The sequence below is a fragment of the Biomphalaria glabrata genome, chromosome 4, assembly GCF_947242115.1.
Source record: "Biomphalaria glabrata chromosome 4, xgBioGlab47.1, whole genome shotgun sequence".
In the NCBI taxonomy this organism is placed as follows: domain Eukaryota; kingdom Metazoa; phylum Mollusca; class Gastropoda; family Planorbidae; genus Biomphalaria; species Biomphalaria glabrata.
In genome coordinates this window covers 28,918,634-28,990,722 of record NC_074714.1, presented here as the reverse complement: position 1 = coordinate 28,990,722, position 72,089 = coordinate 28,918,634, and the positions used below count along the sequence as shown (strand labels likewise).

The window sequence follows — 72,089 nt, the reverse complement described above, 5'->3', positions numbered from 1 at the left end:
TGGCAGCAGCATGTTGTGAGCCTGTGATTAAGCAGAGACCAGTGGTTAAAAGGAAGGTAATTGTTTGTTTTCGGTGTGGCGAGCAAGGTCATAAATCAGCTGAGTGCCCTAATGAATTTGTTGCCCAAAATAATGAGACTGATGTTGAGGATGTAAATCCCAATGATAGTATTAATGACCAAGACCAGCGATCTAGACATAGATGACTAGAGGGTCGTCGCGATTCGGAAGGTCGCCGTAGGTATAAGTTAATGCCGGATCGCTATACAGTTACTATTAGAAATTTGCCATTCAATGTTAACTGGCAAAGGCTTAAGGATAGGTTTAGGGAGTTTGGTTTGTTTGGGTTTGTGGAGGTATTAGAGGCAAATGGGAAGTCCATGGGTGTTGGACATGTAAGGTTTAAGAACTTAGCAGACGTTGCTAAGGCGGTTAGATATTTGGACAGGTCGAAATTTGGTAGTAGAAGTATTGTGGTAGTCCCTCATCGTGTGAGCGCAAAGAGGTTGACGTGATGGTTAAGTTGGAAATCTGGTAGCATGGGTAAGTTTTTGGGGGCGTGTGTTGTTAGGTTAGCACACACATGAAAGTATATCGTTACTATTTTGTTGAGTAATTGGTAGTAGAGTAAAATGTACATGATGAAGCTCATGTGATAGAGCATACACCATCGTAATAGTACAATCTTATCCTATTTGAATTTACCAATTGGATCTGGGTTACGAATCTAGTCGCATTTTCTGTCGTATAGGATGAAGATCATTAATGACATGCTTAATTGTACCGCGGGTGGTACAATAGTAGCATTATCTTGTTCAACTGTTTTTCTTAAAGATATCTAAGTTAAAGGAAGGTTTAAGGCTTAAAGTGGTCTGGAGGGTTGTAAAAATTACTACCTGTAATTATTAATCATACTTATTAATCGCGTTGGCGGGTTTGTACAGTAGGTACGCCTGGGTACACGGAGTTGTTTCCTTTTACCAATTTACTATGTCGGAGTTGGTCTGTGATGGTGCACTGGAATCATGAGTGCGCGGAGGCTTTGAGCAGGGTGCAGGCGTATCTGTGTAGGTACCCCATTCTTCGTTTGCCTGATCCTTCATTGCCATTTTTTCTTCAGACCGATGCTTCGGACAAAGGAATCTCCGGTATACTGAGTCAGTGCGTGAATGGTGTTCTGCATCCCGTCAAGTATGTGAGTCGCAAGTTGTTGCCTCGGGAGCAGAGGTATTCCATCATCGAGAGAGAAGGGTTGGCTATCGTATTTGCCATTAGAAAACTTGACCGATATCTTTGTGGAAAGACGTTTCACCTTCAGACGGACCACAAGGCCTTGGCTTATCTTCGGAGCACGAACTTTACAAACCACCGTGTTACGAGGTGGGCGCTGATGCTCCAGGACTACACCTTCGACGTGTGTCACATAAAAGGAGAGGACAATATACTTGCAGACTTGTGCTCAAGACTGGTGTGATTCGCACAAAAAGACTATTTTATTATAGCTATTGCTTGACCACTGGCGGATCCAGGGGGGGGGGGGGCGGTAGGGGCGATCGCCCCCCCCCCCACTCGGCCAACCCCCCCCCCCCCCGAAGGGGGGGGGGCGGAAGAATTTTAGTATAGAATTCACACAATTTGTATACAAATTTATTACTTATGTTAATAATATATACTAATTATTTATATTTCAACATATTTTTTTATTATTTCGCCCCCTTCTCTAGTATGTTGACTGATTTGGTGGGGTCTGGAGGGGGCAATGGTATCAATCCCGCCCACCCCCCCATACACTTTCGAGTGGGGGGGCGGTCCAATTTATTTGTAGAAATCACAGCCTGCTAACAGAATCAATTAAATATCTATATGATTAAAACTTATTATTGTGTCGTTCCCTGTTTACCGTTTGGAGGTGGGGGGGGGGCGAATACCTCTACTGCCCTTCCCACCTAAACCATCTGAGTGGGGGGGGCGGTCCTACTTTTATGGAGAAATCATAGTTTGTGAACAAAATTAGTTGAATTAATCTATAAATTTTATATTATGTCGCTCCCTTTCTGGTATCTTGGTCGATTCGGTGGGGTTGGCGGGAGGGCGATTGCATGTACTGGGACGGCCCTATTTTTATGGAGAATCATAGTTTGTCAATTAGTTGAATATCTATATAATATAAACTACGTATTGATATGTGAACCCATTGTATATTATGTCGTACCATACTCTAATCTCAAATTTTATCATTAGTAAATTTAAATGAAAAAGGGTTGCACCAGGTGGGAAGGGCGATATATGCAATTGCATTTCCCCCATCGGACAAACCAATACTTTTTCTTTTAGTATTATTGTTTAGAAATTACAAAATGTAAAAAATCTGCCACTAATATAATTTATATATACTATAAATTAAATTCTTATATCGAGTCGCCCTACTTCTACCGCCCCTCCCATTTCCAGAGTTTATGTAATATCACATGAATTTATCATAATTATTTTAAGAAAGACTTTGCATTGGAAAAGTTAGAATTTAAACGAAATTTTTCAGTATAAGAATCATGATTGAGATGAGTTCTAAACCGAAAAAAATACATTTATAGTCGCCTTTTCCCAACATTTACTCAATCGGATATTTTTCTAGCTAAATAAATTTGGGACTATAACTCACAACTTATACTACAATGTTATTGAATATTATTTATCGAATAATTTTTTTTCAGCGGCGATCCTCAAAGCCAAAATCTAAATATGTGGGGTATCTTATCTTTTCAAGGAACAAATCGGTTTTATTTGCAATGTATTAAAGGCCTATAAATTCATATTAGAATATCTTTCAATTACAATATTATTCAAAAGGTCCTTTTTTTTAATAGTATGAATAATGAGCTTTAGGTCAGGAGAATGCGTTTCTGCAGTGAAAAATGCCAGAAAACGCCTTTGGCGTCGGGGCTTCGCCCCGAACTCCATTGATGACTAATGAGCTGTAGATGTCAGGAAAATGCGTTTCTGCAGTGAAGAATGCAAGAAAACGCTTTTGTCCTTTCGGGCTTCGCCCCGAACTCCATTGATGAATAATGAGCTGTAGATGTCAGGAAAATGCGTTTCTGCAGTGAAGAATGCTAGAAAACGCTTTTAGCGTCGGGGCTTCGCCCCGAACTTCATTGATGAATAATAAACTGTAGATGTCAGGAGAATGCGTTTCTGTAGTGAAGAATAGAAGAAAATGCTTTTGTCGTCGGGGCTTCGCCCCGAACTTCATTAATGAATGATGAGCTGTAGATGTCAGGAGAATGCGTTTCTGCAGTGAAGAATGCAAGAAAACGCTTTTGGCGTCGCGGCTTCGCCCCGAACTCCATTGATGAATAATAAGCTTTAGATGTCAGGAGAATGCGTTTCTGCAGTGTAGAATACAAGAAAATGGTTTTGTCGTCGGGGCTTTGCCCCAAACCCCACTAGGGAACCTTATAGCGTTGCCCCACTTTTTCGTCGAAGGTTGAGAAATGCTGCTTTTTAAAATTCTCATATATATATATACACACAAATATATATATATATATGTGTGTGTGTGTGTGTGTGTGTGTGTATGTGTGTTCTGTACACACGTTTATGCATAGGGTTAGGGTTTACTGGGCGTTAGGGTTAGGGTTTGGAAAAAAATCGCCCCCCCCCACTCCAAAGTTCTGGATCCGCTAGTGTGCTTGACATGTATGAATATGTATGTAATATGTAATGCTTGTGTTTATTATGCATTGTAATGTTTTAATAGTTTTATGATGGATGTTGTTCTTTGCGACATCATCTATGTGAATAATTATGTAATTTTGACTTAATGAAGGTTGTATTCTTCGGCTTCAATGTTGGGCAATGTTTCCTAATTTCTTTTGCTGTCTCTATACTTCAGTTTTCAATTTCTTTTTGGAAGACTGGACTTGTCTTGGCAAGATCCAGTTAGGGGGAGAGGGGGGATGTCGTGATCGCGTGAAGTTTTTCTTTGCATTTAATATTGGTGTTTTAGCGTATAGGAAGTAGTTTCTTTTTAAGTGCGTTTTGTTGTCTAGAATATTGTGTTTACGTCATCCTTAGTTCCCGCAAGAGAGAGAGAGCTTCGTTTGTTGGCTGGGTAGCTGGTTTTGTGTTTCCCCCTTGTAAGGGTACGGTGTTAGGCTTTGGGCTATGGGAAAGTGTGTCGCATTTCCGCCTTTGGAGTTTTGCAGTAACTCTTGTTGTTGAGGTGTAGGGAGTTGAGGTTACGTTGGGCGCCGAGATGGAGTGTGAGCGTGAAGGTGTGTTATGGAAACTTATTGACGTTATATTAGACTAATTATTAATTCAATGATGACTTCAATGATAGTGATGTATATGTAAATATGCTGATAACTTATAATTAATTATTATTAAATATTGTTCATATTGAAAACTGTTGTTATTCACTAACTGTTCAGTTGAATAACTGTTATTCAATGTTCGTATTTTACATGCCATTATCTTCAGGTTCTTGTGTTACTCTGTTCAGGCTGGGGATACGAGACCATCATATCATACCCTACTTAAGCGACTAAAACCCACCTGACAGTCATGAGCCTATCACTAATTCCTTTGGGAGGCCCGACTAGTTTGGATACTATTGATGTTTTTATGGCAAAGCCGACTCCAGATTCAAGTCGTACTTCAGTGCTTCTACCGCTCCAGAAGAAAGTATATCCAGCTCCTCTTTCGCAGAGTTCACCTTCATCTGCAAGCCGAGTCTCACTTAGTGCTGCTATGTCTATGTTGTATCTGTGGAGCTCCCTGGCTACTAGTGCAGTTCGTCTTTGTGGTCTATCAGATGTGTCGTTGTCAAGTAGTGTGCGCACATTCCATGCGCATTCCATGCGCCTATGGTAAGAGGAACTATCCCGCCAACTGCGGTAGGCTGGCTAGGGTAGTTTTGAGCAGGCAATTTTTGGGGCACCTTTTCTAGCCCTGTCCTCATGCTCTGGAGGTGAGCAGTGCACTCCTAAATAAGGCTGCTCAGCCACTCAGGGGGCTGCCGGACTCCACTGCTGCTCTGTGTCAGTGGTGAACGACCATATGGCCTGAGCCGCCTGTGTGCAGGGTTGCAGCTACGGCTTCCAGTGTGCCCACACCTACCGCTTCACTTCTTGCCTGTCGCCACAGGACTTTGGTTTGGTTGTGTTGGGGGGGGGATGACAAGTGACTTGCGCTGGAATTTGGATTAAAGTGAGGAGGATTTGCGCAACACGTCGACCTCACTCTCTCGCCCTAAAGCCCGTCCTTTTCCGGAAGCAAGATTTGGTCAAGACGTCCGGGGACAAGTTTGGATGCAGTGGATGACCAAAGACTTTCTGTGTGTCTTGTCCTGCTCTTGAGTACTCCACAGCACTGTGCTGGTACTTGCCATTGTTGTGGGCTAATCTAATCTGACTTCAACTATGCATCAATTATTACTTTACATTAGCCTCATAACATTACAAGTTTAATGTAGTTGATAACAACATTCAGTTCTATAAAATGATGCTTTATTAACCACTGGGAAATCCGTCCAGTCTTCCTCAAACGTCGCTATATCTAATTACTACTCAACTACTATTCAAAACACAACCTACTTATAACATAACGCCATGTTGGTCTCTTGTTCGCCTAAGTCTACTACGTCATTAGTCTGTCTTACTACGTCATTACTTTTACCGTCGCTAAAACTATACACAATATATTTGACTAACAAAACTAACCTACTCTCTAAACTAGTACATTACACCATTCTGTCCGATTAGTCTAGTTTTGTGACGTTACGCACAGGCCACCAAGTCCAGATTTCACATGCTAGGTTTGACAGAACCTCAGTGTACTGAGTGCCATGGACACGTCAGATACCCTCTACCTGGTTTAGCCGGCCAGTCAAAGCCGTTTCCGGGGTGTGGCCGCTGCGCATGCTACAGCTTCTGGGAGCCACAGGTAAGAGTTGGGTACCGAGTGGGGACCAAGAGTGAGCCAAGCTACCCTCAAAAAGAGGGTATGACTGCCTGTCCACTAGAGGTGCTACCCCTCCTAGATACCCCATACACCGTCTGGATTTACTTAGGCCAAACATGGACATTCAGAATACACTAACGAGAAATTACTCCATTGTGAGGCTGAGAATTCCAAGTTGGGGACAGTGTTCTTGCACGTGATTACAGAGCGAATCAAGAAAAATGGCAATATGGTGTAATAAAGTCCAAAACAGGACTTCTAATGTATACAGTAGAACTATACCCAGGCATGATATGGAGGAGACACATCGATCAGTTGGTCAGCACTTCAAGACAAGAGAATGGTAAATCTACCAGAGAAATGATTCCTACCTTGTCAGAAAGAAATGAACATTTCGCTAGTGCTACTCCAACACCAAATGCTGTTCCCATACCTTCTCAAGACAGTCTTAGTGACCAAGCTACAATACCGGACCCAGTAGGAAACAATAAAGAATTCTCTCAACCTCAGGTTGAGTACCCCTGCTCACCTACTAGAATGGCAACACATACTTTTCCTACACCCAGAGTTATACATTCTGAACCCACTAACCCAACCTCTCAAGATGGTTACATTACCAGAAGTGGCAGAGAAGTTCGAAAACCACACAGATACAACGAATAGAACAATCACATCAACTGACTTCTATCTTATTTTATATTTAGATATATGCTGACCATCTGTCCGGTCATATGTTCAGTTTTTTTTTATATTTGTTTCTTCTAGATCTTCTTGTTGTTCAATTTAAATGTTATCATCTTTTTTTTTTTTTTGGAGGAGGGAGGTGCTGTGGTATATTATTATTATTATTTTATTATGCGAATGTATATATTTATGTTTATTCATGTCACTAATAAATAACATCACTTCCGGGTAATTCACTGGAAAATGTTTTGAACCAAACATGTCTTCATTTAGCCTTCTATGTCTAATAGTGTATGTAATAGAATCTCGATAAGTCACGACACCACAAACTCTAAGATGATAGAACCTCTCTTCGCAAAGATAGTTTTATAATTAGACACATGAACATATTAATTATTGTCCATTCATTTCATATTTTAATCAAATTAACATTCAATTTTTTTTTTTACATTTTTACATAGGTCTATATTCGTTCGTCAATGTTTTCATAAAAAATTGAATTCAGGTCAATTAGCTATTTTTAGCTCCATTCAAAATATTTTTTTATTCATGAATTCATGCATTCACTTTACTTGTAACATTATTATTTTCTTAAATTGTTTCTAATGCACTATAGCAGTGAATATATCAGCAATACGCAAGTCTAGTCTAGTTATAAATATATCAGGTTCTGGGCTCTTTTTAGTCTTACTTAGACTGTCTAGTGTAGGCCCCTATAATGAGGATAAGTCAAAACTGCGCGCTAGAAAGGTAGTTCGTCATTTTTTAAACTTATAACTAAAATAAAGTTCGTATCAAAATTCTTTTTAAAACATTTGAATCAGTATTCTATTCAAGTTAGTTAATAAATTGAAAATATAGTTTATAATGATCCATTGATATTTTTTCCATTGTGACTTTAGATGCATTTTTTTTACCGATGCGCGAATCTATGAATGAAGCTTGATTTATTAATGAAGAAGTCTGTGACCTTTATAATATATATAATTTAAAAATTTAGAAGGTTCAATTTCGGAAAAAAAAAGTAGCCGTTGCATCAGAACTTTGAATGATCTAAAATACTATCATGATGTCCTATTTTCATTTTCTCTTCTAGTTTCTGAAATCAAAACGGGACGGACGGACTGAAAGGCCACACAAAATTAATAGCGTCTTTTCCCTTTTCGGGGGCCGCTAAAAACATAAACAAATGAGATTAACAAAGTAGGAAAATAATTTGTTTTTCAAATACAGTAGTTTGTGTTAGTTCATGGATGTACTATGTGTGGTTTTGTACCGAAATGTCCGGGGGATATATATAAAATAAATAATTAATAGTAATTTGGCGTTAATCCTATAGTAGGCCTACCAGGTGACCAAGCCTCGCACGGATGAATAATTTGATAAGGAAGGAAGTCATTTTGGGACTATCAATCTGAAGAGTTGATTTTCCGTTCTGTTAGTTCTCAATGTAATTGTACATGGCGATTAGAATAGAAAGTCTCTTAAGTCCCCTCAACAGTATGGAAAACCACAGTTCACGTCGCAACGTTTTACATTGCATCTTTTGCATAAAATTATTGGCTAGGAAGAAAGTTTTTGCAGTGTAACTTCTAAAATGGTATTTATTATGACTTTAGTACAAAGCATCAAGTGATAAAAAATCTCTACGTTATAGGATAAAAGTGCACTTTGTGACAAAGTAAAAAAGTGCATATTTTCCTATGAGACTTAAAAACATCGCGTTAGTATTCTTCTTCTTCTAGACAGCTTTTTGCTGCTGAGCTTTCAGCTCTTTTGCCGACTGTGCCAAGGAAAAAAAGTGTGCTGTTTTCTTCAGTTCAGCACTGCCGTACAGGGTGTTGGTTATGTTGGGCTGGAGTGGTAGTAGGGTCTGCCTAAGGTGGATTAGGAAGGGGCATTAAAAAAGGATATGGTTTACGGTTTCATAAGGGTGGGCGCAGTGTCTACAAAGGGGAAGTTGTGTGGGATTTATTTTATTGAGAGTAATTTAATAGTGGTGTGTGTCCTGTCCTTAGTTGGAAGATTGTAGATCGCTCTTTGCGGGGGAGGAGGTTAATACTGTCCAGTTTGTTAGGCATGTTAATTTCTTTGTACATGGCTCTGTCTGTGTTTCCTGTTGCCCATAGGTTGAGCCACTCCTCTTTGTGGTTGATGATTAACATTGACCTTAGGGTGAGGTAGTTAACAGGTCTATCTGGTTGTTCCATAGATGATCCTGCCTTTGAAAGCTTATCTGCCCTTTTATTTCCCATGATGCCAATGTGTCCAGGGATCCACTGTAATGTGATGTTGATGTCAATTTTGCCATCATCTTGTGTATTATTTCTATTAATGTTGTCAAATCTCTTGGGCTTTTTGAGGTGCTGCTGTTAAGTGCTTGAAGAGTGGATTGGTGATATCTGATGGTGATTGTATGCCTTCATATAATTTGTTTTCGACTGTCTGCAAAGCTTTGGTAATTGCCTCAATTTCGGCTTGGAAGTTTGAGTAGTAGTCGCCACGGGGTGCACTTATTTCAAAGTGTTTATTTTTGGGGAAGACCAGGAAGGCACCAAGACCAGCATTGATGGTGGCTTTGAAGGCTGATCCGTCGGTGTATATATGAATGGCTGTTTTTTGGATAACTTGCAATTGTTTCGAGCGTGCCTACTTTGAGCCCCATTGGATTTGATTCTTTTGTTAAAGTATTGTTATGATTCTACAAGGCACGCTGTCATTAGGTGTGAGACTGCGCACCATGAGACACAGGACAGAGACATGAAATAAGAGGGGAAGTAAGATGGCCGATGATTAGAGATGAAAACAAGGACGCTTGTGATGTGATTAGTGTAGTTCTAGATCTAGTTTCTTTTTGATTATTAAACATTCTATTTGATTATTTTATAATCCTTTCGTTGAGGTTATTTGGCTAAGTTATAGCAATTGGTGTCAGAAGTGTGATCCTCAACGAAAGGGGAGAAGAAGGCCTAAATCTATGTACAAGACATTGAACGATTCCATTTTCGGGTAAATCATCATAAGATTTTATTTTAGTTGATCAACGTTTTGATACAGGATGGCGTCTAAGAAAACACTTAGTCAGCTGTCATTACCAGAACTTAGACATGAACTCAGAGGTAGAGAGCTGAAGGTGAGCGGCAACAAGGAGGCACTTATGGAGCGTCTTAGGCAAAGCATGATATAGGAAGAACAGGACCCGGAGACCTATGAGTTTGAAATAGAACTATGAAGGAGCTTTGGAAAATGATACAAGAATAAGGCAAAACAAATACTGACATAGGAAACTCAACAAAGTAAGACATGAAATCATTAGAGAATAAACTTAAAAAAGAAATTGAGTGTTGTCGTCTAGGAGTAGATGTTACCGGATCCTGGTGAGATGAAAAAATTAGAGAGGACCAGTTGGAAGATAATGATCTGGCTCCCATCCTGCTATGGAAGGAGAATGGACAACGGCCCGAGTGGCAGCACATCTCTGAAAAAGGGGCTGCCACGAAAGCGTACTGGGCTCAATGGGACTCAATAACCATCATTAATGGTGTCCTAAGAAGGGTCTGGGAATCCGTTGACGGCACATCGAGGCGTTTTCAGCTTATATTACCGAAAAGCAGAGTGTCTGAGGTGCTGCAGGAAATTCACAATGGTACCAGTGGATCTCATCTGGGTGTTAATAAGACCCTCGATAAGGTTCGCCGAAGATTCTACTGGTTCAGATACAGAGAGGATATAGAGGAATAGTGCCGGGGGTGCAACGTCTGTTCAGCCGCAAAGGGCCCTCCACGCAAAACAAGGGGACAAATGCAACAATACATAGTTGGAGTTCCGTTTGAAAGGATTGCAATCGATGTGGCAGGGCCATTTCCTGAAACTAGACGAGGAAATAAGTACATATTGGTAACTATTGATTACTTCACTAAATGGCCGGAGGCGTATGCGATACCGAACCAAGAGGCAACAACGGTAGCAGAAACGCTTGTAGAGGAAGTAAGATGGCCGATGATTAGAGATGAAAACAAGGACGCTTGTGATGTGATTAGTGTAGTTCTAGATCTAGTTTCTTTTTGATTATTAAACATTCTATTTGATTATTTTATAATCCTTTCGTTGAGGTTATTTGGCTAAGTTATAGCAGTATTATTTATATTAAATGTGTTTTAATGGTTGGTTGTTTGTAGTTAAGTCCAGGAGATATGTTTGAGAATCTGGTAATTTTTTTCTCTGTTATTGGGTAGATGGTGTTTTAGGGCTAGTTTGTCAGTAAGTTCAATTAGAGTTCTTTGCTTTTTTGGGTTGTTTTTCTTATTTCACTGTGTTAGTAATTTATTTGGATGGTCGTCCTCCAACCTTCTGTATAGCTTCTAATGCTGCTCTGTTGCGCCTTAATTTAAGAGGTTCAATATTTGAGTCTATTTCACAGGCTGCTGTGGGAGTAGTTCTCATACCTCCACTGATTAGACGCTAGGCTTTGTTTTGGTTTGTGTCTAAAGATGATTGATAGGTTTTGTTGGCGAATATTAGTATGGAGAGACAGTTATCCATGACATATCTGACGTATCCAGTGTATAGCTGGATTAAGGTTTTCTTTTCAGCTCCCCAGGTTGTTCTTGCTAGGTGTTTTATTATGTTTAAGCTTTGTGATGCCTTTTCTTTTAAATCTGCCATAAAGTGTTTTAGAGTTAGTCTTTGGTTTAATTTTACACCAAGATATGTTGGATTTTCTTCTTTATTTATTATCTGTGAGTCTATATTTAGTTTCTTTTTGCTATTTTGTTGTTGTGGCTAAAGATTGAATAAACTGACTTTTCTTTGTTTATTTTCATTTTCCATAATTTTGAAAACGTGGAGATGGTTGTGAGGGCTCTGTTTAATTTGGATCTAGTCATACTGGATATTTCTCTGAGTCCAAATTAAAAAGTCATCTGCGTATTTGCCTTATTGACCGAAATGAGGTCGGGAGGTCATTCATGAAGATTAGAAAGAGTGTGCAGCTAAGGGCTGAACCTTGTGGTAGTCCTTCTTCCAAACTTTTTTTACTAGAGATGGCACCTTCGAATCGGGTTTGGATGGTTCTGTTTTTTAAGAATGCCCTGATCCAGCTGTACATTTTTCCATGGATGCCCATTTTTTTTCATCTTCAAAAATAGACCTTTTCTCCACATTCTATCATAGGCCTGTTGCAAATCTATAAAACTGCTGTAGTGTGCTTGTTTTCATGAAACCCTTCTACTGTGTCCTGGATAAAACGAAAGAGGTGGTCTTCTGTTCTAATTGCTTTCCTAAAGCCAGTTTATGCATTGTGGAGAGAGCAAGTGCTTTCTAGCCACCAATAAAGTCGGTTATTGATCATTTTTTCTGCCATTTTGCCAATGTTTGATGTTAGAGATATTGGTTCGTTAGGGTCTCCTGGTGGCATTAGCGGATTCAAAACTTTGGAGGGGGGGGGCGATTTTTTTCCAAACCCTAACGCCCAGTAAACCCTAACCCTAAGCATAAACGCGCGTACAGCATATATATATAGAATATTTAGCATGTTAAAAAAGCGAAGCCATGACGCCAAAGCGTTTTTTTTTTTTTTTTGCATTCTTCACTGCAGAACCGCATTCTCCTGGCATTTACAACTCATTATTCATCATCTTCAAAAAAGGATCTTTTCAATAATGTTTTACTTGAAAAATATTCTAATATGAATTTAAAGGCCCTTACTACATCGCAAATACAACCTATTTGTTCCTTGAAAAGATAAGATACCCCACATATTTAGATTAAGTGTGAGCAGGTCTGGAGGCTCTGAGTGGAGACCTTTTCTCTGCTCAACATTAAATTTTATACAGTAGGCTGATGTTAGCGCTACTGGTTGAGCTCAATCTGTGACACCTCAGTCTACGACCAAGGGGCTAGCGTCGCCTAAGTAACCAGACAACTAAACTATACTAAATGAAAACACCAACGAAACTTTAATTGAAATTAAATAAGACAAAATGAAAATTTATTTACATATACGAAAACATAAATCAATAATAAATTATAATATATACACTAACCACTACAACTAACTAAAACCCTCTAAATCTACGCCACTACAAACACCAACAAACTAACCAAATCAACTATCTAACACAAACTGATCAAACCAACTATCTAACTAAATCACTACAAGTACTACACTAGACCTAGATCTACACTAACACAATACAATAAACTAATCTAGATCTACAATATTCTACTACTACAACCAACCCATAACTAAAACTAAAACAAGAATACATTAGCCTTAGTACCTTACTATTAGTATTCACTAAGAACAGACTATAGTTACAGTATAAGCCACTAAGCCGACTAAGGCAACACTACAGAAACAAAATAACACTAGATTCCCTAGAATTAGTCTAGATCTACAGAAACAATAACAATACTGAATAGTATCAATAGCAGTAATAAATGCAGCAGAGTAATAGCAGCTTAAAGCAGCAATACACAGCAGAATTATATTCAGCAGCTAGATCTATATTCAGCAGTAATAATAGCCTGCAATATATAAATGCAAAACTATAAATACAAAATCATATATTCTATTAGATCTAGAACACGAACAACATAATTATATCAGGCTAAGCTGGCCGCCGCCATTTTTAATACAGCATGTTGGGAACAACTGCCAACTAAAAATACAACTAAATTAAAATATATTTAACATATTTACACACAGTGTGACATAGATCTAGTAAAAGAAAATATAAAATATTTCTACACTTACAGGCCGTCCCAGGTACAGAACTATAGCAATGATTAAATTATCATACGCCAGATCACTAAGATCATCAACTGTCACACAGACAGTGATACACTTTACTGACCGCTGGTCAACTGTACACTCAACTTTTATACTATCCCGCACTAACCTATTGTTACAAATCTCACTATCCAGGCTCTCTGCAAATTGCACCATACACCACCAACGTAAAGAACTTGACAACTCTGGGCTTCAAAGTAACGTAATAGTTTAATGTCAATAAATAACAGCCAACACTGTACAATTGGCAACACGTACACTGTACAAATATCTCTCCGATAACACCGTTCCGCCGTATCAACTCTTGCACTGGCCTCTCCGTCTCGTTCCGGGCTTGCACTGGGTTCAACAGTTCAGGACTGACTTCACACACTAGGCTCGTTGTGTCGGACTCGATCGCAGACCAAGATCAAGACGCCAGTCGTCTCAACTGTACTTGACAGTACTCCGCACTGAACCGTCGTAATGCTCCGTACAGAACCACACCGCTGAACTGTGCTGTAGTCGACCGGACTGTAGTGAACCGGGCTCTGAACCCCTGCCGTGAACCGTCTTGACTGCGACACCTCCGCTCTTATATAGGGTCCCTACTGGCCTTCTCGAACCGGACAGAACGCCGCTCGACGTTTCTAGGTGGTCAGATGACTACAACTCTCGTGACGCTCCTGAGCTCTGTTCACGACGTCGATCCTTCCCGGACCGCCGTCGATCCTTCCCGAACCGCCGTGTTGACACTCGTCTCCGCTGACCGTCGTAACTCGTCACGGTTGACCGCTCGTCTAGCGCTGGCCTGGGGCGATTTGCGTCGGTTGACTACACTCACACCACTACCCCCATTTGTGCCACCACCAGGTTTATAACACTATATAAAATATATGCGGAAGTACAATTATATAATCTGATACTAACCTATAAAAATAAAATATATAAAAATAGCTAAAATTACATATAAAAATAGCTCTGGGAGCGCAAGCTCATATAAGGATTTGAGGATCGCCGCCGAAAAAAATATTGGAAAAAAACAACAACAGCCGAGCCCTTTCTTTTGACAGCTAGGGAGTCACAGAACTCTCATTTAAAGCTCTAAAGAAAAACATTTCGGAAGTGGGAGGAGAAATGAAGTGAACCAATTACATTCTACTCTAAATTTTTTTGCATTTTTAGGATCCAAGTATAAGTTATGAGTTATTGTCCCAAATTTTTGTATGCAACAGAAAATTATCAGCTTGAGTTATATGAGCAAAGGTTGGAAAAAGATGACTAGGAAAATAATATTTGGGTTCAGAACTCATCTCAATTGTTACTCTTATAATGAAAAATTTCTTATGAATTCTAAATTTTCCAAAACAAATTCTTACTTAAAATAACTAAGATAGATTCGTATACAATTACATAAACTCTGTCGCCACATTTGACTTTTCTGTTTTAAAACGTCATCTTTTCATCTGGAAAGGGGAAATGGCGGTAGAGTGAAAACGTTAATCCTCGCTCCTATTTATAATTTCTGCTCATGATTGTATTTGGCATTAAAGAATACGGGGTGGGGCGACTCGATAAAAGAATTTAATTTATAGCATATATAAATTATATAAGTGACAATTTGTTTAAACTTTGTAATTTCTTAACTAAAATACAAAAAGAAAAAAGTATTGGTTTGTCTGATGGGCGGAAGGGGATTGCATGTATCGCCCCTCCCACCTTTTTCATTAATGATAAAATGTGCTTTCTGTTGAGATAAAGTTAGGTTAGGTCTGCTAGTTGTGTTGTGTGCTCTATGGAGGAATGTTGGAGTTGAGGTTTTGTTTTGCAGAAGTTGAAGGTTATAGGCATTTGCTACATCCTCTATTTCTTTGCTTTGCTTGTTGTAGTATGTGTGAGCAGGTCAGGCAGGCGCGAGTGGGAGGGCCTATTCTTACTGCTGCTCAACATTTATTCATTTATAACAGTAGGCAGGTGGTAGCTCTACTGGGTGGGCCCAATCTGTGCACCTCGGTCTGCGACCAAGGGGCTAGAGTCGCCTAAGCAACCAGACAGCACAATTAGACTAAACTAAACTAAACTAAAAGGAAACAAACTAAACTAGATTTATAAAACAAAATATAAATACACTTTATTCACAACAAACTTACAAAGCAATAAAAATATAGATGAATACAAAAAAAGATAAACTTTACAGAAACAACTAAATAAACTTAGAAATAAGCAACTAATCAACCAGACTTTACCACTACCAACACTAATAAGAAACCCAAATGTCTAACTATCTTTACTAGATTACACCTAAAAATACCAACACTAAACACAACAGTACAGCAGACAGCTTAACTGTGGCAATAATATACTAATAAAGGCAGCTAGGCAGTGGAAATAATGACAGTACTACCGCACAGTTAGGCAGTAGACGTAACGACAGGAATTATAGCCTGCAATTACAAATACATAAAACATAAGACATAATAACAAAATAATAATGAATTAGATCTAGACTAACACATCCAAAATAATACAGACATAAGGTAATATTCACTACCAGCCTGTAGCTAATGAAAGCAATACCGGAGTAAAAGTTAATGTCTATGCCACAACACCAGTTGGGCTAGACAACAATAACAAATCTAGATTTGTCTTAACAAAGCCGCCATCATGGAGCCTTGAGTAGGACGCAGCCATCTTCTACATTAAAAATTAAAATCGGCAACATGCTAACTTAATGGAGTGGTTATCCTAGCAATAAGATATTAATAAAAATACATAGGGGACATAAAAGATTTACACATGGACAAACAATAAGGGGATCATTAAGGATGACGCAAGGGGGTGACGCTACTCAAGTTTACGGAACATCCGGTTCTATCAGAGGTAATCATGGCTAATTAACTAGCCAGTGATGTCACTCTACTAATCACTACTAATCAGTCTACATCTAGACTATAACAGTAGATGTAGGAATAACTAATACAAATATAAACTAAAGAAGTAAAAATAAAAACATTTTCCAACTTACAGGCGGTCCCAGCTGAAATTACACTACACACAATTAACTTTACACAGGCAATACTGTCAGCACTGACCACTGGTCAAGACAAAAGAGGGCTCAACGTGGTTCCGGAGCTAGCTATAACTGGTCAGCGCGAACATATCGGAGAGCATGACGTCACGCTAATTACCTAAAACTAAACTGGACTACTGATTTCCCTAATTTGTACCTAGCCGTACGCTATAATAAAATCTAGAAAATTACTAAAGACACGGACTACACCACATTATATACCAAATTAAACAGCATAAAAAAGAGAACCTTAAAATTTAATCTTAAAAAAATACAAAAAGGAAGAAGAAAGATATTTATGTTCTAAACTCGTACAGGGACCCTAAACAGCTTCTAGACTTGCACTTAGACTGAAATTAGAAAATAACTACTAACCTAACCTAAGCGCTAAAGACAAAAATACGTAGAACTAATCAGGGACAAAGAAATGGAAACAGTGCCAACAGCTCTAAGGCTAGTTAACTATTTTTAAAACTACTTTTCCTCTACGAGTAAAACACAAATAACAGAAAAAGACTAAAACTAGCAGAAGTTATAAATAGCGGAAACTACAAACACACAGCACTGACCTATGCAAGAAGAAAAGACACTAAATTAAATTATTCTAGCCTGGCCTATATAAAGTAAACAGATCGAAATACAGATAAAAATAGATAACAAATAGAATCGGGGTCGCACGCTCACATATGGGTAGCCTAGGGAGGGTGTGTGTGCATTAAAGTCACCAGCTATTATTGTCCTTGTGTAGTGTGGCAATTTTATGTCGATTTCTGCTGTTGAAGATGGAAGGTAGTAGAAGTTTTTGTAGTGTATTTGGTTCCTCAACACAAAGAAGTATTTCTTGCATGTCGAGATCTGTAGTGTTCTGTACGTGTTTTACTGTTGCTTAAGTGCCGTTTCTAATGAGGGTCATAATTCCCTAACATTTGGTGCAAAGGCATCTGTACTGTGTGTAGCCTGTGATATTTATTTTTTTCTTGGGCAGTGCGCTATGTGTGTATCTTGCTTCTTGAGTTTTGTTGGAGCTCTGTTATCTTGTTTTGTATTTTGGCAGCATAGGGGCCTCATCCATTAAAAATACATCCACTTCCGCTAACTGAGCAGCTTTCATTGATCCTGGCTTTATGTTTGAAACTGATTCAGGTGTAAGGGGTACCAAATGTTTTGTGTGAGTTGCGTCCATTAGGCAAAAGACTTGAGGCTAGTCCCGTAAATGCCAAACATTTCACATTGAAATTTCGACCACGTAGAATATAAAAAATAGTCTTGCACACAAACGTTTTTCCATTGCCCCCAGGTCCATCAATAAAAAAACATCTTGGTCCAGAGTTATGACTTGTGACAGCATCAAGAATGGTATTCACTAGGTCAAGCTGTTTCCATTTTAGGAGTCCATACAACCATTCCCCTTCTAGTATTGAGCAGTCGTTGTTATGCATATCCACATTTAAATCTTATTGACAAAGTCCATGTTGTTCATGCCAAAGTATTGACACAATACTAAAAATTATGTGACTTCAGTATTTAATTTGGAGGCGATAATTCGATATGCATGATTTATCGCGTCTTCAACTCGGCCACCTATGCGTTCTATTTCTAGAAGAAAATCCTGAGCCAGATCTGCTTTGAACATTTCCCAAAGTCTTTTTGGATTTTCTGGAGATCCAAATATTAAAATCTGTGTAAATAGTGTTCTCATTGCTCTAGGTGTTTTTGACATTGCCGATTCCTGCAGACCATGACTGTTGGTCATCCTAGGCAAGCCATCGAGCCAGACACGCTTGCTTGAACGTGGCATGTCTGATACCATTAAATTTAAGAAGGTCGTCAAAATGTGACGTGGTACAAAAGCTACCTGAGATGGTATAATTCTGGCTGGGCAACAAAATTAACGCTGTGGATACGACCAATAACATTGATTTGTCGAAGCTTTTCAACCCATTCACTCTGCCTTCCAATCCATTTAAAATGCTCGAGCATCTTCCAAAAAGAGTGCTAAAAAATTTCTTTACCCTTTCCAGAGAGACGGTTAGCTTCTTCGTTTGGCTTCTTGATAGAATTAGTTTTGAAATAAGACTCCAATGTGGATCCATTAAAGCCAGTATCCGCCAGATCTTCTTGCACATAAATGCCAGCAAGCCTCCGGTGATGTGATGCACCGCCCTTCAATGTAAGTGTTGTGACGAACCTCGTGTATGACTTGTATGAGTGGCTCATTAGATATCTAGGGGATGATTATTTTTGAGTTGCAACACACTGGTCCATCAGAGATAAATCGGGAGCAGACATGCAACAAGACAAACAATGGAGAAAGATACACATGTTGTAAAATTAAAGAATATTTATTTACATAAATGTACAAGTTATAATAAAATAAAGGGGGGGGGGTGCATCTAACTCGTTAGCAATATTGTATCATCATACTAAGCACTTAATTAGAGAGTATGTCACTTTTGTCCTCTGAACTTAGCTGGTTGTCCTACTGATGTCGCAGCTGGCTGTATTCCTGGCTGGAGGTCTTGCCGCTGGAGGTGGCGCTCTAGCGGGTAGAGGGTCGCCGGTGATTCAGTCCTAGTGAAGTCTCAATCCAAAGTTCTGATTTCTGTAGTGGGCACAGTAGGGCGGGTGGCCAGCTACCGTGGGCACAAGTGCGCTGCGGGCAGAGATGATCTGCCGTGGGCAGCGTCGTTATCAGGAGTAAGGAGCAGTAAGTTGGGTAGATTTGGCGAAGCTATGACGTCTCGCACAGACACGTGGTCTATAGGAACGTCATGCCTAATAGGTTGACAAGTGGATTGTCGAATAGGCAGGCAAGTAGAGCCGATAGCGCCAATTAGGTTGACTAGTGGTGACCTGTATTGCTGAATAGCACCTAAGAGGCAAGCGAACCTAAAAGGTAGTAGGTAGATCCAAATAGGCAGTTGAGTAGTGTCAAGTAGGCAGGATTACTGAATAGCAAATAGGCAGACACCTGAGGGAGGCTGCGGATAAACAAAGACAAGTTAGGACATGTCTCTCATGCATCTTCTCGGTGCCCTCAAATGAGGTGCATTCGTCAGATTGATAAAATTGCTTTTGAGTACATTAAGGAGATGATGACAAATGGGATTTGGAAAATAGATGGTTGAATATAAAGTGTACACAGTGATAAGAGAGAGCAATTTCAATTAAACAACATAAGTGAAAGGAGAGGGGGGAGAAATGGACGATAGTTTACATACGGCCGTCGGCCATGAACAATGGAGCGAGCTTGAATGGAGAGTGTCCGTTCAAGGGGCTCAACTCTCGTCCAAGTAAAATGGTTAAAGGGGAGATAATTCATTACCCTTTTCTAAGCGCACTATTAGTGCGCTAGTAAAATTATCAAGGCGGTCAGCCGAGATAAAGGGAATAAAATAAAATGTACAAATATATACAAGGTTGCGTCAATGAGCAACGTAGCGATAATATTGTGGACATATTCAACAAATATATATGCAATGGTTATGTTTCCTACTTACGACAGTGAGAAATACACAATGCACACATTAAACATAAGTAAAATAAGTAAAATCCACATGATAGTATCCAGTAAGAAATATACACAAACTAATTAAGTCGAACTGTGATGAAGTTCGGCTTACCACCAGGTATTCCTCTAGAAGTGAGAATAAATGATTAGCTCAGACTCGACGGTGAGCGAGAAGGATGAATGATAGAGTGAGTCTAGCTCGCCTTAGTCTATCTTATAAAGGTTCGGAAAAGACGGGCGGAAACAGGAAAGGCGATAGACCAGTGCTTCTCAAACTTTTTTGTCTGCCGGCGCAGTAAAAAAACAACAAAATTTCGCGGCACAACACGAAGAACAACAGTTGTTTTATAATAAAATGAAAAAAGATTTTAGCTGTTTTAAGTATTACATTTAAAGTGAAGAGTGTGCCTTTTTTTTTAGAGCAAATGCGATCTAATCGAGGCTCCAGAGTCGACAAACAAACTCGCATTTCATCGTCTGTTGTAAGAAGTCTCTCTCTTTTCTTGGATTTGATTTCAGTCAGTGCTGAAAATCCAAACTCACAAAACCATGAAGATGCAAATGGAAGAATTATTTTGATTGCTTTTAAACTGATTGCAGGATATAACTTGTTGATTGAAATCCAAAAACACATCCAGGCTTTTCTCGGCAAAACTTGACTTAAGAACTGCATCGTTTTTTAAATCAATGAGCTGCTCTTCTTCTTCAGTTGTAAGATTTGTAGCTTCATTGTTTCCAAATGGATAGCTGACCCATACATACTCATTACTTCCAACTGTTGGAAAGTAATGTTGCAATGCTGACTGCAGGTGTGTCAAAGTGTCCATAATTTCGGGGGTGATTTCTTTATTGGAAGCACAATCATTGTAAGTAGGAAAGCAGTCGAAGACTCCTTTCGAGATCTTACTTTGCCACAAAGACAATTTTTTACCAAGTGACTTCAGTTTTGAGGATGCAGTGATGTCCTTGAAGACTTAAATTCAATGAATTTAATTTGTCAAATAAATCAGAGAGAAATGTCACTTTAACCCATCAGATCTCGTCATGAATAGAAAATCCAAAGTCTTTTTTTTTCAGCCTCCAAGAATGAAATCAGCTGAGCCTTGAGTTGGACGACACACTTTAACACTTTTCCCCTGGAGAGCCAACCAACGTTGGTGTGATACAGAAGACATTTGTAGTCTGACTCCATTGCTTCACAGAGCTGAGAGAAAAGTCAGGATGCAAGCGGTCGAGATTTGATAAAATTTACTTCAATCACTTAATCCAGAACATACATCAAATCTTTCGGCAAAGATTTGAAGGCTAGATCTTCTCTGTGGATCATGCAGTGAACAACTAATACATTTGGATTTTCTTGACGCACAAGAGTGACGAATCCCTGTCTATTTCCTTGCATGGAGGACAGCCATCGATGTAAACGCTAACACAGTTTTTCCAATGTAGTTTGAATAGCAAAATGTTTTCGTTCACCACTTTGAAAATATCTTCGCCTTTGGTAGTAGTTGGTAAGTCTTTCCAAAATAAGAATTCGTTGACACATATTTCATCCTTTCTGAACCGAATAAAAGCTAGCAGCTGGGCTTTGTCGCTAACGTCAGTGGATTCATCAACTTGAAGAGACAACAGCAGAGACACTTCATCGTCAATCACGTCGAAGTGTTCGCAGATTTGATCTTGTAAATCTGACGAGAAGTCTTCAATTCTGCTCGAGATAGTATCATTTGACAAAGGAACCTTTTTAACTTTTTCGGCGGCATCGGGTGCAAGGATAGATTCAACAACTATTGCTAAAGCTGGTGCAATGACTGATTAAGCGTCCTTTTGTGCTTTCTTGAGTTTTGCTAATAACTGACCAACCTTGTAACTTGCAATCAATCCCTTTTCTAGCAGCTTTAGGTAGTTCGTGCTGATGTTTTCAAAGTATTCCTTCGGTTGCGCTTTTACAGCTGGATGTTTTGTTTCCAAATGTCTCTTCAATTTGCTTGGAACAAGCGCCTCATTCGACAGAGTTGCATTGCAGATCAGACAGAATGGGAATGGAGCATCTACAGGTCCAGAAGATATGAAACCATATCCGATGTAATCGTCTTTGTACCTTCGTTTGGTTCCTTGCTTTTCATTTGACACTTTCGCAGTTTCATTTTTGCTAATGTATTTCTCCATGGATAACAATGAATAATGCTTAGTGATAATTTGTTATTATAAGCAAACACATAAACAATTTACATGAAACGCATCGCTTATTCTTATCGTTACCAGTTCAAGAACTGCTGTGCGTTTGCTAAGGCGCCTACATTTGAGTCATTATAATAATATAAGTATAGTGGACAATTCCATAACCTGAATAGCTAACATTCCTCTCCGTCAATATGGTGCGACCCACTACTATTACTGGTCGTTGCAAGTGGGGATGTCATCGCAACGTAAAATAAACATTTAATAGTAGGCAGACCTGTGTAACGCTACACGTGTGGCGTTCTGAAAATGCCCGCGACACATCTGCAAATCTTCGGCGGCACACAGTTTGAGAAAACTGCGATAGACTAAGAACTATCTCTCAGGTGGGTTAATCTGACTCGAGACGGAAGTCGCACCTTGGAATGTCACGAGGCGTGTTGACGCGAGTAATCGCCTTGATCAAAGAGAGACAAGGGTAGTATATTCCAGCCCAGGTGGTGTCGACTGTGAACATCAGACTTAGACATTGCCTATACCATGTAAGTGACTTGTTTATCTTTACCCGGGTCATTAATAAAAGATGCATGTGAGGGAGACCACTCTATTGAAACTCAATTGTATAGACATAGGCTGCTACTTTCCCAAAGATTTGTTTCTTGTACAATTCCTCAATAATGGTCTCAAACTTCAGCTTGGTTACTCTCGCAACGAGATCAGGACGATCTGCTGAATAACAAACCCTTCCTCGGTAACAATACGGGCAGCTTCTTTTATTTCAGGCCATTCCGGACTACATGTCATGGTTATAAAGAAGTCTGGTGAACCGAAGCGTCGTACTATAGCCATGGCGTCTTCAAATTGTTCAGTATCGTGTTGAGCCTGGGAAGGAGGATGGTAAAATGATGGTTTCACCAACAACTTGACTTGATCTATTGGATGCGGTCGCGTTCCACTCTAATAAATGTGTCAACCAGATACTGCTGGAACAGTCGGCCACCAAAATGTAGTGCGTTGAATTGTGTTTCACGTAGGTCAAGATCGCTTCGACTTTTTTTTAATTGGGAGATTTTTTGGTGAGTCCTTTGTGATAAGCAATACGGTATTGTGCCATTTCCAGTCTTGTTAGATGCTGCCGACTGGCATTAGGCTGTTGTAGCTTTAGGATAAAATAATGGATATGTGAAAGGCTCTGTTCGTTTGTCAGTGTTCTTTAAAGTAACTATTTCTTTGCCTCGATGATGTACAACCATTTCATTAGCTGGAATGCTTTGATCAGCATTCAGTTTCAGCACGGCACACACTTCATTGGATGAGGGAACATTATAGCGCCTGACATCAAAACCATCAGGATTAGTAAACAAAAGTCGAACATGTGAAGGTGCTATTCCTTTTGCTGATGCAAGTGGTCTAGTTTCTGTCTCAACTTCTCTCATCATTTTAAATGCTTGAGCGAAACAATTTACGGCGCGTATGATTTTCTCCAATCTATTTACTAAGTCTTGGTTGATGTCTGTCACGATCGTCAATGGTGTTGATGTCACAATCTAAGATGGTGCCAGATGTCACGATCAATCTTGATTGTGATATGCCGTCGCAATCAGACTTGAACTATATTGCACTATCAATGATCGTGATTGCCGAGGATCTTGAAATGATCTTTCGATAAGATGATCGTATAGAAGTAGGCAGATCTATGTTGATAATACGATCATACAGAATGTTGCCAATTGAATAGAGTATCATCTGGGTCTAGGAGTTACTACTTGACAAATATGATCTAAGTACGTTCTAAATTCAATGAAGAAACTTCTCTTCGTCCAAAACAATTACTTTAATTAATAACTTGAAAACACTATTCACAAATAGTTACAATGGTTAAAATGTACTTGAATTGAATCTACACAATAGTATATCTGAGTCTTGATACAAATAAAATATATAATCTCAATTTCACGTTACATACAAGTTAGATGTTAACACTACAACTTCCGAGACAAGACTTTAGTACATGTTTACACTAACACATTCCGTACAAGACTGGCCGGGTGCTACACGCTTCATCCGGGCTTCAGCTCGCAATCACGTGATCAACAACTTACCCCTCCCAGACCAACCAATCATTGCAGTCTAATGTACAACAATTAACTTTCGGAACCAATGGACTTCATTTAATTACATGCTTGTTTTTATTCCCAGCTATGTCAAGCTATGTCGGCAAACAACCTTAAACTGTTACCATATATGGTCATAGTGTACGTGACATATTACCCCCCGCTATCTTAAGCATTAGTATGGTAATAGAAATGCGTATAATACACAAAAAATTATTATGACATTACAACTCATTTGGTTAGTACTAATGTGAAAATGTGTACATGGAAAAATATATTGCATATGAAAAATTGACATAGAAAAAATGATGTATACATGACAATCTTCTGAATAATGATACTAAATGTAATAAAAATCTTATTATGTGTGAAGCAATGAAAAATTCCAATTATATGTCATGTATCTGTACCATTATAATAGGATATATGCAATAATAATGTACCTGAAATAAAATACCTGAAATAAAATACTCATGATTTAAAAATTAAGATGTCTGATGCATGTCATATGCAAAGATGCTGAAACATAATAAACAAAGGATCTTGAATGAGTGATCTTCCTCGGTGGATTGCTTGGCGCTAAAAAAAAATGCAACATACTGATATAGAGCTCCTGAGGAAAAAATGAGTAGACAAATTAATTAATTGATTTGATATAACTGGATATTGCTCTTCCTTAGCGAGTATGAATGAAAGTGAATCAAGTGACACTAAATATGTTATAGTACATATATAAAATGTAAGTGTGAAGTTCAGAACCCTTCTGAATTGCCGTCATGGATGTGTGTGCGCGTTTTCTAAACTTGAAGAAAAGGTCTTTCAGTTTATGAAGCTGTTGTCTTCATGTCGTATTAATCTTACAAATAATGTCTGATTGAACCGCGTTTGAGTTTGGAGAAAATAAGAACTGTCCGAAACCAAAACTCAATTTTCTGGTTGATGAACTTTGACGCTGTAGAACAATGGTAGCAGAATGCTTTGCGTTATAATGTTCAATAGAGCAATGACTGAATAGGTCTGAGTTCAATCGATCTATAAAGCTATGTTGAAGAAGTTCATTTGTTCCTTTCTGAAGAAAAGTTGCCCTTTGAGTGGACGGATGATGAAACTTGGTGTTGTCAATGTTGTTGCTTTCTGAGTTTCTTTCAAATTGCAGTACTGGAAATATTTCAGAAACACTGGTAAAGAAATCTGCATGGTCTGGAAACACTTTAGTGTTCTTCACTTTCTGTAGTGTTATGTCATCCAGAGTGATGACCTTGGGAATGTCAAATTGATTTGATGTTGATATATCATCCAGAGTGATGACCTTTGGAATGTCAATTTGATTTGATGCTGGTAATGAAACATCTATCTCAGGAATGGGTGTTGATGATGTTTCTTCTTCTTCCTCAGGAATAGTTGCTAAGCTTGTAAAATGTTCAACTTCTGCTTTGATGTCTTCACCATCTGTTTCATGGTAATGTTCAAACATATGAACATGAAATACTCTGGTAACCTTGTTGACATTGATTTCATAAGCCAGGTTGGAAATCTTTCTGGTGATGTGAAATGGATCTTGACATTTGTAGAACAGCTTGTTACTCCAATCTGGTAACAGTAATTTGACTTGATCTCCTTGAGCAAAATATCTTGATTTCATGTGTTCATGTAATATTCTTTGACTTCCAATGTTCATGGTTGTAATGGTTTCTTTAGTTGACTCACATTCTTTCAAATGAGGAATACTTGTATGAGTGGTAGAGTCAGATTGAACAGTTTCGCTTTGGTCTGGTATAGCCGAAGTTGATTGAATAAAAGTTTCTTTGTTATCTGCTTCTGGTTCTGGTTCATGAGACTTGTCTTGATTGTAGCAGAAATGTTCAATGAATACCATAGTATTTGATGCAGATGCAGTTTTATTCAAGTCTTGATGTATGAAGTCATCATCAGTGGTTAGGGATGGGAAAGTACTTGGTAGTGGTGGGCTTGTATTGTCAGGTAGGGATGGGCATGTAGTAACAGGAAGGGATGGATATTTAGTGGCAGGTAGGGATGGACATGTAGTAGGCAGTGATGTCCCTGTATTCTTGCTTGAGTCATGCTGCATAGATTCCTTGTTGTCGGTTCTGACTTTGTAGTCTGGTTCATTCTTTGTTTTGATTGATTTAGATTGCTTTTGACTTTGCTTCTTTTTAAAATTGTCTCTTTTACAACTTGTACAATTGTTAACATATTTCTTGACATCTTTTTTCAAGCTAGGCCAATAATATTCTTTGGCAATTCTCTTCTTAGTACTTGTTACACTCATATGTTTGGTGTAATGAAACTCATGCTTTGCTTCAATGATTTGTTTTCTGAACTTCTTTGGTACATATATTTGTTCAATTACATTGCACTTGTGAAAAGAAGTCTTCTTGAGAAATCCATCTTCAAAATATGCCGCACTGCATCCCAATGAAGCTTCCTGGTATAATAATGTTAATGTAGCATCATTCATTTGTTCAGCTTTGAATTCAGTATTTTTCAATTCTAATAATTCTCGTTTTAGTTCTTCTTGCCGTTTTCTGTCAAGTTCAATGTATTGTAAATCTGTTCTATGTTCATTCGTATCTTCTTGTAAAATATTTAGATCTATATCTTCTTTTGTTTCTTCTTGTCTCATGTAACATGTATCTTTTATGTCTTGTGACTTTGTGTCTTCATTTTTCTTTTCTACTTCTTCTGTATCATTTGACATGTCTAAATCTCCTTCTGATTCAATTCTCATTACTCTTGCATTGTGAAAATATTCCATAATATTCCATAGTCTCATTCTTTCGTCATAATCTGTTATGTTGCGATGAATTGCGTCTACTTGAGATTGATAACCTTTTAATTCTTCTACCAACTTGTGTAGTTTACGTTTTTCAACTTCGAGTTTTGCTTTCATATTGTCTTTTTTTCTCTGCTTCTTCTCTATCTGCTTGACGTTTCTGTGCTTCATATTGTCTTTGTTTTTCTGCTTCTTCTCTATCTGCTTGACGTTTCTGTGCTTCATATTCTCTTTGTCTTTCTGCTTCTTGTCTTTGTTTTTCTGCTTCTTCTCTATCTGCTTGGCGTTTCTTTGCTTCATGTTCTCTTTGTTTTTCTTCTTCTTGTCTTCGTTTTTCTTCTTCTTGTCTTCGTTTTTCTTCTTCTTGTCTTTGTTTTTCTTTCTCTTGTTCTATTTGACGATCTACCCAGGGCAGTATTTCATGTGGCGGTAATGCCAATGACTCCGCTATGTCAAGTAATTCAAACAATCTTTGTATATATGTCTTTGGAGACATGTTGATAAATATATACGAACTTGGAATGTACAAATATAATACCGTTTGGAATATAACAAATCAATGTTAGTTATGCCGTAACTGGCTATGAAGTATAACTTTGTTTTACAGTAGAAGCACTACTGGAGTCGTTGTAGGAAGTGTAGATTTGTTCAACCGTATCAGGTTATTGAAATAATGCTGAGCCGTACAAGGCTATGAACTTTTTCTCACTTGAGATTGTAGATCTAGTATAACTTGTAGTATTAAAGTCGTCGTTCTGTACGATTGACTTGATATCATTTAGTAGAAAAATGTCTACTTGATAGCTTATAGTGCCAGGTAATTGCTACTGGGCTTATCTATAGTAATAATGATGTCAGTTGAATGATACTTGATAGATTATAGTGCCAGGTAATTGCTACTGGGCTTATCTATAATACTAATGATGCCAGTTAAATGATACTGGGCTTATCTACTGTGTCAGTTGAATAATTCTGGGCTTATGTTATGCCAGAACTGGGCTTATGTTATGCCAGCTAAATATTACTGGGCTTATATATCGTGCCAGTTAAATAATATTGGTCTTATTGCCAATGCCAATACAATATAATAATATTAGATCTCGAGAGTTATAGTGATCGTAGATCTATATCTATGATAAGATAAGATATCGATAACCAAACTGACCTTTGAACACAGTAGAACTATTCTCAAGTTGAAGAAAATCGAAGTGTTGTAATTGACGAAGTTTCGAAAAATGTTTCCTCAGATCTTGAAAAAAATTTTTTTTTTTTGATGATCTTTTTGATGATCTTTTGATGACCTTGTGATGACCTTTATCGAGTGTCGGAGGTGCCAGATGTCAATATCATCTATGGTGTTGATGTCACAATCTAAGATGGTGCCAGATGTTACGATCAATCTTGATTGTGATATGCCGTCGCAATCAGACTTGAACTATATTGCACTATCAATGATCGTGATTGCCGAGGATCTTGAAATGATCTTTCGATAAGATGATCGTATAGAAGTAGACAGATCTATGTTGATAATACGATCATACAGAATGTTGCCAATTGATAAGAGGATCATCTAGATCTAGGAGTTACTACTTGACAAATATGATCTAAGTACGTTCTAAATTTAATGAAGAAACTTCTCTTCGTCCAAAACAATTACTTTAATTAATAACTTGAAAACACTATGGACAAATAGTTACAATGGTTAAAATGTACTTGAATTGAATCTACACAATAGTATATCTGAGTCTTGATACAAATAAAATATATATTCTCAATTTCACGTTACATACAAGTTAGATGTTAACACTACAACTTCCGAGACAAAACTTTAGTACATGTTTACACTAACACATTCCGTACAAGACTGGCCGGGGGCTACACGCTTCATCCGGGCTTCAGCTCGTAATCACGTGATCAACAACTTACCCCTCCCAGACCAACCAATCATTGCAGTCTAATGTACAACAATTAACTTTCGGAACCAATGGACTTCATTTAATTACATGCTTGGTTTTTTTTTCCCAGCTATGTCAAGCTATGTCGGCAAACAACCCGAAACTGTTACCATATATGGTCATAGTGTACGTGACAATGTCATTATTGTATGGATGTTGCATTCTTTCATTCACAGCATCGTCGGGATCCAGAAAGTAGAGCTGACCATATTGTGGTCTTTCGTAGTCACCAATTTATTTTATGATAAATCATCCCTGCTGCGATGAAACTATAAATTCGTGGCTATTAATTGTCCTGTCGTCACCCACATTAAATGATGACAATGAAAAGCATGAATTTAAATTTCGTATCTTCTTCGTATCTTTTTATGAAATTCCTGTGCCAAAGGGTGCTGACCTAAAAACAGATGAACTAATTCGTTTGGAAAGATAGGAGCTTCCAGAGAAATTCGACCATGTAAACAGCAGTCCCCGAAGGAGTCTCTGTTAACTTTGTTGCCAACTCTTTCCTCTGGGAAATGTATCGCCTGGCAATGTATGCATGTAATTGTAAAGGGGTCCAAGGATTTATAGTTAACATTTGAGTTGAATGCGCTCTTGTACGTTTGTACTTTAGTTTTCTCCAAAGCTGCTCTTCGTCTTGCGTCACGCCGTCTTTGTTCTTCCAAACGTTGGTCCTCTTTTATCTTCGTTTCTGCAGATAACCTTAGTGTTGCCCGCTGTCACATTTCTTCAAGTCTCTCGTTGCGTTGAGTAGGCGTTTCATTATTTGTTCGTTGTAAAGCACGATTTTGCATGTCATCAAGTTGTTTGGAATATTCTGTTGGAGACTCAGTTTCCAGTCACTGTGAAGCTCTTCGTCGCAAGTCATCAAGTCGCTTAGAATATTCAATGGGAGATTCATTTTCATATCGTCTTGAAGTTCGTTGTCGCATGTCGTCAAGTCGCTGAGAATATTCTGCGCATGTTTCCGCTTGAAGTCGCTGTTAAGTTCTCTATTTCAGATACTCAAGTCGCTGAGAATATTGTGCGCATGTTTTCGCTTGAAATCGCTGTGAAGCTCTCATTCACAGATCCTTAATTCTCCGAGAATATTGCGTGAAAGTTTGTGCTTCAAGTGCTGTGAAGCTCGAAACCGCAGATCTTCAAGTCTCTGAGAGTACTGTGTTCAACATGGGCGTAGCCAGGATTTTTTTTCGGGGAGGGTTGTTTTTTTTTGGGGGGGGGGCTTCCCCCCGACCTACCCCCCCTCGCGAAAAAAAAATATATATGTGTGTGTACATAATTAATCTTTATTACATTCTGACCCTTTCGAAAGACGTTTATTGTTTATTGTAGACTCCCCGCCCTTGATAGCAAGGAGGTCTGGGGGAGTTCGCAGAGCTCCCACAGCGCGGGGCGAAGCCCCGCCGCCGAGCACTATTTCAGGTATTGAAAACCAACAAAATGCATATTCTGAGGTATCTACAGTGCATTATCTTGCTATTAAAAAGTTTTATTTCAAAAACCTAATGTGCTATTCTTACTGACTTCCGGCAAGCTGTTTCCGCAACTCTTATTTTGCGTAATTCATTTGATGGGAAAACATGTCCCGCAAAACCTCATGCGATTCGACTCCCAATTCGGCATATATTTCTTTGATTTAGACCCGATCTCTATGACTGACTCCTAAAATCTGTCTTAGCCATCTTTGTTGAGACACATTTAATGATTTTCAATTTCGGCAGAAGACTATTCACACTTAATTAATGGAGCCCAAGCCACTGGTAGAAATTTGTAACCTTTCTTAACTACGCTCTTGGAATTACATGCCTGTATTTCGCTTTAGATTTTATATCGAAAAAGAAAGTTTTTTCGTCAAATCATCTGTTGAGGGGTTTTAAACTAAAAAATCTCTGGGTTTTTTGTTTTGTTTTGTTTTTAATTCAAAACCCCATTTAGCTACGATCATAGAATTTGGTGACTGTAGTTTGCTTTAAAATAATATTGAAGAGAGAGGTTTTCAACTCTAAACGCTCTGTAGGGGAATTTTAAACTCAAAACCATCTGGAGGGGTTTTAAACTTTAAAGAAAAAGCCATCTGGAGGAGGGGGATTTAAACTCAAAACCCCTTTGGCTACGCTCATAGATTTTATAGTGTGTAATTTGCTTTTTTTTTTATTGAAGAGGTACTTTTAGCTTCAACCCCCAACTGGAAGGGGGAGGGGGGTTAAACTCAAAACCCCTTTGGCTACGCTCATAGAATTTTGAGTGTGTAATTTACTTTTTTTATATTGAAGATGGGGTTATCGTACATTTTGGATGGGGTTTTAAAATCAAAATCTTCCTCAACTGTGCTGTTGGAATTTGGGGATTGTTGTTTGCATTTTTTTTTGTTTTATAGAAGAGGGGGATTTAACTGCAAAAACCTCTGGTAGGGGGTTTAAAATTCAAAACCCCCTGTAGGGGGTTTTAAACTCAAAGCCCCCTGGTAGAGGGATTTGTATCTCAAAACCCCTGATAGGGGTTTTTAAAATCTCAAAACCCCCTGGTAGGGGAATTTAAACTCAAAACCCCCTGGTGGAGGGTTTTTAACTCAAAGCTGCCTCGGCTGTGCTGTGGTAAGTGATGATTTAGTATTAAAATCTCACCTAAAATAAACAAAATGAAAGCAAAAATAAGTCACTCAATTCCGTCCCCCCCCCCCTTGCGGGGGGGGGGGGGGATTTCATTTCGGGGGTGTTCAAGTTTCCGCTTTAAGTCGTCGTGAAGCTCGAAGTCGCAGATTCTCAAGTTTTCTTAAACGCTTCTTAGAATTTTCTAGTTTGACGATATTACGAATGACTGCATTGGCTCTAGTTAAAGCTTCTCTTGGATTTGTCGTAGTTAAAGAAAGGTGATTCAATGGAGGCTGACAATTTTTTAAAGTTGAAGGCTGTTGATTCAATGAAGACTAGCAATTTATTGAAGTTGAAGGCTGTTGACTCAATGGAGACGCAATTTATTGAAGTTGAAGGCTGTTGACTCAATGGAGACTGGCAATTTATTGAAGTTGAAGGCTGTTGATTCAATGAATGTTGGCAATTTATTGAAGTTGAAGGCTGTTGACTCAATGAAGACTGGCAATTTATTCAAGTTGAAGGCTGTTGACTCAATGGAGACTGGCAATTTATTGAAGTTGAAGGCTGTTGACTCAATGGAGACTGACAATTTATTGAAGTTGAAGGCTGTTGACTCAATGGAGACTGACTATTTATTGAAGTTGAAGGCTGTTGACTCAATGGAGACTGACAATTTATTGAAGTTGAAGGCTGTTGACTCAATGGAGACTGACAATTTATTGAAGTTGAAGGCTGTTGACTCAATGGAGACTGACAATTTATTGAAGTTGAATCCCGTTCATGTAAAACCAAAGAAAGGCGAGGGATCAGCGTCGTTGTTTCCATCTCTTGATTCTTGGTTGAAGTTGAATAACTGACGTTTTCTTGGCCGCGGCATCCTCCTAATAGCAATGATTTAAATTGCTTTTTTTTAATTTTAAAATATATATTTGCTATACTATATTACACAACTGAATATTAAAATTCCGTTATGTCAATAAAATATTAACTTCATAGTAATTAATAAAAATAATAAATAATAATGTTTATATAAATAATAAAATTTGTCTTAAAATATGTACATTACATGAAACAAAACATTAGAGGCTATAGCCAATGAATTGGACGTTCACACCAATTCCATTCAAAGATTGCATGTGAAACGTTTCTATCAGAAAGTTGGATTGTATTTACTCATTGGATTGAGCTATTTTGTGGCCAATAGCTAGATAAGCTGTTTTGTGGCCAATAGCTAGATAAGCTGTTTTGTGGCCATAGCTTGATAAGTTGTTTTGTGGCTAATAGCTAGGTGAGCTACTTTGTGGCCAGTAGCTAGATGAGCTGTTTTGTGGCCAATAGATAGATGAGCTGATTTATGACCATATCTGACAAATAAAAGAAACGGTATCATGTTGCTGCTTATGGATAAGCCACAATGAATGTTGTATCAAATTTAAAAAAAATGTCTATGATTTGCTCTCCTCTAAAGCCATAAGAATATAGTAATTGCAATAGTAAATGTCAGAACGTAACCATTTTAGAAGTTACACTGCAAAAACTTTCTTCCAAACCAATAATAGCCCAATAGTTTTACGCGAAAGATGCAATGATGTAAAACGTTACGACGTGAGCTATGGTTTTCTAAACTGTTGGGGGGACTTTCTATTCTAATCGCCATATACAATTACATTGAGAACTAACAGAACGAAAAAGCAACTCTTCAGATTGATAGTCTTTACCCGATCGTTCATTTTCTTAATTTACAAAAATATTCCCAGAATGACTTCGGGTATATATCCTTCCTTAACAAATTATTCATCCGAGCAAGGCTCGGTCACCTGATACTTTTCATTTAAAAGCAAACAGGAAACTATGTCATAAATAATAAGGCTCTTTTAACTCTTCTGGAATAAAGATTTGAAATAGAGCTCCCAAGAGCTGCGTTCAATTATCACCTCAGGGAAACGTCCAAGATACGTACCTCACTCCAACAATTTTACTTAATATTATTGGTGCACCGGATAGTCGCTCCGGCTACGGCTTCTGCCGAATATTCGGCAGTTTTTCACTATCCGGCACTATCCGGCTCCGGTCTGATATCACTACCGGAAAGTAAACCGCATAGTAAAAGCTTCACCTGTATTTCTATTAATATTGTTAGGCGCCTCCGCGCTAAGTCTGTCCAGATACGCCAAACGGAGGTAACACTTAAATATCGAAACAACACAGGCGAAAGGCAAACAATATAAAGGTAGTCGACGCTGATAAACGATGTCCAACAAGAAGTTTAAACTAAATCTCTATGTTAATAAAAAAAATATACCAATACTCATAAAGTGGACATGATTTAACAATGTCAGTTCTGAAATACATTAACATTTTTGTTTCAAATAAAAGAATTTGTTTTTAAAACTATAAACTATGACTATGCACCAGATATTTTTTAGTACAAGACAAGGCGTGTTAATCTAAATAGAAATGAAACTTCACATTATAAATTCGCATTACATACGTAGCAGCGAGGTTTGGCACATTTTTAAAGCTTGTCTTGACCTTTGAGTGGTCAGTAAACATGTAATATTTCTTAACTACGTCACGCTGATAATCTGTCTAGATGTATATATATGTATATATATATATATATGTATATAGATAGAGGTATATCTCCAGAGGTAGAGATGAGCAACCCCCGCCTCCTTTTGTTTGTTTAGTCCATAACATTGAGTTCACAGATAGACAGCTGACCACATTAAGCAAGATGTCAACGTGTTGACACTGTCTAGAGGTCACATCTTTTGAGGGAACTGAGTTTGTTTACTTGGAGAAGAATTTTTATTAGGGGCTGGACTACATGCCGTACATCTATAAAGTTTATCTGGTATGAGTTTGTTTATTATGAGGTAGGTTGTCAATCAAGGGTCTGGACCACAAGCCACACCTTTTATACTATTGGCCGGGACAATAAGTTTGTTTACTTTAAGTCTCAATTAGGAGACTGGACTACAAGCCAAACAGACACTGACCAATGGTATCTTTAAAGGGAGGCCTCAAAAGATTCAACACCCCCAACTTCTTATTTGTTTAATCCATGACAATGTATTGATAGACATTGACCATTCTTAAGCCAGAATGGATCAACACAGATTGTTGAGAAATATTGACACTGTCTAGAGGTGACTAGATGATGAGACTAAGTTTGTTTACTTGGAGAGAAATGTCATTTAGGGCGCTGAACACACGTTCGTTGCACAATAAAATAAAACAAATATGTGCATGTGTGTGTGTGTGTGTATTTTTCCCCTTGTATTAAAACCTTTAGAAAGAAAATTAATTTCATTGTTTAATTCTATTGACTTAATATATAAAGGAAAACCTTACAGTATAATTTAACATAGCAGAAAATAAATTGATCTAAAGCACCACAATTAGATCTAGCAAACAAAGAAAAAATATGCTGGAATGTTAAGAAACACTTGACCTCTGTAACTTAATCCTTGGGGATTTCAATGCCCATAACACCATGTGGGGATCCAACAATACCGACACAAGAGGTCGTATGCTGGAGGATATCTTCCTCCAACATGATTTATGCATACTTAATGATGCTTCACCGACCTACTTGCACCCAGGAACTGGATCACTCACATGCATTGACCTCACCGTATGCGTCCCCGGACTCCTGGACGATTTTAAATGGTCAGTTAGCAATGATCTACGGGGAAGTGATCACCTCCCAATCATCATTACTAACAATCTCCCTTCATTGGGACGACCTCAGCGGTGGAAACTGAATAAGGCCGATTGGGAACAATTCCAAAAAAGATGCTCCGAGGATATCACAGAAAATATCCTCCATGAACAGAACCCAGCTGATACCTTTGCTAGCAAGCTACTAAGTATAGCCAGGAAAGTTGTACCCCTAACCTCTGCAAATCCAAAACGGCCTAGCAAACCATGGTTTGATACAGCTTGCAAAAGTGCTATTGGTGATAGGAAAAAACGACTGGCTGCATTTATAAAGAATCCTTCCCAGGAAAACCTAAAGCTATTCAGGATAGCTAGAGCAAAGGCTAGACAAACCATACGGTCAGCCAAAAGGAATTCCTGGAAAAGTTTTGTCGGCAGTCTGGATGCCAAAACTTCTGCTAGAGCGGTTTTGGAAGGCAGTAAGGCGAATCAAAGGGAAAGAATCAAATGCAATAGGGCATTTGAAAAACCAAGGACGAACTGTCACGTCCCCCAGAGAAATAGCTGACTGCCTTGCATCCTCAATAGCAGAAAAATCATCCACTGCACACTACACGCCAGAGTTCCAAAAAGTCAAAACCAGGGAGGAAAGACACCCCATTGATTTCAGGTCAGAGAACAATGAAGACTACAACAAACCATTCTCGCTTGAGGAACTGAGGGAATCGCTGGACAAGTCACATGACACAGCGCCTGTAGAAGACGAAATCCATTACCAGTTCCTCAAGCACCTTCCCGAACCCTCATTGGCAGTCCTGCTAGGGGTCTATAACTGTGTGTGGCAAACAGGCGCTTTCCCAAACAGCTAGAGGAAAGCCACAGTTATACCGATAGCTAAACCGGAAAGAGACGGCTCTGACCCAGCTAACTATCGACCAATAGCACTAACCAGCTGCATCTCCAAAACCATGGAAAGAATGATTAACAGTAGGCTGGTCTGGTACCTGGAAAGGAATAAAGTGATCTCAAACTACCAGTGCGGATTCCGGCAGGGGCGGACAACAACTGACCACCTGGTAAGGCTGGAAGCTTATATTAGAAATGCATTACTCAGAAGAGAACATCTAGTAGCTGTATTCTTCGATATAGAAAAGGCCTATGACACAACCTGGAAACATGGCATTCTACGTGACCTGGCGCTTATGGGGCTTAAGGGACACCTCCCCCGTTTTGTGGAGGAATTCCTGAAAGATCGAAAATTTCAGGTTCGAGTGGGCAACTCCGCTTCTGACACTCATGACCAGGAAATGGGTGTACCCCAGGGCAGCATTCTGTCAGTCACCCTGTTCAACATTAAAATAAATAGCATCATAAATGCGTTGTCCCCTGGCACAGAATTCTCTTTGTATGTTGATGACTTTGTCATTCTTACTTATGGGAAAAACATGAACACCCTAGAAAGAAAATTACAGTTATGTTTAAACAAAATTCAGGGTTGGGCAAACTATAATGGTTTCAAATTCTCAGACTCCAAAACAGTTAGTATGCATTTTTGTAATCTAAGGGGACTCCACCCAGACCCTGAACTATTTATACACAAAAAGAAGATCCCTGTCGTGAAAACTACAAAAGGGTCTGACAAGTCGTGGTAGCACGACCATGTCCAGACTTAGGATTGGCCAAACCTACATCATGCACTCTTTTGTACTGAAAAGAGAGGAGCCCCCACTTTGTGAGTACTGTGACTCTCGCCTCACTTGCAATGCAGTATATAGTCAAGCTAAAATCCAATCCCACGAACCCTACTTTTGACTCCATATTTAACCCCACAGAGGTAGAATTATACAATCGAAGGCCTCACCGTGGAACATATCCTCGTTGATTGCCCCAGATACCAGGATGTCAGGGCGAAATATTTTAGAGCCACTAATTTAAATACACTATTTGATAATGTCGACCCTGGGAAGGTATTGGGCTTTATCCGGGAAGTGGGGCTATCTACGAAGATCTGATTTATGAATTTGTGAACATGCACTATTTACATTAGATTTTTACCAAATATTTAAATTTTTACTACCTTTACTATTTTAACTGTGAATAGACCTTGATTTTAATGATATGTCTGTATAGAATCTGGCCCTTGTTGTTTAGAGAGAAAGGGATCCTTAAGGGACTGTAGGCACGACATGGCCTAAATTGTGCCGATGTGCCTCAAATCAAAAATCAAAAATCAAATCACCTCTGTAACTAAGGTACAGATATAATTTATCTATATGCTTGACTGACCATACCAATATGTTATCTTTTTTTGCCTGCACACTAAACACTATTGTGTATGCCCAAGGAAAACAAAACGCGTAAAGATCAACACAATCATCTATACACACTTCACTAGGACTACATGTGTAGGCTCACTGCCTCTATCTGACCAGGTTGGTACAATCAGTCGAACACAAAGTATATTTATGTTGTTGTTTTTTTTGGTAAGGAGGGTGTGGGTGATTTTTATTTTCTATAGTTGGTTTTCCTAATTCTCTTAGATCTATATGACAGTAGATCTAAACATAGATATCAATAATAGGCCTACAGTCTACAATTAAATCTATGCTTCGCAAAATTTAAGGCTCAGGCTATGAGTAGGTATAATAGATGCTCCTGCTGTTAATAAAATATCGTTTGTCGCAAATGGATTAATAAATATATGACCTACTACGCTTCAGATTCCAACTATTAAGTAACAGCTATCAGTATTACGCCCTTGAAGCCAGAACCAGAAACAGTCTTTGGACTTTAAAAAATTACAAGTCTGATGACCAGTTGTTGGTCAGAAATTCTTGAACCCTTACATCCAACCACCATACAAGCCAGATGAGAGATTTACATTAGTAACTAGTTAAATATATACTAACATATTTTACATTGACCCTCCAACACACAGCCTTTATGGTTGGTGGCCTCGTACATACACACAGACACGCTCATGCTACACAGATTAATTTGTGTTTATAAATACTGTTAATCTTTAATAAATCAATCATTAACAGAGTTTTAAACAATAAGGTATATAAAAGGGAAAAAAATAATACCAACAAATATAGGTATGTTATTTAACAGTTTCGTAAAATGTTCAGCATATAATACAAGCGATTTACAAGACACTTAGGTATTCGGCTCCGGCTCCGGCCCCGGCCGAATATCAAATTTTACTATCCGGTCATATCCGGCCGGATATCAAAAAGTACTATCCGGTGCACCCCTACTTAATATATTGGAGCGCACTGAGCATGCATAAGAATGAAAGTTGCACTAAACGGTATCATGTTGGATCTAAAAAAAATATTCGATCAAGATTCAAAATCAGCGCGCGACTTTCCAATTCGATCACACAACTCATTTTAGAATTGTTGTTTTCTATTTCATAATTTCTAATGGTCTAATTCTCTACATTGTTTTATTCCACCAAAAGTTTAGTTTTTATGAAACGCGAAGGTATGAATTTAAAAAGCAAGTATGATTGTTCCAAATTTCAATCTGCTATCATAGTTACATAGTTATGAACAGTTGACAGTTAAAGACACATGAATTCATTTTTGGAGCAGTTTCTCAGACATTTTCTTGAGTCCAGTTTCATAGACCTACACACTAAAACTCCTCTCCTGCATGACACAGAAAGATAATTGTAATGTCTTTGTAAACATTAATTAAAGCTCTACATAACTAGATATTTTTTTTTGTTATTTATTTATTTTAACCTTGTGTTAAGGTAACTAACTAGATCTACATTCCTAGACCACTATGCAGATTTAGAAGATTATTTAATGTCTTTTTCTGTTTATATTAATTGGTTCTAGCCCATTTTTTTCTACATATTTCTAAATCTAATAGAGATATTTAGATCTAAAAAATAGATGTACATATTTATTTACAAGTAGATCTATATCGACTAGACTTACTAACTTAGACTTAGATCAGTGGTTCTCAACCTTTTTAGCCTCGCGACCCCCAAATACAATTCCCCAAAAGGCGGCGTCCTCAAAATGTGAATTTTTAGGCCTGGGTAAATGTAATTTTACTAATGTTATAAAAAACAAATGTATATATTTGATATCAATTATGAATTTTTATAGTTAGAAACCGAATATAGCAAAAACTTTGTCATTTTATTTAGTATAAAAAAAAATTGTGCTTTTAATTTAATTACCAAAGAAGTTTATCTTTATGACTCGCATTTATTTATTTTTCTATTGCGTGTTCACAATATTCACGTTGCATATTTAAGTGGCAATGGGCTATGTTGGACTAGTCCATTTCGTTTCTTTGATTGAAAAGTTGAATCACAAATTTGGGTTGGAAGTTGCTTTTTTCCTTATATATCTTTGCATTTTACAGATCTCTTTTTAAATTAAACTTTTAAATTATTATGCTATAATTTTTAGTGTGCCTGATAGAGAAAAAAATTCTGCACAAAAATACGGGTAGTTGGGATATAACCCGATAGAGGCTATAAAAATAAAAGACCTGAAACTAGCGCGTGAAACTAATCATTTCCAGTACTTTATTTCATGAGTATTTTACCCAAGATCTGTGTTGTTTTTTTAGGACTAGCTTATTTCATGTACCCGGCATTTTCCGATACACAATTTCATACACAAAATAATTGTTGAAAAAAAATTATAGTGATTTTAAACTTTAAATGATTACTTAAAAAGGTGTTATTCTAATCAATTTTGAATATTATTTTGTTATGAATGTCACTGTTTATTTTGTGTCTGTTCTAGTTTCTTAAATTTTTCTTGAGTAAAGGGGTCGTTTTTCTCCTAATGGGTATACCTGATTTCTCCAAGCAGCCTTTGTAAAATATCATGAAAAACGTACACTCGTTGATACAGTAAACCACAGTGCAACAAAAATATGTCGCGACATTATTTACAAATATGCCAACGTTAGTGTGATGATTGAAATTGTTTCTGTTTCACCAGATCATGAATCATCGGGACAGTCTTTGTTAGGGCACAACGAATGTCCTCTTCTGCTTCTAAACTTGATACTAAACAAACTGGAAAACTCTGTTTCGTAAAGATATGTTGTTGGAAATGGAAGAAGAAGTCGCAAAACAATCTCAGAACGAGATAGGACTGGATCCCGTGTTGTGTAACTGGCATTTGAGAGAATTCATTTTTTAGCTGCGCTAGTTATGTAAAGCTTGTGTCAATGTTGAAATCCAGATCGACATCCAAGCATACTTGGAGCACCATTTGCGCAGACACGACAATTGTTTTGTAAGAGATCTTCTATTTGTCCAAACAATTTGTTTTGTAAGAGATCTTCTATTTGTCCAAACAATTGTTTTGTAAGAGATCTTCTATTTGTCCAAACAATTTGTTTTGTAAGAGATCTTCTATTTGTCCAAACAATGGATCAATGACATACGTGATTTAGAGGTTGTTCTAAGAGATGGAAAGGAAGAGACGTGAACATCTGCATCCAAATGAGAGAAGAAGAAAGAAATGATAACGTGGCACTGAAGGAGGCTCTGCTGAGACAATTTGGCTCCACAAGTTACGAATACCGAAGGAGATTGAAAGAGTCGACACCTCTGGCGAACGACTATCCACAAATATTTGTCACCAACATGTCTATTTACTTCGATCGATGGGTGGACCTGTCAAAGGTGGATCACAAATATGAAACCCTCAGAGAACACATCATAATGGACGCTGTGATTGAAGCTTACAATAATAATGTGAAAACATACGTCACGGAGCGAGAGCCAAAGATTTTTTAACATAAGGGAAAAAGGTATAAATGTTTTCTTGAAAATAACCTTTTGAATCAACATCGTTGTTAAGGTAGAAATGTTTTCTTGAAAATAACCTTTTGAATCAACATCGTTGTTAAGGTAGAAATGTTTTCTTGAAAATAACCTTTTGAATCAATATCGTTGTTAAGGTAGAAATGTTTTCTTGAAAATAACCTTTTGAATCAGTATCGTTATTAAGGTAGAAATGACCTTTTGAATCAATATCGTTGTTAAAGTAGAAATGTTTTACTTAAAAGATGAAGCGACGTCCTTAAAATTAATAACTTAATTAATTAAATTTTGGCAATAATATCGTTTTTACCCGATTAATACCAAAATATAAAATAACTACAATGCAATTACAACAGATTTTTTTGTTTGTTTGTAAAAGAAAGACAACTTTTGCATCCCACTTGTAAGCACATAGTGTAACCATGGTGTAACGTTGTAGACTTTTGTACCGACTGTAAAAAAAATACAATAAGACCTAACATAAGTAAATAGATCTAGATCACTACAGTAGATATACATACGCATATTTTTTATGTTATGTGTCTGCGTTTGCCAAGATCTCATTTTTCCCACGCGCTTACCATGAAATGTCCATGCGGGACGGCCAGCTTTCATAAAAAAAAGTTTTATATTTAAATCTTTTGCCTTAAAAGTACCGCCGTTTGGCGTTTTCTTCTTGGTATTGAGTTCATTTTGTTTGTTTAGCAGGCTTCGGTGTTAGAGGCATAGGTTGTGCTTTTACTTTGCAGCATCCAATCTTCTACACAGACACTGACGTCAGCACGTTTTCCTTTGATTGGTGGCGGCTTGTCGTTCCGCAAGCTCTGTTCACCAATAGGGTTTCAAAGCAGGATAGCATTTTAATAGTCTCTGCACTGAAGTTTTTACAGATAACTATTGATCCGTAGCCCGAACTCGTGCTCTAGTCTAAATCCACGAATTTCGTTACGTACATAACATGCATATCACGATAGTGCAAGACGGATAGCGGCCGTCTTTCAGAAAGTAAGGAATATCTGATCCCAACCAATCATTCAGCCTGGAGACATCCACTATCTCAATACAATCCTCGTTCCAAAGACCACAAGGTCATCCATGTAGGTTTACCAAGATGGCGCATCACCAACATCCTATAAAAGAAAAGGTTACAAGGAGCTGTAGCTCCGACCAGGTTCTTGTTCATTATCTTACGGACATTTTTTTCCTTTGCTCTTTCTTTAAAAATAAAACAGAATTACGGTATTATTATTTTATTTTTTTTTTTGAGAATACATTATTTAATATGAATTTTACGTATTGTTTTAAAAGTGATGTGTTTTTTTTTAAATGTTTGCATAGTGCATACAATATATTTTTAAAAATATCGTCTGCCTTTAGGAGACATAGGCCTGGGGAGTTGCCTTTGCACCTAAACTTTGCAAGATACACGATATGATGCCATTGAATTTTCAATAGCGTTTCAGGGTATTTTGTCTACTTCCTATTTTAACTAAAACGAAATCTGATTTTCTGATCACATGGAATGACAAGTAAGGAATTCTATTTCTTTAGACGGACAGATTACATAAAGCTAATAGTAAATATGTGGGCTACAAAGAAAAACAGACTCAATGTTATTTACTTCATTTTATTACATTTTCATTGTAAAAGAATAGCTTATTACAAACTATAGTCCTAAGTACATTCAATGCCAAGTATAATCTATTGCACATTTAGTGTCAGGCGTGGTTTATATAGGGCTAAAACATCACACACAACTTTCATTGAAGCTTGTACTAGAGATTTTATTTTATACCTAAACGTATTCCTCCTGCTTGAATCAACGCAGAATATTTCAGTTCGTAGATGCAGTCAGTCAGTGATCTGATTCCGTTCTAGTTTTTAGGTAACTTTTTATATTTTCATTCCCTTCTACATTTCTAATGAAAGCTTGAATCGATGGATACATTTCCGTATTGACAAATCCTCTTTTAATCAGAGAGTCCAGTTGATCATACACAATTATATCAGCCAGAGTTAACTGCGAAGTATAGAGACATTATAATGTCAGATCGAACTAACTGAAAACAAGAGAAATATACTTCAAGAAACAAACATTTGTAAGGCATAATTCAGTCAATGAGGCAACACTAAAAGTAATACTCATGTGTTAATCTAGTGGTGCGTGCTAAAGTAATAGCCATGTGTTATCTAGTAGTGAGTGCTTAAGTAATATTCATGTGTTAATCTAGTGGTGCGAGGTAATTAGAGACTCTGCTAAGTTTTTGCTTTTCCTGGCTGATTCAGTCTACCCGCCCCATGCTTTAATGATAGACCTACTAGAGAAGGAGAAGCACTTGTATGAATTTGTCCTTGCATATGGAATAAAAAAAATGTCCCAAAGCAGGGGCAGACTGGGTATCACACTCGGTCAGGGCATTACCAAACGTTTCGGCGCACAATTTGATGGCACAGGATAAAACTGAAGCATGTATGCAAACGTGGGTTTCTTGAATGTTTTCTATTTCTACTTGTGAATAGACTTAGAGACATCTCAATGTATAAACAAACAAAATAATCTACAATCTCAATTAGTCTATTATTTTTTTTTAAATCTACAATCTCAATTAGTCTATTACATTATTCAGATATAACTAAAAGAGTAAAGCATAAAACTTCATGGCTGCCTATTCGTATGTTATGCACTCTGGCGTGTCGTTTCGATGGTCCGGGTTCGAACTCTGCCCGCCATCCACTTCTCCACTCCTACCGTCCTGTGGGTTGTTTGGGCTATTTTGAAGTAACAAAAAATTTGAAAAGGAAGTAACACGAAACGTTCTTGCACTAGAGAAATATTTCCACATACAAAGGAGATAAGGTCCCTCACCAACAGACTACTTGCACTAGAGAAATGTTTCCACATTCAAGGGAGATAAGGTCCCTCACCATCAAACTACTTGCACTAGAGAAATGTTTCCACATTCAAGGGAGATAAGGTCCCTCACCAACAAACTACTTGCACTAGAGAAATGTTTCCACATTCAAGGGAGATAAGGTCCCTCACCAACAGACTACTTGCACTAGAGAAATGTTTCCACATTCAAGGGAGATAAGGTCCCTCACCATCAAACTACTTGCACTAGAGAAATGTTTCCACATTCAAGGGAGATAAGGTCCCTCACCAACAAACTACTTGCACTAGAGAAATGTTTCCACATTCAAGGGAGATAAGGTCCCTCACCATCAAACTACTTGCACTAGAGAAATGTTTCCACATTCAAGGGAGATAAGGTCCCTCACCAACAAACTACTTGCACTAGAGAAATATTTCCACATACAAAGGAGATAAGGTCCCTCACCAACAAACTACTTGCACTAGAGAAATGTTTCCACATTCAAGGGAGATAAGGTCCCTCACCATCAAACTACTTGCACTAGAGAAATGTTTCCACATACAAGGGAGATAAGGTCCCTCACCAACAAACTACTTGCACTAGAGAAATGTTTCCACATTCAAAGGAGATAAGGTCCCTCACCAACAAACTACTTGCACTAGAGAAATGTTTCCACATTCAAGGGAGATAAGGTCCCTCACCAACAAACTACTTGCACTAGAGAAATGTTTCCACATACAAGGGAGATAAGGTCCCTCACCAACAAACTACTTGCACTAGAGAAATGTTTCCACATTCAAGGGAGATAAGGTCCCTCACCAACAAACTACTTGCACTAGAGAAATGTTTCCACATTCAAGGGAGATAAGGTCCCTCACCAACAAACTACTTGCACTAGAGAAATGTTTCCACATTCAAGGGAGATAAGGTCCCTCACCAACAAACTACTTGCACTAGAGAAATGTTTCCACATTCAAGGGAGATAAGGTCCCTCATCAACAAACTACACGCTTACACATTGTGTAATGAACCGTGTGTGTGTAAAATATAAAATCCTTGATATGGTGACACACTAATTCTCCCACTTTCCTTGGACAAAAAATTACGAAACTTTAATCTGTTATTACTTAAGCTAAGCCTAGAACAACTAAGTTATTTTCATGAACAAAATTGCAGCGGTTAAATTTAACAACAACCTTTTCTTCGTAATTTCGAATCAATTGGTCCAAAATAATGCTAAGCTTATAAATATATATATAAAAAAAAATCGCATGTGCATATATGAATGAACTTGTTTTGGATGAAGTCCATTAGTTATAGTTGCTTTGAAAAATTGATCTCACACATGCCATTGACATTGTCATAATAGTCATATACATATAGAATCTAGTTATAATCTGTAATCTATATAATCATAAATATTCAAGTCGAATTCGAATCAAATACTTACAATGGTAACTATAGAATCAGTATAGATCTACTTCTAGAATATATATATATCTAGGTTATAAATATAGTAAGAAATAGAATCTAAGATAATTAGAATTTACTCTAGAGTGTAGCTCTAGGCAGATTAGATCTAGTCTTAGACTTAGTCTTGATTTTAGACTAGATTTAATTCTAGTATACTACATAAACCTATACGCTGCTTTTGTGGACCTCACCAAGGCTTTCGACACGGTCAGTCGCGATGATTTATGGAGGATTTTGGTCAGGTTCGGATGCCCACATATGTTCCTAATCATATCCATTCTCAAGCAGTTTCATATGGGACAAAAAGGCCAAATCAGACACAATGATGACCATTCTGATCACTTCCCAATAGAAAATGGCTTGAAGCAGGGCTACGTATTTGCTCCTACTCTTTTCGCTTTTTTGCTTTGGCGTAATGCTGGGTCAAATGAGGCAGCGATTGCACGAAGGCATCTACATCCTGTTTCGTTCAGACGGCAATATGTTCAATCTTCAACGTCTACTATCTTATCTTATCTTATATAATACAGACGTTACTTCAAAAAAGAAGATGATTACGTCCTACGCGTCATGCATTTAGTCATGCATATTAACCAATGACTTAAATTCAGCCAAGTCACTGGTTTTCCTGGCTAGCTCAGGCAACCCATTCCATGCTCTAATAGCACTAGGGAAGAAGGAGTGTTTGTACAAATTTGTCCTAGCATATGGGACGAGGAATGTGCCTTTATCTTTGTGTCTTTCAGAGTATTTTATTAAATTTTGTTTTTGTATTTGAAGATTATGGTTCAGTGTTTTATCTATGATTGCTACTTTACTTTTGAGCCTTCTGTCCTGAAGGCTTTCTAAATTTAGTGATTTTACTAAAGGTGTTACTCTAGTCAAATGTGAATATTCGTTTGTTATGAGTCTCACTGCTGTATTTTGTGTCTGTTCCAGTTTTTTAATGTTTTCTTGAGTTGAGGGGTCCCAAACGGAGGATTCATATTCTATTATTGGCCTAACCAAGGTTAAATAACATTCCCATACAAAAACAAAAGAGATGGTCATAACAGAACTTCTCTATGCCGATGATTGCGCCCTTCTAACTGACAATGAAAATGATCTCCAGAACGCGGTCAACGAATTCGCATACGCTGTCGCCTCTTTCGGTCTATCTATAAATAGAAGTCATGTTCCAGAAGTCACACAATAAAACCTACTCAGTCCCAAAGATCACCGTAAGTGGACAGCCCCTAAACGTGGTAGACCCCTTTAGATATCTAGGAAGCATAGTATTAAATGACGCCTCGCTTTCAATGGAAGTTGATAACCGTCTTGCCAGGGCCAGAAGTGCTTTTGGACGCTTTTAGGCGAGAGTTTAGCGGAATAAATCACTCCACCTGCATACAAATGTCAGTGTCTACCAAGAAATGGTTCTCTCACCCCTTCTATATGGATCTGAGACATCGGTACTATACAGAAAGCAAGTAAGTCTCCTTGAACACTTTCACCAAAAATGTCTGTGCTCCATCATAAACATAGGATGGCAAGACATCACCACAAATAGCGAGTGCTAGCATGGACAGTATGGAGGAACTGCTTATAGTTTGACAGCTAAGCTGAGCAGGATATGCATGTATGTAAGCCAATCTTGAAAGCTTTCACCGAAGATGTTTTCGCTTCATCATGGACATAAGGTGGCAAGACCGCACTACAAACAGCGATGTCCTTGCAAACGCCGGTATAGATAGTATAGAGGGACTTCTTATGGTCCCACAGTTACGCTGGGCAGGGCACGTGTCCCATATGGGGGACAAACGTATGCCAAAAGCAGTCTTTTTTGGTGAGCTAAAGGGTGGTCGACGTAACAGAGGTGCCTCACAAAACGCTTTAGGCGCCAACTTGCCTTAGCAGACATAAAATAGAGCACCTGGTTGAATGCGGCCTCAGAACGAGACAGCTGGAGCTCACAAAGGCCGCAAGATGCACATTTGAGACCAAAAGGCAATCCGCTGCCGAGGACAGACGCGGGCGGCGAAAAGAAAATCTTAATTGATCACAGGCGGACAATGGTTATGCCTGCTCTGGTTGGGGGGAAATATGTAGGTCACAGCTGGGGCTGCGTAGCCACGAGAAGTACTGCATTCCTCACTAATCTTCGGACTCGACCGGCGGCGTAGCCTACGCCGCTATTTTGCAGGCCCTGCCTTAGGCCACTGCAACCTATGCGACCGCAGTGGGCCCCGCACTTTCATAGGACCCACTCTAATTCAAGGTGTATAAGTTATTAGATTAAACCATTTTATAACTTAAAACTGCGCCCTCCTGTCGATTTATCAGGAGCTCCTGGAAATCTTCCGAAATCGCAAAATATACGAAAAAGTCCTTAAAATATACGGAAATATATACACAAAAAATTGTCATGTTGGGGTGTCCTTCAATATGGAAAACGCCAATCTTTCGCGCGTCATTATGCATCAGCCGTAATTGTGTAATCTGGCGAAAGTAGCTTCTCGCGCCTAAAACTAATGAAGAATTACTTGAGGTCAACAATTCTCAAAGATAGATTGAAATATTTGGTAATTCTTGCTATTGAGCGTGATCTATGTAGGAAACAGAATTATTATGATACACGCAAGGCTCGTAAAGTAATTCTGTACGTAGTAAAGAATTAATAAAATGCATAGACGAATTTATTTTCTAAAACAAACTCTTAAATTTCACTTATTATCCGCTTCCATACCCAAACTTGGCTCCTCGAAACGGGTTCGCATAGGGCCCCATAATGGTTAAGTCCGGCCCTGCTATTAGCATATATATATATATATATATATATAATATCAGGTGACCGAGCCTCGCTCGGAAGCATAATTTGTTAAGGAAGGATACATACCCTAAGTCATTTTTGGAATATTGTTGTAATTTTCGGAACTGTCAGTTCTCAAGGTAATTGTACATGGCGATTAGAATAGAAAGTTCCCCAACAGTAGGCCTATAGAAAACCACAGCTCACGTCTTAACGTTTTACATTGCTTCTTTCGCGTAAAACTATTGGGCTATCATAGGCTTGGAAAAAAGTCTTTGCAGTGTAACTTCTAAAATGGTTAATTTTTGACATTTAATATTCAATTAATATATTAATTATGGCTCTGAGACATGGATTCTTAACAGAAAACAACTAAGACTTCTTGAGTGCTTTCATCAAAGATGCTTGCGCTCCATCATGGACATACGGTGGCAGGACCGCACTACAAACAGCGATGTCCTTTCCAACGCTGGTATGGACAGTATAGAGAAATTTCTTATGGTCCGACAGTTGCACTGGGTAGGGCACGTATCCCGTATGGGAGACGAACGTATGCCAAAGGCAGTCTTTTTTTTTGTGTGAGCTTAAAGGTGGTCGATGTAACAGAGGCGCCCCACGGAAATGCTTCAAAGACCAGCTTAGGCGTCAACTTTCCTTGGCTGATATAGAAGAGAGCAGCTGGTTGTATGCGGCCGCCAAACGAGACAGCTGGAGGTCACTCACGAAGGCTGCGGGATACACATTTCAGACCAAAAGAAAATCTGTTGCCGAGGACAAACGCAGACGGCGAAAAGAAATCTAAATTGACTACCTGCGGACAATGGTTATGCTTGCCCTGGATGTGGCAAAATATGTAGGTCACAGCTGGGGCTGCGCAGCAACGGGAAACACTGCATTCCTTACTAATCTTCGGACTCGAAGACAAGCTTTATTATTATGGCTTTAGTAAGAATCATCAAATGATGCACAATCTCTACGTTATAGTGTACCTAGTACCAAAGTAAAATCGCGCTTTTCTAAGAGACTTAAAAACATCGCGTTAGTGTTCTAAAGAAGCGTTATTGTGAGGCATCTCTGTTACTCCAACAACCTTTCAGCTTACTAAAAAAAAAGATTGCCAAAAATATGTTCGTCCCCCATACGGAATAGGTGAAGTCGTTCAAGAAGTCTTAGTTGCTTTCTATAAAGTACTCATGTCTCAGATCCACATAGAGGGGTTGAGAGAATCACTGGTTGACACTGATTTTTGTAGACATGTGGAGCGATTTATTTCGCCACACTCTCGCTTGGAGGTGTCCAAAAGCACGACCATCCCTGATCACACATTAACCTCTCTTTAAAGCAATGCGTCATTTGATACCATGCTTCCCAGATAATGTGAAGTTATCTACCACTTTAAGGGATGTCTATGCGCGGTAATCTTTGGGCTGAATAGGTTTTATTGGGTGACTTCTAGAACATGAGGTTTATAGGTTAACCAAAAAAAGCAGCAGTGGACCCCGAAGGTTCAAAAGCCCCGCGCTAATTCTAGGTGTAAATTATTAAATTAAACCAATATAATTTATAATAGGGTTCCCGTGGTCTCCTTGTTTTCAAGGAGCTCCTGGAAATCTGAAACTCATAAAAATGTCCTTAAAAAGACAAAATTGTCACTTTGGGGTGTCAATAAATATGGTAAACGCCAGTCCTACGCGTGATATAAAAAAACGGCATCGTCAGCTTTCATTTAATAAATATGTAATGCAAATACGAATTTATTTTCTAATACAAAATCTTTATTTTTACTTATTATCCTTATCCCTACCCTTACTGGTCCGCGCGCAATCCATTTCACATAGGGCCCCGCAAATGTTAGGGCCGGCCTTGGTTGTGCAAGTAAAGCAAGCAAGCTGTGTTATGACCATTTCCTATGTTTTGGTATGGGACAGTAGACTTTGAAGCTTAAACACATTGCAATAATTCACCAGCAAAATAATAACAAAGTACGGGTGTACGCAATTAAAGTGTAAACAATTTATAAAGTCTACATACATACATAAAGATATTTAATTTCATTATTTTCTTCTATAGTTTCATAATGGATCAATCTACAATAAGATGGTGCGCAAATGTTTAATTACGCCAATTGAATCATTAAAACTTTTTCTTGTTTACGAAGAAATGTCTTAGTGTACTGCTGTGAGCCATTTTTATATAAAAGAGTTTCAGGAGATGTCCAAGTAGACCACGTGAACCCTATCATAATTTATCATGGTTTAATTTAACAATTTACACCTACAATTAGCGCGGGGTTTAAGAAAGTTCGGGGCCCACTGTGGCCGCATAGATTGCCTAATGATATCCTGATAGCGATCAACGAATTTTCATTACACTGCCGCCTCTTTTTGTTTACCTATAAACCAAAACGGAAGTCATTTTGCAAAAGTCACCCAATAAAACCTACTCAGCCCATTGATCACCTCGCATAGACATCCCGTAACGTGGTAGACAACACTTCACATATCTGGGAAGCATTGTATCAAATGACGCATTGCTTTAATGGGATATTGATATGTGATCAGGGATAGTCGTGCTTTTGGACGCCTCTTAACGAGAGTGTGGCGAAATAAATAGCTTCGCCTGTCTACAGAAAATCAGTGTCTACCAAGCAGTGGTTCTCTCAACCTCTCTTTGTGGATCTGAGACATGAGTACTTTATAGAAAGTAACTAAGACTTCTTGAATGCCTTCACCAAAGATATTTGCAAACCATCATAGACATACGGTGGCAAGACCGCACTACAAACAGCGATATTCTTACGAAACGAACTTCTTATAGTCCGACAGTCACGCTGGGCAGAGCACTTATCCCGTATGGCAATATTTTTTTTAGTGAGTTGAAAGGTGGTCGGCGTAACAGAGATGCCCAACAATAACGCTTCCTTAGAATACTAACGCGATGTTTTTAAGTCTCTTAGGGAAAAATGCGCAATTTTACTTTGTTACTAGGTGCACGTTTTATCATATAACGTAGAGAGTTTGCATCTCTTGATGCTTCGTACTAGAGTCATAATGAATATACTAATTGAACTATTAAATGTTAGAACTTAACCATTTTAGAAGTTACACTGCAAAGACTTTCTCCCTGTGACAGGTGGGGAAATGTGACGTGTGTTTGGCGTGTTTTATGTCTAGGGGATGATTATTTTTGAAAGCAATCACACCCCCACTTATCAGCATATGAATCGGGAGCAGACACGCAACGAGACAAAGCAATGAAAGGTGGATACAAAAGTTAAATATAAGGATATTTATTTACATAAATATACATATAATAATAATAAGGGGGAGGGTATGCATCTATCTCTAAAGAATATTATGTTTAATCATCACTCTTGCACCTAATAAGAGAGTATGTCACTTTGTCCTTTGACTTAGCTGGTATTCCTGTTGATGTCGCAGCTGGCTGTGTCCTGGCTTGAGGTTCTGCAGCTGGAGGTGGCGCTCTAGCGGATAGAGGGACGCCGGTGATATAGCTCTTGTGGAGTCTCAATCCCCAAAATCTAATATCTGTAGTGGGCACAGTAGGGCGGGTGGCCGGCTACCGTGGGCACAAGGTTACTGCGGGCAGAGCTGATCTGCCGTGGGCAGCGTAGTTGACAGGATATGTCCAGTGAGTTGCAGGGGGTTGGCGTAGCTATGACGTCTCACACAGATCTGAATCTATAGGGACGCCGCACCTAATAGCTTGACAGGTGGGCTGTCGAATAGGCGGGCAATGCCGATAGCGCCAAGTGGTAGAGTTGATTAGATCTCAGTAGGCAAGTGCAGTGCTGAATAGCACTAAGCACAGATGCAGGTAAATAGATAGTTGATCCAATAAATAGGCAATAGGCAGACACCTGAGGGAGGCTGCGGATAAATAAAGACAAGTTAGGACATGTCTCTCATACATCTTATCGATGCCCTCGACTGAGGTGCATTCGTCAGATTGGTAAAATTGCTTTAGAGCACAAGGGGGAGGTGATGACAAATGGGATTTGGAAAATAGATGTATGATAGTAGCAATATCAAAATGTACATAAAAGGGGAAATAATAACATAAAATGTACATAGAAGGGGAAATAATAATCTCAAATGAACAACACAGGTGGATAGAGAAAGAAAAAGGGGGGGGGGGTTGAATTGGGCGGTGGTCAGCGACCCAGATGATTGTTTACATATGACCGTGGGTCGAGAACAATGGAGCGCGCTTGAATGGTGTGTCCGTTCAAGCGGCGCAACTCTCATTAGAGTAAAATGAGTAAAGGGGAGATAATTCATTACAGGGGAGATAACTCATATCTCCTTTCTAAGCGCAGTATTAGTGCGATAGTAAAATTATCAAGGCGGTCAACCGAGATAAAGGAAATAAAATAAGATGTACAAATATATACACGGTTGCATCAATGATCAATTGAGCAACGTAGCATTAATAGATTAATGCAATACTAAAATATATACATAGCACATGTTTATGTTTTCTACTTACGCCAGTGAGAAATACACAATGCACTAATTAAATATAAATGAACTAAGCAAAATACACATGATGATATCCAAAGGAAATATACACAAATGTAATTAAGATGGAACTTGTGATTAAGTTCGGCTTACCACCAGGTATTCCTCTAGGAGTAAGAATGTATGATATAGTCCAGACTCGATAGCTCAACGACAATGAGAAATAAGAGGGTCTGATTTGATTTGGATCTACTTTATATATGCCTGGAAAATGTGGGCGGGCACAGGAAATGTCCTAGGCTAAGATTTATCTTACACGTGGGTGGATTTGACTCGAGGTGGGAGCCGCACCTTGGAATATCACGCGGTGTGTCGACCAGGGTAATCTCTTAGATCAAAGAGAGACGTGAGAGAAGGGGGGGGGGAGAAGGATTAGCTTGCATTCAAACCAAGGCGGTGTCAACCGCGACCGTCCTTCAGACATCCGGCGGGCAAGACAAAAGAGATTGGGTGTTTACCTTTCCCCGATTAAGGGCAGATAAATGAAAGGACGCGCCTTCGCTATCTCCAATGTGGTCAACTAAGTCTAGCCTGGAGGAGAAAAGGTGGTGCGGGTGGAGAATTCAGGGGTAGGATGGGGAAATAATTAAAATAAAATAAATAAATAATGAAAATAATAATTAATGCTGTGATAATTTTGAGTGACTCTGACAGCGAGTTTTTGACTTGTCACACTCCCAAGCCAATAATATTCCAATAGTTTTACGCAAATGATGCAATGTAAAATGTTACGACGCTAGCTGTGGTTTTCTATACTGTTGTGGGGACTTAAGAGACTTTCTATTCTAATCGCCATGTACAATTACATTGAGGACTAACAGAACAAAAAAGTAACTCTTCAGATTGATAGTCTTTACCCGATCGTTTATTTTCGTAGTTACAAAAATATTTCCAAAATGACTTCGGGTATATATCCTTCCTTAACAAATTATTCATCCGAGTGAGGCTCGGTCACCTGGTAGTTTACTGTAATAATAGGTAGACTTATACTTACAGTGGCACCAACGAAGTAACCAGAACCATTTTGATGTAAAAGTTTTTCAAAAAATTCCAAAAACTTTGGGACATCAACTTCTTGAGTTTTCTTGACAAGTTCAGCCTAAGGAAGTAAAGGGAATTTAATCTACAGTACTATTTTTTGATAGCCAAATAAAAGTCTTCCTTATTAGTTGTAAAGTTAGAGATTTGAATACCTTCTTAGTTTCATCTCTCTTGCGATGAGTTCTAGCTATTGAGGAACTCAAATCAATAGACAGCTGAATTACTTGATCCACAGCAAGACCATCTTCATTGGTTGTACCGTATAAACCTGTACAGAGAGATATGCATCGTATAAACAATTCCTTATGATTAAGATAACCCTAAGTATGTTTACACACAGACCACTGGAACCTATGCGGCCGCATTGGGCCCCGCAATTTAATAAGTCCGCCGCGCAAATTCTATGAGTAAATTATTAAATTAAACCATAACTTATAATAAGGATTCCCAAGGCCTCCTGATTTACCAGATCTTGGAAATCTCCTGAAATTGCAAAATATACGAAAAGTCCTTGAGATCTCCTGAAATTATTAAAATCTCCTGAAAACTCATAAAACTCTTAAAAATAGACAAAATTATCAGTTTAGGTGTAATTCAAATATAGAAAACTCCAATTCTATGCGCGATAAAAAGAAAACGGCATTATCAGCTTTCATTTAATAAAATGACTGGGCCCCTCGCAATTCATATCGCATAGGGCCCCACAAATGTTTACACAGACACACACACAACCTTTCATTTTGTAACAGTTACAATTCTAATTTTATTCTAGCATTCAATTAAAGCGATTCTTTCTTTTCTCATGTTGACATTATTGTTCTTCCCTGCCCTCCCCTTTAGGACTGTTAATTCATGTGTAAAGTTAAAACGAACGTTTATGTTTTCTTTCCATTATTTCTATGTTTGACTTACTTTACAACTAGAACTAGTCAACTGAGTAGCAGACCTCATTCGTACTTCTCAAACGTGATACCCAGCCATAGTCTACTTGCGGACCAAATAAATGTCCGACATTCATGTCTCGGGCCGCATAAAAAAGCCACTGAAACGTGATGCTTGTCCTTTAGTTTGAAAGGGGACACTTCTCTATATCTGTAACTCAAGTTTTCTTTGTGAGACCACGAGGAGACACTTCTCTATATCTGTAACTCAAGTTTTCTTTGTGAGACCATGAGGAGACACTTCTCTATGTCTTAACTCAAGTTTTCTTTGTGAGACCATGAGGAGACACTTCTCTATATCTGTAACTCAAGTTTTCTTTGTGAGACCATGAGGAGACATGAACTGTATTCTTTACATAAGTGCTAGCAAGAATTATTTTCTTTCGCATTACGTGTCGGAAAATGTCTTCAAATGTCTTAAAATGGGAGCCATTATTAATTAGTTTTGTAAGGTCAGTCTGTCCGTCCTTTTGTCACATTTAAAGTTCCCGCTCAGACCTGGCGATCTAAAGGGCAGATGATGTAACGGTCATCTGTTTCTGTGGCCAACGGTTAACCAGGGTGTTAGGTGGCCAGCACATCGACCAACCACCTTTACTTTGCTCCGACAAATGTCAGGTTCCCATATTCTTCTTCTCACCCTCTTCATAAGTTAGCAATAAAGGTGAAATAAAAGAACTGCTCTTTGGCCGTGGGCTGACTGCGCTCTACAGCCTTGGGGCGAAGGTTATCAAAAAGGGCCGCTAAGAGTTTGTGTGAACACAAAACAGGTTCTTCTTACTATGCACCTTAAAACTGGAATGAACAGGAATCGTAAAGACAAGATGAATAGCGTTTTAGTTTAGGTCAATGTAAGAATTGTGTAGACACCTCTGGCTTTTTTACATCTATTTTAGGGCTAGCATTTAAAGGCTATTCTTACAGAGATATTAAACAATCTGGCGAGTAATAAAGCTTTGTACATATGCTATATAAAATTCTTACTCATAATCACCAATTCGGTAATACGGTTTGTGAAGATGGGTTACAAGGTGCGTCAGTAAAGAGTGAACTAAGTTGTGGATAGTGATGTTTCACCATATAATTGACGGACTTTGAACGCGACTAGTGACGTTATGACTTAGTGGGTTAGAGGCTACCTAGAGACAGAAAATCAGTTGGTGATAGGATTTCATAAGGGTAAGACGTATTTTATAGACAGAGACATCGACTGTGGCCTTTTGTTGGATTAAACATTCATCTGAATTATCTAATGGTTTTTGGACTTCTTTTCTTCACTTGTTACTTTCTTTGTATGTGCGTATAAGTCTTAGTGGTTAGTCGCATTGAATACACCCGCACAAGAAACCCAGACATCTCCAGAGTAATCTGTCGAGGTCAGACAGGCATCAGTAACCACAAGACAGATAGGCACATCACTAACTACAGGACAGGTAGGCACATCACTAACTACAGGAGAGGTAGGCACATCACTAACTACAGGACAGGTAGGCACACCACTAACTACAGGACAGGTAGGCACATCACTAACTACAGGACAGGTAGGCACATTACTAACTACAGGACATGTAGGCACATTACTAACTACAGGACATGTAGGCACATCACAACGACCACATAAAACACTGTATTTAATAAGCACTAGATCTACATCAACATAGCCTCATAGAGAGATTAATTATTTAATAAATAATTCATAGAATTGTCAGAATGAATATGAGGGCCTATAAATTTATAAATGCCTTTTATTTAGGGAGGTGGGACACAAAGAGTGGCATCCCTTTCGAACTGTTCCAAATCCAAGGGAGGAGAAAGACCTAAATAAACATTCACGACAAAGTGTTAAGATGGCAAGGGTGCAAAAAAAAAAGGGGGGGGGGGTTCCAGACAAAAAAAAAGCAACATAGAGACTATCAACTATTGTGATAAAGAATTGAGAAACCGATATAATTAGTCAGAGATTGTATGTACATTTTTTTAGAAGGGGGGGGGGAGGAAGGGAAGTGAGAGAAGTTTGATATTAGATTTCACTGTCCAAAAGTATGAGAGTGTGCGAGGATGTTGATACTCGGTCGTTGGTTTGTAGCTCCAAATAGCTAGTACAACTATACTGATGTAATCTTAATATAGAGTTTTAAATAAACTTGAACAAACTAAATATAAATTTATTAACAACATTTACGGATTAAAATTAAAAGTTGATGTATGTAGGAACAAATGAAATGATATTTAACCAAATCGAGCTCACTAGAAATGCACATATATTCTGTCTCACGGATCAACTCCCCTTCAACTTTCCCACCTATTCTCTTTATTCGCTTGACTTACGCCAGACTACTTCGTGGTTTAATCAGAAACTCTTAAGCCTACACAACCAAACCCATCCGCTCTCCATTTCTCATGGTTGCATTATTAACACGCTTATACATTCCATTATAGAGGGGACGTCATAAAGCGGGACATTGCAATTCAACGTAACGGTAGAATTCACAGGCTATCAGTATGTAGAAAAGAGAAGGGGCGTTAATCTGCTGGCCTTTTTATTGGAAATGCCAAAAAAAAAATAGTTTCCTGCCAAAAGAAACAAAATCTAGCTTGGGAACAAATCAATGGCCGTAGCCGGGTGATAATACAAATAAGTTCATTAGCGAAATACGTACATAAAAACTTACCAAATTCACGAGCTAAATACGTTGCTATAGCTAAACTTTGTGCATACCTCCTGCCGTCTATCTCAAGCACTGGTAGCTGACCGAATGGCGTATCTAGAAACAAAGACGAGTATCATACACTACACATCCAACAGGCTAGCAATGAAATGAACATTCTTTGAACGTAATACGAATTATTTCGTTTTGTTTCACTAAATACTTACAGGACTATTTGATTATCTGGCTACACAAATACATGACTATTTGATTATCTGGCTACACAATTACATGACTATTTGATTATCTGGCTACACAATTACATGACTATTTGATTATCTGGCTACACAATTACATGACTATTTGATTATCTGGCTATACAATTACATGACTATTTGATTATCTGGCTACACAAATACATGACTATTTGATTATCTGGCAACACAATTACGTGACTATTTGATTATCTGGCTACACAATTACATGACTATTTGATTATCTGGCTATACAATTACATGACTATTTGATTATCTGGCTACACAACTACATGACTATTTTTTTATCAATTCTTTTTTTTTTTTTTTTTTTTTTTTACAATTTCTCTTATCAGCTTGCAAATGCTTTATGAGAAAAAAAACAACACAAAAACTTGGATACAGATCTCGGAAACGATTTTCCTAGACATTTTGACAGTTTATATAAGGCCTATATCTTTGGGAAAAGAATCACTAGCTAAATGACCACCTGTGGAAATCTCTGGTTTGACCGTTATAACTTTTCAAAATATAATCTTAAAATTAAATTTAGTCTGGAGGTCTAGAAAACCAATATCTTGAACAGACATACGTCAGTGGGTATTCCTGCATGTATTCATAAACTCTTTCCTAATTGACGTTACATCATTGTTGATTTGATACCATAACATCATTACTTTTTACTTCTATACACTATAATGTACGTTTTATAAAAAAAAAAGCACACAGTGTTCTATAATTCAATAGCAAATATAATTTTTTCTTTTAACAAACAAAACGTAATTGAGTTTAATAATAACAGGCTATTGACTTACAAGTAGGTAAAATGAATAATTCTTCCGTCGGAAATGTCACAGACCAAAAGCTTGCTGACAGTGTCACTCATTTTTATTACATTAATTCTTATTTTTTTATTTCATCCTAATATTTTCACTTTCTAGGTCCAATTGTAGCCGCTAACCCCAACCTTTTTCTCTTCTCGCTTGATTTACTCTAGCACATGGGCAACCACGTTGTCATGTTCCTTGGCTTATCTCCCCGTTCTCTTAGTACGAATGTCAAACCACATTTGCTACTCACCAGTTTGCCCATCTGGGCAAGCCTCCATTATTCTATTCTAATGTCAAGTCTGTTAACCGTGTTAGCTTTATTACTAGCGCGAGACGATCTGAGTTCCTTGCGAGGCTGCCAGACTGTTCCCTATCCTTTGTCTAGACCCTGAGCGCACGTCACGCTTGACGTCTTGGTGTGTTCTTAATACCCCATTGGCAATGAAGTGGGATGCGCTAATCCTGACCGGATATCACATTATCTATCCCTATTTCCGGCCAAGCGGCCTATAAGTCTCAAACTTCTCAACTCGCCAGCAGTCGTCACATTTTATTGAGAACGTTCATTCACAGACTCCATTCATTGTGCTCTCCCTTACTTTTTGTTCTTTTCACTGGCATCTTGTGCCTGATTGCGACTGGAGACACCAACTGGTTTCTGTTACGGGGAATTCTTGCCTGTCACAGAATCCCCACACATCCTGTTTAATGTGGAATTCCTGCCTGCTACGGGATTCGAATCATCGATTCCTCCCTGCTACTATATCGGAATCCCAATTAGCCCCCCTGGCTCAATACAACAACTTCCAGGACTCCTGTTCCTGTTGAACCCACCCTTAACTCCGTGGCTGGAGGAAGGAACCTTGACATCAGCGAACACTGAGTACTAAATCCTGCATCTGAACTCAACTCTCAGCACCCGCAGCCTGCCCAATCAGCGTTGATTTTTGCCCCACCCTAGCTGTGTCACTCCCACTTCGAGGACACATAACAGCGGCCGGGCTATTACTAATTCAACAGCAGTATTCCGGCTGGAGCTGGCACCTCCCAAGCAATGGGGGCCTATCCCAGCGGCGCGTGACAGGAACGTGGAAAATAATTACGGCTAGAAAGATAAACAGACGTTCATGAACATTATGCGCAGCGTGTGTCGAGAGTCTAGACTACTGTCTTGAAAGGTTCTAAGTGGATCTTTACGGCTAGAAAGATAAACAGACGTTCATGAACATTATGCGCAGCGTGTGTCGAGAGTCTAGACTACTGTCTTGAAAGGTTCTACGTGGATCTTTAGGCCTAGCACTAAACTAAAAATCTTCTATACCATATTGCTTGATCCTTTATTCTAGTCTGACATGGAGTCGGCAGCATACGGCTCGCGAGCCACATGCGGCTCTTTGGATAAGAAGCTACGGCTCTTTAGTTCCAAAAGCACATATTATTTATTTTATCGAAAAAAAAACATTAAAAAATCGTTCTGAATCTATTAATGAGGATTAGACACCGATTCTATCTTTCAACCTTTTGTACTCGCTTTCACCGCACCCCTTGCTAGTGCCACGTCACTGTCTTCTGTCAGCTCTCGAAGGGTAGGTTTTTATTTGCTTTTCAACGGAAGACAATTTGGCGTCTTCACCATGTGCTTTGGCTGTGACTTAGATTTTGTTGTTTCAACTAGAAGAGTAAGAAACCAATTATCCTTCTCAAAGTTTGTATTATCAAGTAACGTAAGCGCTTCAAGGTCATATAGTTGAGAACAAACGTGTTTATTTGTGCCTGGTTTATCTTTAGAATAGAATAATTGCGTAGCAAGGTCGTAGATGAAAATTGTTTTAAAGTTATTTTAAAATTTGAAAAAAAAAGAGACAACAACGATATTTTGGAGCAAAAAACAACGAAATTCTTACATTTCACTACATAATACACCGCTTTGTGCCCAAACATTTCCGGCTGAAATAGTTGAGGTCATGAATTTGGTAGGAGGCGGGGTGGCTGAGCGGCAAAGCGCTTGTCTTCGAAACGAGGTTCCGAGTTCGAATACTGGTGAAGACTGGTATTTTTAACTTCGGAATCTTTGAGCGCCTCTGAGTCCAACTAGCTCTAATGAGAACTTGACATGAATTGGGGAAAGTAAAGGAGATTGTGCTGGCCACTCTCGTGAACTGTGGGCCACAGAAACAGATGACCTTTGTATCATCTGACCTAGAGATCGCAAGGTCTGAAAGGGGAACCTTACTCTTTTACTTTATGACTTTGGTACTCATAATTGTTTACAGCGTCTTGTTAAAAGCACTCTAGCATCGTCAGCTTAAAGAATTCTTAAACGAAATAAAGACTCAAGTATTCCAACCTCCTTCTTCCCAATAAAGTGCGATGGCTTTCCGAAGGTATTGAAACGTTTTGTGCTTGAATGAAATAAATACATTCCTAAATGAAAAAGGCATGAATCACCCTCAATTAGAGTCAAATGGTTGCAAACATTTTACTTTATGTTGGATATAACAGCGAAATAAAATGTCGGATCCGCCAATTCGCAAGGAATATTCAAGACGGGATTTTATTTTGATTATCAAAAGTCATGTTACAAAGATTCATTTGCCGTTGTATAAAAATGATTTTTTTTTGTTTTACATGTTTTGGATGTTCCTTCTAAGTTAAAAATAATTAACTTCTCACTGGACGACGGAGGATGGCAGCGAGCAGGGTATGAATCCGGGACCGTCGAGATAATCAGTTCAGCACGCTAACCGTACAACCAGGCATTGCTCTTAACTTAATAACAAACTGGTTACAAACTAATAGCCTATTATTGTTAAAGAGATATATAACACATTACGGCATGACATCTACCGGATATGTACAATATATCAGACAAGCGATTTTAGATCATCTTTCAGCATTGATTTGTAATTAAAAAAAAAAAAAGAAGAAAACAATAGATGTATCATGCTTGTACCTCGATGTTTCAGCACAGTTATCAACAGAGCTAATCGCATTTTCATTTAAATGGAACTAGAATAAGGATGTAGATCTACCTAAACTAAACTTCTGATTTAGCACTCTTAAGATCTATATCTACTAGATCTAGGTCTAAAATATATATTTTGGAATAATTTAAATGTAATTTAGATTAGATTTATGCAAAACAAAAATAGATACTTTATCAATACACTTAATGCAACATTAAATTTAAAAATAGTAGATTAGTTTTAGTACATTATAACATTGCAATACTGATCTAGACGTTTGAAAATCAAAATCTACACTTTAAGTCTAAAAATTGAAATTCTGTATTTTGATGGGTTAGGGTTAGGGTTAGAACTTCTAGAAATTCTAGATCTAGAATCTACAATTAATATAATTAGAATATAAATCCAGATCTAGTTTAAAAAATCTAGATTAGATCTAAATCTATCTATTATGTCTTTTTTTTAAAATACGAGTCAGATAACGAGGTTTAATAAACATTATTATACCGAGCTGTTTTGATGAAGACATTTTTTAGTCTAACTAGACCGTGTGACGTAATGGATTTTTGTCTACTGACGTCATATGGAATTAATTCTTTAAATGAAATGCTAAAAGAACTCACTCGGTGCACCAATATCTATGAGCCCTCGATAACTGTCTCGTATTGATTAAGACATTTTAAGTCTAACTAGGCCATGTGACTTGGTGGATTTTTTGAAGAGCAAGTGAAAATGGCTTTGGCCGTTCAGCCGACATATTCATATCAAATATAAAATAATTTGAAAACTGATTTACCCAATTTGTTAAAAGTTTTTTTTTTGTACCTCATCTTTAGGCTAATCTTTAATCTCATAGGCTACAATTAGGTACTTAATGTCTATTTTAAGGGATTTCCGGTTGTGGAGGGACATTAAACATACACTATGGTTTCGATCGTTTCGGCCATGATCTAAAGAAAATGTATGCTAAGTTTTATTATGATTGGTCATACGGTTTTGATTTCTATGCGGGACAAAGATACAATCATACGCCTTACTTTCTGCTTTATATATTAGATATATAGGCTACTATAAGAAGTAGATGGTTTACCCAAGCGATGAATGATTTCGTATAGATCTAGAATCTAGATCTAAAATCAATATGTATTTTTTTTTAGTTATGTATTTTATATGACTCTATAATACTCCCTACCATGGGCGGACTGGCTATATGGGCGATCTTGGCTAATTTCCCGGTGGCCGGTAGGACTACCGAAACGGCCGAAGAATTACCACCAGGGCTCACACGAAGTCCTGGTATCATAAAGACGACAGCACATACCACACGAAGGCCTGGAACCATTGGGACAACAGCACATACCACACGAAGGCCTGGAACCATTGGGACAACAGGACATACCACACGAAGGCATGGAACCATTGAGACAACAGCACATACCACACGTAGACCTGCGATGATTAAGACGACAGCACATACCACACGAAGGCCTGGGATCATTGAGACAATACCACATACCACACAACGACCTGGGTTCTTTAAGACGACAGCACATATAAAAACGATGACCCGGGATCATTGAGGCGACAGCACTTATCAGATACCACACAACCAGGCAGCCATTAGTTTAAAATATGATTTCATAAAATAGTAAAAAAATAATCAGCACGTTTTTATGTCGACTATGTATTCCAACAACTTCAGGGACATGGAATGGAAGGTATGGAAGGGTTTTATTTTTAGTTCGAAATGGGATAAAAAAAAAAAGAAGTCAATCAGTGAATTAGTGAGTTATATTCTAAGTGAAACACGCTCTTTGATTAGGTGGAAAATTTATATAGTGTGATTTCATTATATGCAAATTTAAAAGAGCGAGAGAGCTTTTTTTTTTTTTTTGCATATTTTTCTAGCAGAAATACTTGACTTGAAGATATATACAGATCTTATTGTATTAAGTTTGGGTCAAATTCAAATATACTCTCTGTTTATGTAGATATTCTATAGCCAAGATTTAGTAGTACAAGTGGAGCTGTCTGTTATCTACTTGTTAGTACGAGTGGAGCTGTCTGTTATCTACTTTATTATTCATTACATTGTTTACGTTATGGAAAATAAAAAAGGTTATAAATATTTAACGTTCCTAAAGTATTGTCAAAATAAATTTCATCTTATCTTAATTTCATTCATCTTTACCTTTAATATGATTGCTAATAACATATATAATAACACAGTTAATATCATGACTAATATTGTCATAAATATCGCTATCACTTAGTCAATGCATCAAATGTCCATGCTCATAACTTACTGGCTTTTTCTGTCGCCCACTTTTCTCTGGGCAAGCGAATGTCTTCAAATTGTTGACCAACAGCTGCTAGTACCAAACGTGATACTTCCGCACGACCTCTGGCGTCAAAATAAAGTAGTTTAATAGTAGTTGGAGCCATCTCGCTGCAAAGAGAACGAAAACAAGAAATTAAAATTCAGCAATGAGTTAGCAGTCATCGTTTTTACAATGAAACTTAAAAGAAGAACATTAATCATTACTTGTCATTTGATTGGAGTTTGCAAACTATATTTTTAAAAGTATATTATCATTTCGTTCCCTGGTTTTCTAATAACTATAACATCCTTTCATTTGAATGATAAAAATGGTCTTTTAGGCTATAGGTATTAGTCATCTACAAATCAGAACAAGACTGGAGGTTGAGGTAAAGAGAGTTACATACCAACAAAGTCATCTGGAACACAAAAATGTATTTCCACTTTATTTGTTTTCTTTCAGGAGACAAAGACACTCTCAATAGAACGTTTTTTCAAAGCTTTCCTTCCCCCCCCCCTCTCTTTTCATGCTCACAAAGAGATTGTTTCAAAAACTACGGGCATAATTTACCTCAAAACTACGGACATATCGATATAATTTACCTTAAAACTACGGGCATAATTAACCTAAAAGTTACGGATATAAAGTTAAGGGTATAATTTACGTCAAAAACTACGGGCATAATTTACTTTAAAAAAAATAAAAGCCTTTAGCTTTAGGAAAGGTTTTATCTACTTACATCAACTCGACCTATTATCTAGTAGTCTGAATCTAATAGTCCTAGAGAGACTGGTTCAGACTTTGACTGGATTGATGTGTGTGTAGTATGTACCAGTTGAAAACACATATTTATACAGTACTGGCTTGTAGAGTGTACTTTGTATGTGGAGACTTATCTTTGAAAACGTCAGACATGTTTCAATGATAGCAATATATTTACAAAGAGAAGTGTCAAGATAAGTCGCGTGCTAACTCTTAGTAGCATCCTTTAGTTCGTTTCGAGCAACTGTTTGAAGATTAGATAAATGTCAACTCTAGAACACCACCACGCCCCCATCTACTAGTTGATGGCATGAAGTGATCACGAACAGACAACAACGTTCTTAACAACAACAAAGTTCAATGGGAGACAAACAAACAAAGTTAAAAAAAAACGGAGCGTTACCACGTGTACACATGTGGTGCTTAAAAGTAACAAGTAAAGTTCCCCTTGTGGTCTAAATGGCAGATGATGTAAGGTCATGTTTCTGTGACCTACGGTTAACAAGGGTGTCATGTGGCCAGCACAACGACCAACCGCCTTTACTTTTCCCCAACTAATGTCATGTATCCATTAGAGCTGGGTGGACTCAGAGGCGCCCAAAGATCTTCAAAAAATAAATTATTCTAACTGTGACAGAAGTATTTTATTTTACACTTTTATTTTTAGAGGACATTTGAGAAGGTCACATCCATGACCTTTAGGTCTAGAAATGAACTTTGCTCTATCCGAAGGCTGTTGAGAATCTGCACATAACAACACCAACAATAAATAATTATAGTAACAACAGCAACAATAATAATAAGCAGCATGGGCGTAGCCAGGATTTTTTTCAGGGGGGGGGGGGGCTTGGGGGGGATTTTTTTCTCCCCCCACCAGCCCCCCCCCCCCCCCCCCCGCGAACAAAAAAATATATTTATTTATGTGTGTGTGTACGTCATCTTTATTACATTCTGACCCTTCATTCTTTCGGAAGACGCTTATTGTGCCCTAGAATAGGTTCTTCCTGGAGTTAGTGAAAAAGTTGTAGATTCCCCGCCTTTGCCAGCAAGGGTGTCTGGGGGAGCGCTAGGAGCTTCCCAATCGCGGGGCGGAGCCCCGCCGCCAAACGCGATTTCTGGTATTGAAAGCCAACAAAATGCATATTCTGAGGTATCTACAGTGTATTTTCCTGCTATTAAAAATGATTTGTTTCAAAAAACTAATTTGCTATTCTTACTGACTTAGACCCTCCCGCGCCGTTCGTCGCATTGGCCGTCAAGCTGTTTCCATAAAAATCTGTCAATGGTAATGTCTGAAGCCTCTTCCCACCTGCTCTAAGGACCTCCATGAATGTGTGGCGCTAAGTTGTACTAGGATGTCATCGCAAATCTTCTTCATTTTGTCGGAGAACATGGCCCTTATGCGAAGCTCTATCACAATCTTACTAAGAGGTCGACTCCCACTTCGGCATAGGATTTCCTTGATTTAGACCCGATCTCTATAACTGACTTCTAAAATCTGTCTTAGCCATCTTTGTTGAGCCACATCTAGTGTTTTTCAATTTCGGCAGATGACTATTCACTGCACTTTATTAATGGAGCCCCGCCACTGGTAGAAATGTGTAACTGTAGTTTGCTTTAGAATAATATTGAAGATAGAGGTTTTCCACCTCAAAACACTCTGTAGAGGAATTTTAAACTCAAAATCATCTGGAGGGGTTTTAAACTTTTAAAAAAGCCACCTGTAGGAGAGGAGTTTAAACCTAAAGCCCCAATACGCTACGCTCAAATAATTTTAATGTGTAATTTGCTTTTTTTTATATTGAAGAGGTATTTTTTAGCATCAAACCCCTCAAGGTGGGGGGGTTAAACTCAAAACCTCTTTTGGCAACGCTCGTACCATTTTGAGTGCTTAATTTGCTTTTTTTTTCTTACACTGAAGATGTATTTTTTAGCTTCAAACCCCGCTGGCGTGGGGTTTAAACTCAAAACCTCTTTGGCTACGCTCATAGATTTTAGAGTGAGTAATTTGCTTTTTTTTTATATAAACCCCACTGGAGGGGAGTTTAAACTCAAAACCCCTTTGACTACAATCATAACATTTTGAGTGTATAATTTGCTTTGTTTTTATTATTAAAGAGGTATTTTTTACCTTCAAACCCCGCTGAAGGGGGGTTTAAACTCAAAACTGAGTCAAAACACATTAAGCTACGCTCATAACATTTTGAGTGCGTAATTAGCTTTTTTTTTATATTGAAGAGGTATTTTTTTAGCTTCAAACCCTGCTGAAGAGAGGTGGGGGGGGGGGGAGTAAACTCAAAACCCCTTTGGCTACGCTCATAGAATTTTGAGTGTGTAGTTAGCTTTTTTTTATATTGAAGAGGGGTTTTATCGTAAATTGTGCTTTTGGAATTTGGGTATTGTCGTTTGCATTTTTTGTTTGTTTTGTTTTATAGAAGAGTGGGATTTAACTGCAAAAAACCCTGGTAGGGGGTTTTAAACTCAAACCCCCCTGGTAGGGGGTTTTAAACTCAAACCCCTCTGGTAGGGGGTTATAAACTCGACCCCCCTGGTAAGGGGTTTTAAACTCAAAATCCCCTTGGTTGTGCTGGGGCAAGTGATGGTTTAGTATTAAAATCTCACCTAAAATAAACAAAATCAAAGCAAAAAATCAGTCACTAAATTCCCATCCCCCACCCCTGTTGGGGGGGGGGGAATTTCATTTCGGGGGGGGGGGGTTGAACCCCAAGAACCCCCCCCCCTGGCTACGCCCATGATAAGCAGAATTTGCATACCTAGGTCGCTATAACTAAGTTCCTAAGCTAATACACCAGCACTTGGCTTTGACTCATAATTTGATCGGTAAGGATACTCCTCCTCATTACAAATACTCACCTCAAGAGGTTCTCGAGTCTACTGATCATCTGCTGTACTGGGATAGGCCAATTTTGACCGACAAAACGGTAGATTTTAATCGCCCTGATCTGCTGCTCATCGATAAAAGAAAAAGCCGCTACAATTATTGACATCGCCGTACCGCTATCTCACAACGAAAATATGGGAACCTAGGCTTGGAGATTAGGCGTTTATGGAAGTTATCTAAAACAACAATATACCCCATTGTCATATCAACCGAGGGGATAATAACAACTGACCTCACAGATACCTTCAAGGTCCTTGGCATTCCTAGGAACATTCTCGTTGCCTGTCAGAAGGTGGTACTGCTGCACGCCTGCCACATCACCAGAAAATTCCTCGTTGGAAACTTATAAAGAGACTACGATGAATTTCGTTTCCCTTTAACGAGACTTGACCCTGGCTGCGCCAGAGAATGAATACTCGTTCTTTTCTAACATAATAATAACAAGGTTACAAAAGACAGCTTGTGTGGAAACACAAACTTAAAATCGGCCCCCGAAGAGGTCCATCCAGGCAGGCTTCAATATTTTCAGAAAGAACATCCAAATTAAATTATATCAAAGACAAATGAGAGATAAGAATGGAGAAAGAAGGTTAACCGATCTTGTGTAGTGCCCCAACGGTCCCGCAGATCAAAGGATAGGTGTAAGTGAATGTAAAGTTAGATGTGAACCTGGCCTAACTAGTTCCCCTTTTAGACCTTGTGGTCTATAGGGCAGATGATGTAAAGTTCATCTGTTTTTGTGACCTACGGTTAGCGAGGGTGTCATGTAGCCAGCACAACGACCAACCGCCTATACTTTTCCCCAACTAATGTCAGGTACCCATTAGAGCTGAGTGGACTCAGAGGCGCCCAAAGATTCCAAAGTTGAAAATCCCATTCTTCACCAGGATTCGAACCAGGGACACCCGGTTCGGAAGCCAAGCGCTTTACCGCTTAGCCACCGCGCCTCCCCTGGCCTAACTGATGTCTTATAATTGATCTAAATTTTTTAAAAGGCTCAATCTCTTATTCGAATCCTCAAAAAAAAAAATAATAATAATTCCGCAATAAAACAAATGTTCAGAAAAATGAAATTTATAAAATTACTATTCATTTTAAATTAGGTCTAACTTATAATGCATACTAATTAGCTTTTCTCTTTAAAAAATTGCTTGCATAACTGATTTTAAAAATTAGATTTTTCGCTTGCAGAAAAAAAAAGTAGCCGTAGCATCAGAACTTTGAATGGTCTAAAATATTGTGATGTCGGATTTTCAATATCTTTTCTAGTTTACGAGATCTAAACGGGACAGACGGACAGACATTTCGCACAAAACTAATAGCGTCTTTTCCCCTTTCGGGGGCCGCTAATAATAGACGATTAATGACAGATGCAGTATTTCCCGTGGCTACGCAGTCCTAGCTGCGACCTACATATTTTGCAACATCTAGCGCAGGCATGACCATTGTCCGACGGTGGTCGATTTAGATTTTCTTTTCGCCGTCTACATTTGTCCCCGGCAGCGGATTTTTTTTTTGGTCTCAAATGTGTATCCTGCGGCCTTTGTAAGTGACCTCCAGCTGTCTTGTTCTGAAGCCGCTTGCAACAGGTGCAGCTTAGGCGCCAACTAGACCTAAACCAATGGTACAACATTAATAGAATAATAAAGGTTACCCGTTTATCTGTTTCATTTACTCAATTGTAAACATAAGCTAGCTTTAGCCATTACAAATCAAAGTTTTCTGCCATCGGCTTTGTGTATGTACTAGAGGTGCAATAAACACAGATAATCAAACTTGTACATGAAAGAGCGGGGGGTAGTTCTCAGCCAGATTCAAACCCTGTAAAATGGATGCGCCCAAATAGATCAAATGTTTTAGTTTCTTCTTGTGTGCGGGCAGAATCTCATGTGATCAAGTTTATTCAGGCGGCACCTTCGATATGGTACATCTCTTGGCAAAGCAGGACGTTTTGGCGCAGCCATTTTGGCGCGAAGTTCGTTTTGGCGCATGGGACGTTTTGGTGCAAAATGTATTGGTCACATTATTTACGTTCATTTTATTATGTCTTGAAAAAGAATGATACATATCTATGCTTTGTATGAGTGTTTGTGTTAAGTCGTATTTTTCATGTACAGAACAAGAGATATTTTTGTCTGTTATTTTTAGTAGTTAAGCTTGTTATTTAATTATTGTTAGATCTTTAACATTACACAAGACCAGGCAGCCCCCATACTTCACAGTAACCTTTACAAATTTGTACCAATGCTCCTTCTTCCCTAGTGCTAGTAGAGCATGGAATGGGTTGCCAGAGCCAGCCAGGAAAAACAGTGATTGCGTCACTGTACTCTTGAGATAAACTTGAGCTTTGAGAATGATCTCTTACATGATGCAATGGAAGAGGCCTGAGTTAGCAGTATTCCGACGGAGGTTGCAAGGTTTGAGCACACATCAATACCAGATGAAGCCAGCTTCCTCAATATTTCAATTGGTAATTGTGTCACTGGTTTGTTGATGAAAAGTACTCGTGCATCAATGACATTGAACAAGCGATTTGCCTTTTATTTCATCAAACAGGAAAAAGTAACACAGTTTTTCATCAGCGTGTCATCATCCATAGACTCCAAGATGTGTCTTGGTTCAAGAAGAAACCCAAAGGTGTCCACATGGTTTTTCAGCCTTTGAAATCTGTCCTTCATCTCCATATGAGGTCTGTCCAGCACTTCTGTTGAAAAACGTTTGAATTGACAGTCCTACATCAAGTCTTTTCTTTCCTTTGGTTCTTTTGATTACAGGAACTTCATAGCATTCAATTCACTATCTTCTTTTGCTTTTTCGATAGGATTGAGTGATCAGTTTTGTCCCTTTCTCATCATTTGCAGAAAGCATGAAAGGGTTTTAATTTTTTCAGCAGCTTCCCATATGTGCAGTCCAGAAGTTTGTAGTTTCTTCTGAACAATATTTATTGGGCACAGAAGATTCTGCAAGAAATTTCAAAGATGCCAGGAAGTTTCCAGGATTAGGTGAATTCAGTTTTTCGTTGTGACCACGTAAGCTTGAGTTTGTTTTTGCTAATTACTTAATAGCTGCTGCTACACGCTTCAGAATATCTCTCCAATACTGCTGATAGTCATCTGGTTCTGCCTTAAGCTTATTTATTTTCTTCTAACTTCCACTTCAAAAGAGCTTATCTGTGGTGGACTCCTTCTTCGTGTTCTTTCAGTCTCTCAGGTTTCTTCCATTTTGGTGAAACCAACTCCAGGTTTGCTCATTGCACTAGATGTCTTTTCTAATGCCTCATAAAACAGAACACATGCAAAACAAAATAGACATCCCAAGTGTGGAGAGAAGAGAAGCCAAGATCGGTTGCAAATTTCTTCTGTTGGAAGCTTTCTAGTGAACCATGGTGTCAAACTTCGTGATTTATTTTGGGTAAACTCTACTGGAAACAATACCGTTCATCTTTGTTTTGGAAAAATAAGCACCCTTTAATATAATCTTTGCTCAGATAAATTTCCATGCTGGATATACCCGATATCTTTGTACTTAATTACAGTTTCTTCCACTTCTGGAGAAAGTGATTTTGGAAGAACATCACTTGACTCATCATCACTTACTTCAGATGTTTTCTCTGAATGTGGTAAAAGGTATTCCCCTGGAGTCTCTTCAGCACTACTTCTCTCATCAAGAGACATTTTCACTTCTTCGACTGCTGTATTTTTTAATGAATCTTCTTAATAGTGATACTTTTCTTCGACACGTTCATGGTCTACTTTGTTTTTAGTGCTCTTATCAGGTTTCTTCTTCAATGATAAGGATGATGAAATAAACTAACCCTATATACCAAGTTACTTCCTCTGAGTAACAATGACAGCGTGAAAAGCAAGATTACATGTAAATGACGTAATATTTAATTTATTTAAAAACACATTTTAGACACTCATTTGGGGGCCCCCCTCAAGTGGGTGCCCCCATCAAGTGGATGTTCCTCAAGTGGGGGCCTCTATGGCTACGCTGTGGAATTATGTGACTGTAGTTTGCTTTAGATTTTATATCAGAAAGGGAAGTTTTATCGTCAAAACCATAAGGAGGGGGGGGGTAAATTTAAAAATCTTTGGAGTTTGTTTTTTTTATGCAAAACACCATTAGCTATGGTCATAGTGACTAGTTTGCTTTAGAATAAAATTGAAGAGAGAGGTTTTCAACCTCAAAACTCTCTGTATGGGGTATTTAAACTCAAAACCATCAGGAGGGATTTTAAACTTTAAAAAAAGCCCTCTGAAGGAGGGGGTTTAAACTTAAATCCTTTCTTGACTTGACTACGCTCATATAATTTTAGTGTGTAATGTGCTTTTTTTTATATTGAAGAGACATTTTTTTAGCTTCAAATCCCTCTGGAAAGGGGGGTTAAAATCGAAAACCCCAATGGCTACGCTCATAGCATTTTAAGTGTGTAATTTGCCTTTTTTTATATTGAAGAGGCATTGTTTAGCTTTAAATCCAGCTGGAGTGGGGGTTAAACTCAAAACCCCCCATGGCTACGATCATAGCATTTTGAGTGTTATCTTTTTTTTTATATACAAGAGGTATTTTTTTAGCTTCAAACCCCGCTGGAGGGGGGGGGGGAGTTAAAGCTCAAAACGCCATTTA

General features: G+C 38.3%; 1 protein-coding gene and 2 long non-coding RNA genes across 3 annotated transcripts; 1 reads left to right on the top strand and 2 right to left on the bottom strand.

Moving 5' to 3' along the window:
* Nucleotides 1–15,525: 15,525 nt before the first annotated feature.
* Nucleotides 15,526–16,736, bottom strand: LOC129925649 (uncharacterized). Its single transcript, XR_008777335.1, has 2 exons — nucleotides 15,998–16,736; nucleotides 15,526–15,864 (listed from the first exon to the last, which is right to left on the bottom strand). It is a non-coding gene; the product is annotated as an uncharacterized LOC129925649 (long non-coding RNA).
* Nucleotides 16,737–42,733: 25,997 nt separating this feature from the next.
* Nucleotides 42,734–64,697, bottom strand: LOC106078013 (glutathione S-transferase 4-like). Its single transcript, XM_013238741.2, has 6 exons — nucleotides 64,536–64,697; nucleotides 63,782–63,924; nucleotides 57,450–57,542; nucleotides 53,989–54,104; nucleotides 53,790–53,894; nucleotides 42,734–43,140 (listed from the first exon to the last, which is right to left on the bottom strand). The coding sequence occupies exons 2-6, from the start codon at nucleotides 63,918–63,920 to the stop codon at nucleotides 42,976–42,978; spliced, it is 618 nt and encodes a 205-aa protein (XP_013094195.2). The 5' UTR covers nucleotides 63,921–63,924; nucleotides 64,536–64,697; the 3' UTR covers nucleotides 42,734–42,975.
* On the top strand, nucleotides 44,463–44,635 carry LOC129925890 (uncharacterized). The gene is made up of 2 exons (XR_008777657.1): nucleotides 44,463–44,508; nucleotides 44,568–44,635. It is a non-coding gene; the product is annotated as an uncharacterized LOC129925890 (long non-coding RNA).
* Nucleotides 64,698–72,089: the final 7,392 nt, after the last annotated feature.

Bases quoted from the DNA above. Each gene is read 5' to 3' on its own strand.
- LOC106078013 (XM_013238741.2), bottom strand. From the start codon at position 63,920: ATGGCTCCAACTACTATTAAACTACTTTATTTTGACGCCAGAGGTCGT. The intron at 54,105-57,449 runs GTAAGTTTTTAT...CTCTCTGTACAG, and splicing joins GTATTTAGCTCGTGAATTTG to GTTTATACGGTACAACCAAT. The intron at 53,895-53,988 runs GTATTCAAATCT...TTACTTCCTTAG, and splicing joins AGAGAGATGAAACTAAGAAG to GCTGAACTTGTCAAGAAAAC.